This window comes from Brachyistius frenatus, unplaced genomic scaffold (genome assembly GCF_029030835.1).
Source record: "Brachyistius frenatus isolate BFR_SWC_R1_liver_20210118 unplaced genomic scaffold, ASM2903083v1 Contig_11, whole genome shotgun sequence".
Lineage (NCBI taxonomy): Eukaryota > Metazoa > Chordata > Actinopteri > Embiotocidae > Brachyistius > Brachyistius frenatus.
The window spans coordinates 4,793,822-4,857,204 of NW_027210610.1; the positions used below are offsets into that span (position 1 = coordinate 4,793,822).

The 63,383-nt window shown below is 42.5% G+C and overlaps 5 protein-coding genes across 6 annotated transcripts in view; 1 reads left to right on the forward strand and 4 right to left on the reverse strand.

Annotated features, from left to right (window-relative positions):
• The window catches only part of plce1 (phospholipase C, epsilon 1), a 75,638-nt gene extending 71,367 nt beyond the window's left edge, over positions 1-4,271 (reverse strand). Inside the window, exon 1 of the mRNA XM_069691697.1 lies at positions 4,210-4,271. The gene's annotated coding sequence lies outside the window, so the exon portion shown is untranslated. The remainder of the gene's footprint in view (positions 1-4,209) is intronic.
• Positions 4,272-10,654: 6,383 nt separating this feature from the next.
• On the reverse strand, positions 10,655-16,699 carry slc35g1 (solute carrier family 35 member G1). The gene is made up of 5 exons (XM_069691702.1): positions 16,078-16,699; positions 14,594-14,774; positions 12,761-12,895; positions 12,186-12,382; positions 10,655-11,079 (listed from the first exon to the last, which is right to left on the reverse strand). The coding sequence occupies exons 1-5, from the start codon at positions 16,406-16,408 to the stop codon at positions 10,655-10,657; spliced, it is 1,269 nt and encodes a 422-aa protein (XP_069547803.1). The 5' UTR covers positions 16,409-16,699.
• A 672-nt stretch (positions 16,700-17,371) lies between these two features.
• Positions 17,372-29,270, reverse strand: lgi1b (leucine-rich, glioma inactivated 1b). The gene is made up of 10 exons (XM_069691701.1): positions 28,404-29,270; positions 28,178-28,249; positions 26,514-26,585; positions 25,698-25,769; positions 23,158-23,229; positions 22,002-22,171; positions 21,618-21,782; positions 20,822-21,042; positions 20,014-20,260; positions 17,372-19,482 (listed from the first exon to the last, which is right to left on the reverse strand). The coding sequence occupies exons 1-10, from the start codon at positions 28,613-28,615 to the stop codon at positions 19,133-19,135; spliced, it is 1,653 nt and encodes a 550-aa protein (XP_069547802.1). The 5' UTR covers positions 28,616-29,270; the 3' UTR covers positions 17,372-19,132.
• Positions 29,271-30,150: 880 nt separating this feature from the next.
• On the forward strand, positions 30,151-46,611 carry fra10ac1 (FRA10A associated CGG repeat 1). Of its 2 annotated transcripts, XM_069691692.1 has the most exons (14): positions 30,151-30,223; positions 30,688-30,770; positions 30,990-31,082; positions 31,742-31,787; positions 31,963-32,039; positions 32,236-32,319; positions 32,685-32,769; positions 34,063-34,108; positions 41,619-41,732; positions 42,956-42,998; positions 43,530-43,669; positions 43,878-43,928; positions 45,317-45,401; positions 46,391-46,610. In XM_069691692.1, the coding sequence occupies exons 1-14, from the start codon at positions 30,206-30,208 to the stop codon at positions 46,431-46,433; spliced, it is 1,008 nt and encodes a 335-aa protein (XP_069547793.1). In that variant the 5' UTR covers positions 30,151-30,205; the 3' UTR covers positions 46,434-46,610. The 2 variants fall into 2 exon arrangements, with proteins under 2 accessions (XP_069547793.1, XP_069547794.1); XM_069691693.1 differs by lacking the exon at positions 41,619-41,732 and having other exon boundaries at positions 46,391-46,611.
• A 3,932-nt stretch (positions 46,612-50,543) lies between these two features.
• Positions 50,544-60,658, reverse strand: pde6c (phosphodiesterase 6C, cGMP-specific, cone, alpha prime). Its single transcript, XM_069691695.1, has 22 exons — positions 60,191-60,658; positions 59,263-59,415; positions 58,040-58,129; positions 57,680-57,820; positions 57,519-57,593; positions 57,302-57,366; positions 56,756-56,822; positions 56,473-56,520; positions 56,118-56,267; positions 55,645-55,788; positions 55,178-55,243; positions 54,756-54,911; positions 53,888-53,995; positions 53,648-53,757; positions 53,473-53,560; positions 53,274-53,374; positions 52,995-53,102; positions 52,737-52,800; positions 52,121-52,195; positions 51,931-52,014; positions 50,760-50,913; positions 50,544-50,646 (listed from the first exon to the last, which is right to left on the reverse strand). The coding sequence occupies exons 1-22, from the start codon at positions 60,656-60,658 to the stop codon at positions 50,600-50,602; spliced, it is 2,562 nt and encodes an 853-aa protein (XP_069547796.1). The 3' UTR covers positions 50,544-50,599.
• Positions 60,659-63,383: the final 2,725 nt, after the last annotated feature.

The window sequence follows — 63,383 nt, forward strand, 5'->3', positions numbered from 1 at the left end:
GGAAAATCCTGCAGAGTTCCCTTTAAATCTTCAGTGTCATAATGCAATCTTGTGGAATAAGGAGCCCCTCCCCCCCCCGTCCCCCCCCTCGTCCCCCCTCTCTCTCTCTCTCTTTAACCCAGGGCGTCGGGGAAGAAAAGACGCGTCACATGACTACAATAGAATCGCATTACTTCAAAGTTTCCTCGGTGGAAAAGAAACCGAACAAATGTTACCGCGCGGGGCAAAAAACCCGGACAGAGAAAAAGATCGGAGGAGCTGGGAAGTTGAAAGAAATATGTCACTTACAACAACAACAACAACAACAACAACAAAATGGAAACCCTCCAATAAAAAAAACTAACGTCACGCGAGTATTTCAATTCACAACATAGACAATCCGTCTCTTGTTTGGATTTCTGCATTATGGTCCAAACAACTGGAGGCGGTGACACTTTGATCTCGCTTAAAGACGATAAGACGGGCGCCATAAAACTGGTTTCCGTTTCGATCTGACGAAACGCCGAGCCGCGACGTTTAGAAGTGTCGCGTCTCAACACTTCTAACGCCTGATTTCGTTTTATATTAAAAATAATAATAATAATAATAATAATCTACAGCAATATCCCACTATCAAAAGAGTTGCTGCCGTCACACACAGTTGTGGATTTCTTCAACCGGCGACAAACTTAGAAAAACAGCGGGTTAAAAAAAATACACATACGTTGCATTTCCGTTGCAAGTTTTACAAACAAAAGAAAAGAAAAGAAAATAATGTGCTGATGTGACAAAGCACTTCAACTTTACAAACAAGTTTATCCTTTTTCGACCGTGAACAAAATTTAAAGCATTTAATTTGGCCCGAACGTGGTGGGCCGAACCCGACCGACGTCGGGCCAAAAGTCAAAGCCCGAGTGGGTAAGAACTGATGGAAAACTGCTCTCCTCCAGCTGGCAAGTACGTTTCTGTGAAGAAAACTTGGACAGAAAACTGCACTTCTTTGTCCATAACCAGATAAACATGATGACACCCCCCCCCCCTCTCCCCACTATTGGGAGGATTAAAGGCATGTATTGACCATCAATTATTAAACTTTTAGGTTGGGCCCCAAACTGTCAAGTTTCTGTCTAGTCTGGGTTACATAACTCGCCCAAAATGACACGGTCTCTTCGATTACTATGTGAAATCAGCCACATGTTTACCTCTCGTGATGTGCTCTTTTTTTCAACAATAAGGTTTCATTCATTTTAAAAGGGCGACATAAACCCACACGCACACAAATCTTTCACGCTGTAACCTTGTCAGTAATGTCCGAGGCTGCGGATCGCAATATCTTTCATTTATTAAGATTTTTCTCAAACCGGCCCCCGCGGAACAGCTCGTAAATACCGAACCGACGCACGGGGAGCACGGGGGGGGGGGGGGTGTCCAAGTGAGACAAGACCGCCGTCCGTCCCCCCCACCCCCGTTACCTATTTATTGTCAAGTTGACGCTGGTGGCACCAAACGGGGCAGAGTGCGACAGAAGAGAAAGGAAAGTCAATGCAAAAGAACCATCGACCGGCAATCTTTTGCGGGTTACCTCTCATTTTGAATAACCCCCCCCCTCCCCCCCCCCTCATGTCAGTAACCAAGTAAGAAGGCTGGTTTCACTGGGAACAGTCCTGCAAACAGAACAGACTTTTCATGCGAGGGATCTGGAGAACATATGGCTTTGATTAGAGGGCAGGGCAGAGAGAGACGCCAGTGGAAACTGCACAGAAAAAAAAGAGAGAGAGAGGGGTGCTCTGTGTGCGTGCGTGTGTGCGTGCGTGCGCGCGTGTGTTTTGTCGGCGGCCGAGTGCGTGCACGCCGGCGAACGCTGGTGAATGCGGGGCGTGTGCGCACGCGCTCGCTGACAAAGGAGGACTAAAGGATGACTCAGAAAAAAAAAAAAAAAAAAAAAAGGGGGGGCGGGAGGGGAGGCGGCTGAAGAGGGCCGCGGTGGCGTAACAAAAGCGAACCGCGCCAGTAAGAGGTTCGCGGCGAGCCGCGGCCCGCGCGAGGCTTTCAGCGCAACCGTCGAATATATACCTGTCGCCGTCGAGGTGAAATCAAACCTCAACTGGCGATCGGTTTTCTTTGTTCGTCCGCTTCAAGAACCCATTCGGTTGCGGGGGGGGGGGGGGAGGGGGGGGGTAGAGGGGGGGGCGTTAGGCCGGGCACCGTGCAAGCATTTATAACAGAGCGTACGCCGTAGCTGCAATCAGTATTTCAATGAAAGTATTAACGGCGGTGCGGGGCCAATTAATCAGCCGGTGGCCATTCGTTGCTCAGACCGGGCCGGGTCAAAAACAAGTTCCTCCCAGAGACAGGTCTGACTCGACGGGAAACTGGTTTCACTGCTGCCGCGTCGGATCGTGTTTGTATTTCTGGGTCACGGCGATAACTCCTTCGTTCTTTGTTGCGCAGCGTTCGTTCACCTGAACACGCCCAATTCGCGCGAGAGAGCGCGCGCGTCGCGTCGGGACGCGTCGCCGCAACCGGCGAGAGGGGGGGAGACGATTTGAACTTCAGTGCCGACTCATATTTCAGAGATCACTCCGCGAGACTTCTACTTTTCATCGGTGCGCAACTTCAGCGGCGAAAAATAGCAGCTCCGGTCTTTCCGTGTGAAGCCGCGTTTATTTATAGAACTCAAGCGCAGGAACGTCAACGTCTGTTAACGCATAATATTTAAGCCCCGATATCAAAAGCGAGAGAGAGAGAGAGAGAGAGAGAAAGGTGTCACGGTTGATGAGATGTACCGCAGGAATTCAAAATCCATACGTGTCGTAACGTACGATATCGCATAAACTCGCGACGCAGTCCGACGCAGAAATCTGCTCGACCGGAAGCACGCCCGCGTTTCGTCTCGTTTCCCAAAACGCAGACACAAAAAAAAAAAGTCTCGTTTTAACCGGGCGACGGTCCGCAACCAAAAGGCAATTCGGTTTACTCTTCGCGAAGGGGCTACGGGAACCGGAACGTGTTCTCATTTAACAAGCTGCAATCAGAACATTTGAGCAAAAGTTCAATCGTTGTCTCTCTATCAACCAACTGATTCATGAAAAAAAAAAAAAAAAAAAAAAATCATTGCAACTGTTCAATTTTTTGTTGTTGTTGTTGAAACTGGTTCAGAGGAGTTGGTTCTACTTCGTGGTCATTTTAGGGGCTGCAGTTTTTGGTGCTGTTGAAATGTGGTTCTATTATTATGCCCGACCCATTTCTATCAAAGGAGGCCGGGCTCGGTAGCAAAAGCATTTCCCTGCGTAATGCGCCGCAGTTCAAAAGCACCACAAACTACTGTTACAGTGCGAGTTTACCATAATGAACTGCTGCAACAGCTTTGTTTGTTTTTATTATAGTAAATTGTCTCCAAATGGTCTTTTTTTTTCTCTTTTCTGTCTTTCACTTTGCACTGTAAATATAAGCCTGTTATCCTGTTTGTGTGTGTCAGACTGTCATAGACAAAGTGGTTTTTTTGTTGTTGTTGTTGTTGTTGTTTTTAAAGTTGCTTAAACACAAGGCAAAAAAAAAATCGGAGCAGTGCATCCCTTTTTCATTCCCATTTGGAAGTGATCAGTCTCTTTGCTTTAAAGCAACCGTCCCATTGCGCATACAATAGAGTGAAAGGGCACTATTTCCAAAGGACCCCTTGGGGGAGGGGGGTGGGGGGGGGACTCTGCCCATGTAAACACTGACCTCCTCTGTCAAACTTTAAAAAATAAATAAATAAATAAAACTAACACGCGCGCGTGCACGCACCTTTCAAGTGAATGAGATTGGTCGCAGCGTTGACAAAAAAATAAATAAATAAAATAAAAACAACAAATAAACAACTTAGCTCACCTTTGGTGTTGGGGTAAATAAACACGAGTCGTTGTGACAATAGTGAAGCGTTCACGCTCAGCGGTGCATCTCAAAGCGCGTTACGTTGCTTCAAACTCGTTAGAAACAAGTCGAGCTCCCGTTTTAAGACTGCTGTTCCTGTTAGGAGACGGCTGGAGCAGAGAGTTAAAGCCTACATTCGCCAAAAAAAAAAAAAAAAAAAAAGTACCGGACAAACCGGAGTGAAGGAAAACGACCGAAACCGCGCGGAACTTGGCAAACAAACCGCTCCCGACTCGTGCAAGCGCAACTGCTGAAAAAGTTGGCTGAGCTTTGCGCCGAGGTGACTTGAGAGAGAAGGATACTGTGACACAAACTTACCGACCACTGTTGTGAAATCCACTTTGCATGCACAGGATCGCCGCACGACGGTTTAGTTCACAAAGATAGCTTTTTTTTCTTCGTTGACTTGACTTGACTTGATTTGATTTGACTTGACTGGCTTCACAACTCGCGTGGAGACAGTTGATGCGGCAGCTCGTGCTGCGGTGGGAAACCACTTTCTCTTCCGTGGTGCGTTCAAATGCTCTTCGGAATACTCGCGACGCAGAGCAAAGTCAATTTAGGCAACGGCGAGTTCTGACGAACGAATCTCGGCCCGTAACAGCAGCTTTAAGTTCGTGGACAGTTGAGATTTTATTTTCACTTTCTCCCAAAAGACTCCTCCGGCTCCGCTGTCACAAAGGACAGATACAGGAGGTCTTTCCTGCCGACCGCAATAAGACTGTACAAGAACTCACCTCTGGCAAAATCCATCACACAACAATAACACTGTTGACTGTGTTTCTTGGTTGTTTGTATATAATATATATAGATACTTTACTGTATATACTGTGCATTTTATATTTTATATTTTTTTACTGCTATTTTATTGCTTTTTTTATTATTCTATTATTATCTTATTGCTTCCTGAATGCTGCTGTAGAGAAGAAAAAAAATGCCCCCTTGGGGATTAATAAAGTAACTCCCTACCTACAATAGCTGGTAAATGGTTAGTTCTGCTGTTGATTTATACGTATGTTCGTACGTGATGCTATCAAACTGTTAGTTGTATATCTTCGTCAGTGAGAGGAGCGAGTTATGTTAGGCATGATCAAGGCTGAATTACCATCCTGGCAAAGTGTGCAGTTGCTTTGTAGGCCTCGGAGCCCCGCGTTCACTTCATACCCATTGTTTTCCAGTAAATTGAGTGATTGCAAATCTGTTCAGGAACTGACACCACTTTAATTGCTGGACACAAGAAGTCTCCTACTTCGCTGTAAATTCCATCCTCAGTGTGTGCACTGGAAGTTTCAAGTTCCCGACATCACACTTGTTGAGACGGACCAGGCTCGGCTTCCCAACAATTTGTGATGTCAAAAATCATGCTCCTGTGCCTGCCTCTTAGAAATCACATTTGTCTAGGAGTAAGCTAAAACGTTTCCATTTAAGCGGCTGAATGTGAAAACAGCCTTTTAGTTTTAAAGTAGATTAAAGTAATTGTTTTTGTAGCCTGTATACTGCGTTCAGATTATTGCAATTTTAATTAATTACAACATTGTTCCACGGGCATTGAGCTTAAAAGCATAATATCCAACAGCACCCAAATGCAGCATTGCCCTGTCCCCCGGTAGCCAACTGAGCCCGTGGACAGGAGGACAATAACTGCAGCTCCGTGGTACTGTGTGTGCGTGTGTGTGCGTGCGTGCGTGTGCGTGTGTGTGCGTGTGCGTGTGCGTGCGTGTGTGTGTGTGTGTGTGTGTCACTACATTGGAATGTCTGGCCATAATCTCTCCCCGTCGCCAATCATTCACATTACGCAGCATGTCCTATACGTTGATGGCTTTAGGATTAATAGCAATTTACTACAGCCTTCAGAAGTAGGCTCAAATTGTCTATATAGACCTACTCTGCCAATTTAGTTTAACTCAAGGAGCCAATTACAAAAAAAAATAATTCATATTATGAATACAACAAAATAGCTGCCGCAGTTATATCAAATTATGATTGCCCTCGAATAAGACATTATGTCACACAGTGACCGGGTCTGGATCTGTCCCATCATTTTGAACCAGATGTGTCTCACCTCAGCCATATCAGCCAGATATCCGGAGGGGGGGGGGGGGGGGGGGTTCAATCGTGGATCATGGGCCTTTTTTGTTGTTGGTTTTTTTTTTTTTGGTAATAGCCTACGTCATGTAATGTGTTCATCTAAAGGCGAGTTTATGCAGCAAGTTGTTCCACTGTTTGTTCGTTTTTCTTATCGTAAGTGCGAGAGGTTTTTGTTTGTTTTGTTTTTTTTTTTTTTTGATGGAGGTTGTTCCGCCCGTGAACGCACCGCCGCCCCGCTCCCGAGAGAGCGACAGCACGCGCCAGAGAGAGAGAGAGAGAGAGAGAGAGAGAGAGAGAGAGAGATGCCCTTTTCCACTTCACAGCCCATAACTGCATTTATTTCAACTTGGAAAATGAGGGTTTATTTTCCAATTCCCTCCCGCTCCCCTGATGGGAAGTCTTATGCCATCCGCCAGGAATGTGCAACCCTTCTATTCCTCCAACTCTCCTCCACACGGGAGCGTGAAAACCTTACGCACGCGCACACACACACACACACACACACACACACACACACACACACACACACACACACATAAATGGGGAAGAGGGGGGGCGTGGTTTCTGGCATTATCATGCACTTTGTTCATACGTATGTGCTTGCGGAGAAACTGGTTTATGACTAATAGCGTTGTCACATCGTCTCCTTTCCAACAAGCCCGACACAGTGTGCACCGTCATGAAATTTTATGTTGCGGAAATTAAATCGCATGCATTTGGTGTTATTTTGACCACTCCATAAAATCTGATAAAAAAAAAAAAAAAAAAAACTTTGTCCCAGAGGTCAAGTGCAGCCCCTGCGAGCAAAAGGATCTTTATTATGTAAACAAAGTGTAAGGAATTCAGGTTAGAAGACAAAGCAGATTCAAAAGAGAGACACTTGACTGAGAACTTGTCCTGCTCTCCATCTCTTTATCAATTTCTGATATCTTACCCTTGCAGAACATAATTGATTTTTTTATTATTATTTTTTTTTTTATGCTAGATGAAAGTAAGTTCAGCACGTGTTAAGAAGCCTTGTTTTATTTCTACATTAATCTACTTTTTAAAAAATCACTCTGAAATCTGAGCACCTGTTTATTAGTTTCAAATTATCGCTTCGATTTTCCAGTCCGTGTGAAAGAAGTCCTTCTATTTAGACCGTAGGTACGAAGCTCATGGTGTGACAACAGCCCAGAATACAAATCAGAAAGTAAACAAGTGGTGGTAGAGAGGACAGCAGCAAAACACCGAGTAATAGTAGGCTTCTGCTAAGATGCCACATTCGATTTTTGTTTTTGTTTTTTTGAATGTTTCCTTCCACTAGCTGTACAAAAGCTGGACTAGCCAATAGTCAGAACTGCTTATTTTACACGTGTTAATTTGTACTAGTTTTAATGGTCATTTTAAAGGGGAAAGCAGCACACATCAGCACTTGTCCCCGCCGAGTGCAACCCTGAAGCTGCAGGCAGAGAAGGAGGCCACACCTCATCTGTGATGACACCAAGTGTTTACCTCCGTGGTTAACAATTACTTGTGTGACATCAGTGTAAATCATGACCCCGAGGAGACCATACAGTAGCAGCAATTTGTCCGTCCCCCCGTCCCCCCCACACGATTGACTGTCAACAAATGAGAAACGCTGTAAATCATCTTGGTTATCGAATTTGAAACACTAATTAAAAAAAAAAATGTTTTAAAAAGTGCAACTTCTGATGCCACCTCAACGAAAACCACCTAAAGTTTGACACGACTGACGACGTGAAGGTGCGTTCAAGACCGTCCTTATTTTTTGTGGATCCTGCCCTCTGCTGTCCGAACAATTTCATTACATATGTATGAAGATTTCTCTGTCCCAACTAACGTAAAACAAAAAAACACTGGTAAGAACGATCTTAGTAGAGTTACAATTACTACTCACACACACACCAAAAAAAAAAAAATCCTATTGTTATAACATTTGTAGCGTGCATGTTGTGTGGACAACAGAGCTTTTATAGAAATGGTGACTGTACCGCAACTGAACGCAGAATAAATAAATGTTGTAGAACCGCTTCAATTCGTCTTTATTTTCGAGGCGCTGTTAAATGAATTAATGAATTCATCAAGTGTTTTGAGAGAACAAACTGTTTTCAAAAGTTTTACCGCCTAATAATAAATTTTTTTTTTTAAAAATCAAAAAAAAAATCACAATTCTTTCAGGAGAGAATATAGTAAAACACAAGTGTTGTAAATCAAAACTCCAGACAGTGGTTATGAATTCATATAGAGTTTATTATTAAATTATAATATACTAAATATAATCCATCACTATGCAGAAATACATATATCTTAAAGAGTGTGCCGAGGAAACACTTGATAGAAATGGTGAAATAAAAAGTATTAAAGCCTGGTATAAAAACCCTACAAACAGCTTCAGTAGGTGTCTAAGGCTTAAAGGTCCTGAGACTGTTCGCCTAACTATTTTGACGGCAATACGACGTGTTGAACTTACACTGCCAGCATTCAAATCGACTCGACTAAAAATGGGAGAAATAAACATCAAGGCCAGAGTCAAGCAACATCAGAAGTGACCTGAACTTCCTACTCTACCGTAGACAATGACCACCAAACGTCACAGTGCATTCGTCGATTCAGGAATCACACTAACCGACAATTCGACCCCAGCGCGAGCTGCGCAATTTGCAAATCATTTCATATTTTCTGATCCACGTCGTTGCGATCGTATAGAATTCCAGGCGAACTCAAAATGCTCTATTTCGCTGTATATTTGCGCACGGTCGAGATGGATTTCAAACCACAGCAAATTCCACAAGAGATAAAAAATTTTTTTAAAAAAAAATCCAATAAACATCTCGGCCAGTCTGAGTCCTCCTTCCCCGCGCGCCGCGTAAAATCAGTTCATTACGTCAGCTCCAGACACGGACCATACAGCGGCCGCGCCGGAAAGCCGCGCACCTCAGAATAAAAGCATTTTGAGGGGGTTTCCTGCAAACAAAAACGCATCCGCATGAAGACGGCGCTACGCGAGGCAACCTTTTAGGGTCAAAGGAGAAAAAAAAATACAATACAATATTGCTTTTCGCGCAACGTCGAGATCTTTTTGCTTAGGAATATTGAAACGCCGTTATGTTTCAAGACTTTTTTTTTTTTTTGAAGTCTCTCTAAACCAAAAAAAAAGAAGAATCTAATTCCGTCTCACCGCCCCCAACAAGAGCGAAGAACTCACGGGTGTACAACTCATCCGCTGACCGGTTCGCTCGCGAGGTGACCGCAAACATCCTGAATTTGGCACAAGGATCGCTGAGGCGATCGCAAAAAAAAAAACGACGACGATACCCTGGTGGGGGGGGGGGGGTTAAAAACCTCGACGTCAGCTTTCGGGTTTGATGACAAAGCGCAGCCGTTTCGCTGCTGTTCATTTGAGTAATGTGCAGCGTGCGGTGAGGATGGTTACGTTATGCCCCCCCCCCCCCATCTCAACGCTCGGAGCAACCCTTGCGCGCGGCCTGTTCAGCTGCCGATTTGTGGAGTCGTATTGGCGGGTTCCTGACACTTCCTCCGCCCCCCCGGGCCTCGTAGAAAGGATTATTTTAAGACTGTTGAAAGACGCTAATTTGATGCCTCAGTTCAAAAAGAAGAAATTAGTGTGGCCTTTGGACGGGGGTGGTGGGGGGTCTGGGGGGGGGGGGGGTGAAGGTCTGAGGCAAAAATCATTATGAACGCTGTTAGCACCCGACGTCAGATCTATATTAGTGCGAACAGGCTAAATTATCTCGGAGCGACCCGCCCAGTACGAGTTGCTGGTTTAGGGAGCAGCTGTGTTAAAGGGGAGCTGGAGGTTAAAACTCCCTATTTAAGGCACTTCAAAAATATTGAGCAAAAATGGGAAAAAAATAAAATAAAAAAATAAAGGAATAACATCGTTGAGGTTAAGACCACCGGGGGTGGATTTAGGTGAAATTCTAATGTTGCCATCCATAAACAGACGAGAGATCCCTGAGAGAATCACGCGGCGACGACTCCGTTTCCAAGTGGCCGAATTCAGAATTTCATTTTCAGCTTTTATATTATTTACGGTGACTCAACAACACTTGGGGATTGTCTGCTTAACAAATGCTTATGTCGTAGGTCATAAACGTGTGCATTAAAGTGTTGAATGCTCTGGGTTGTTGTTGTTTTTTTTTAAAGTTGTGTGACGTAGTGTAAATGGTCCCGATGCAGTAAACGGCTCTCTTTGGCAATTTCATTCAGGTCAAAGGAAAAAGGGTAAAGGGGGATATTTGATTTTTGTTTTCTTTCCAACTTTCAGTCCTTTTCTATGCTGGATACTTTTTAAGGTGAAAATAGGAAAGCCGAGTCGTCAGCTGGCTCCGGGGGAGCAGGATACGGGGTTTTGGGAAGCAGCCTCGGCTTCCTCTCATTCCCTTCGGAGGCGTTTTCATTTATATGCAAATAAACGCGTACGGTAATTTACAACCGGTCGACTCTTAAGGAATCAACATGCATAAACGTACACAGTTCCGTATCGGGTTGGAACCCATTCCCAGCTCGTAGATGAGCCCCGGATGGACCGGGCCCGTGTATTTCTGATTTGAACTCTCCAAAGAGATGATTATTTTCATGTAAATAACAAAAGTAAAATACAAAGCAAAAGAAAAAGAAAAAAGAAAAAAATCGTGAAAACAAGAAGTGCCTATGTTGCTTCTCGGTTCTTGCGAGCGTTGCTGTACAGCTTCCGAAGCGCTACCCCGCTGGTGCTCATGACAACGCACAGCGCTCCGCCGAGGCTCCACAGGGTCGGCGCGCGGTTGAAGAAAAGGAACTGGAAGAGGAACGCCAGCACCACGTCCACGGTCCTCATCAGGGCCACGGGTCCGGCCTTCTCCAGCTGCAGGGCTTTTGTCAGGAAGGTCTGGCCGGCGATGCCCAGAACGGCGATCAGCATCAGCAGCCAGCGGTCCCGGCCGCAGTACGGGATCTTCCATTCCCCGAGGACGGACACGGTGATGACGCTCTCGATGAAGCCGATGACGGCGTAGTACCAAACGGAGAGGTAGTAGTGGACGCTCTTCCCCATCTTGCGAAGAATGACGAATGTGCAAGCAGCACCGACCGCGCCTGGAAATAAATCGGTGAGTGGGAAACGGGATGAAACCCGCCAAATCTGCAGGTCGAGGAGAATAAAACGTGGGGGGAAAAACAAACAAACAAACAAAACCCCAGATACGAGGTGTTTTCGGAGCTATTGTTCCATTTCTCATCAAAATACTTAAGTTGACCAAGTGGGCTGTTGTATTCAACTAAGTTTGACCATATATAATTTACGTTACTATTGATAGCCATGACCTTATACAAATCTGTGATTCACTTCTAAATTCGACTGTTATTTTCTACCGTAGTTAAAAACATGGTTTTTTTTACTCCAGAACTCTGCAATTTAAAGCACGCGACAGAAAACGTCCTTCGTAGTAAAACGAGCAAAATCTTAACTCCCACCTCCCGTCAGCGGAAAGAGGACGGCGAAGTGGTTTCGCGGCTTCCAGAAAACACAAGAGAATCGGGGGAACCGACGCCGCTGAGGAGTGTACACGCCCACCCTGCTGGATATAATGACTTTTCTCTGCCCGAAGTTTTTATCTGCACATGTGCTGCGAACGCAGGATTCTTCACAAATGTGAACAGGAAGAGGAAAACTGAAAAGAAAACTCCCAATTAATTATCCTGTTGTCATTTGAGACACTTGGATGGCGCAAAAGGAAACGCGATTAGGACTTCAGCGAGCCAGGATCCAATTTATAACTGGGTGATTCAACTAAATTAATTTGGCAAACTGTTTGTAAGCGAGAAACCAGTGGAAGATCGTGACTTCTCACCAAAATGGCAATTTCAGTCCTCAAATCCAATCAGATCAAACTTTTTAGTTTCTTAGCATTAGCGCAGCTAACGTCACTTTTTTTTTTTTTTTTTTTTCCAGAGGGTGTACTGAGCTTATAAATATTAAAAGGACTATTTTCTAAGAAGCAATTTGAGCACCACGACAGGGAGGACTCCCCCAAGAAAAGAACCATGATTAATTGGAGAGCTGACCCTGATACGCCGGGTGGCTGTATTGTATTCGGTTCCCCAGGTTGCCACGGTAACGCCGACCAGAAATGGTGAACAGAATTCCCAACGTCACACTTCCACCTGCCTGTTACGGTCAAACCGATCGGTGGGAGTCTCACCTGCAAAGGCGGCAATAGTTCCCTTGATGTGGTTGTCGTAGTTGCCCTCGATGCCACGGACATGCTCGCCAAAGAGGAACCGTGGCCGGGCAATGAGGATGACTCCGGTGAGGGTGAACACAGTGAAAACACAGTCCCAGATTGTACATTTCTCCTTGAGGAAGACCCAAGCCAGGAGGGAGGTGAAGACCGGATTACTGAGGGCGTCAAGGAAAGAAAGGGTCTATTAGAACGAAGAGGAATAGAGATGAGAGCCTGTGGAAAAGTAACAAACGTGGATGCGAAGTTAAATGAATAAAGAACAGAGGGGAGAGTTTCCTCAACGGGTCCGTCCCTGATGAAGTTGTGGCTCAATTTTTTTTTTTTGGAAACCATTTCCTCACATCTTCAATGAATGACTGACCAACAATTTGAGAGGGAGAGGAATAACCAAGTGGAAGATGCTGGAAAGTGAGATAAAGAGACGAGGAGGAGGAGGAGGAGGAGGAACAACTCAAGGGGAAAAAAAAAACTATCAAAAAAGTGACAATAATCAAAACTAATTCACAGTCAGATAAGTTTGTCGCAGCTCTCACCTGAACATGATGACGGTAGCATCCGCTAGCGGCATCTGCTGAACTGCATAGAAGAGCAGGATCATGGCATTGGAACCGATGAAACCCCGAAGCACCAGATATATACGTTGATCCCTGGGACCAAGGAAACCTGTCCTGGAGGAGCAGACATATGAGGATGATGGATGAATGGATGACTGAATGGATGGATGGATGGATGGATGGATGGATGGACGACTAGGCTGAGTGATAGAGGAAGCGGTAAACCGAAATATTAAAAAGGGATGGATGGGGAATTTTTTTTTTTTTTTTTTTTTTTTTAGTGGCGTAGTGGATTGAGGGATGATTAAATGGCTGAAAAGATGGATACATTTAGGTAATGCGTGGATGACAGTGATGAACGGAAACAGGGATAGGACCGAAAATAGGGACTAGAGGCAGATTTGTAGGGAATGAATTCATGTAAAAATAAATAAATAAAGAGGAACGTGGAGGATGAAAAGATGGATGGACGAGTAGGTAGATGAATGAATAGAAGTACTGGTGGTATTCTTAAGGAATCCATTTTAATTTCAATTCTATTCCAAGGTGATTCATTTCCTTGGTACTAAAAGAATATACCCAGCTGGTGGAATACATGTAAATGTAAAATTATGGGTTGCCTGGAGTTATATTTGTATTCATAAGCTTCCTCACTGTAATTCTGTTATTTGAATTATGGTTCTTTTTCTTTTAATTACTTTCTTTGTCCGAGGTCACGTTTTTGTACATGTGGGCATAATAGTTTCACCTGACTTGTTTAAAAGTAGCAATCTCAAAGGTCTTCATTTCAATAAACGGATGTTAAGTCACTATTGCCAAATGAGGTAACACAATAGTAACTGAGGCCACTCCGAGTGACGGACCAACCGGCGACAAGTGCCGGCGGTTAAGTGCGATGACGTTTAAGTCGAAGGATGTTTTTTTTTTTTTTAAACGTAGTACAGTGGCGGTAGAGTTTTGCCGCATGTGGCGGTCAATGTTGGTTGGTTGGTTGGTTGGTTGGTTAAAGGCCGCTCCAATAGCTTCAAATTGATCCAACATTTATGCCCTGCAGGATGGGGGAAAAAAAAAAATGAAAACGATTCCATATGTTCACGCAGCCAATTTGCGTCCTCTAACACGAGGCTACTCTTCAACAGCGAACTGGCTTTAGATCTCTCCGACGTGAAGTTCAAAAACACGGATGCGATTACCACTTATCGCCACAGGGGCCGCCTGAAATGAAACAAGACTGTGATCTTTGACATTTTAACCTTAAGCATTCGTTGTAAAGGATTCTGCTGCTGGCGGAAATAAATAATGGTCGAAGTGCAAAAGATTGCCTGAATGTCGTGCTAATGTTTCAGCTGCAGCCTCAAATTATACTTTGCGCAGCGTTTTATTTCGTAAGTGACTTAGTTTTTAATCTGATGTAATTTGTAGCAGTCAGGAACTGCTTTTCAGACATGAAGTTTACTGTACAGAGGCAATAACTCCATGTGGGAAAGCATTCTTCAAAACCTTTCCAGCGCTGCTTCAGCATTGTATATTTCTTCGACAACAGCGGTGAGGGGGCGGGAAAAAAAAATACAGATCTCTCTAAATATTTTGACAATTTAATGTTTAAGCACTGAAGCCAGGATATTTGTTGAGAAACTGAAAACTGAAAAGGCATGAACATAAAAGCAGGACTCTCCAGAAGATAAATTACTAGCAGGGAGTACGACCTCACTGGGTTCATACTTGTAATCTCATCACGACAATGAAATTGACGGTCTGAAAGAATTTTGGGGAGTTTTACTGTAAGCCGTATGCAATTAAAGTCACGCTTACTTGTGGTAGATGAGTAACGGGGCAACAAAGAGCATCTGGAAGAAGCAGCGTATGGCGCTGATTTCTATGGCGTGGACTCCCTGGATGGTTTTCACCAAGAGGGTGATAATGGAGAAGAAAACTGTGGACAGGAAAGCGTAAAACAAACCAAGACCTGGACATCTCTTTGGTTTCTCTTGGCCTGTGGAAAGAAAAAGGAAAGGGTACAAGTGAAGGAACAGGTTGAGGGGTCAGATAGTAAAATAGGAGCCCCCCCAACAGAGGTGTCATAGTTCCATATTTCATAACAAAAATACTGCTTATTTTGTTCATACAGCAACAGCAGGACTGTGAACTCTGTGTGCCCGGGGTAAAAAAATTATGTTGCAAAAAAAAAAAAACACACACACAAATGGTCTGCCAACAATTGTGCGCGAAGTGTTGGCAAACCCTGCCTGAGGCGCAACAAAGCGATATGTTTGCAGAGATAAAAAAAAAAAAAAAATGTCACCCCGAGGTTACGCACACATCTTTCTTTGTACTCGTCACTCCACGGATCAGACGCTGCATTTGCCTCCTTAACATTGTGCTAATCCGAAGGCGTAGTTGAACGGACGCCTCTGATACTTAAGTTGTCATTCATCAGTAGCACTTGCGCTGAAAGTGTGCAAACTATGACACCAGGTGCCACAAATACTTTAGCAAAACTGATCCGCGTGGGTATTTCCCATTTCCTTGTAAGCGTCCAAAATAAAGCTTCTTCCTCATACAAGGTTAGTTTCACACCACTTTTTTTTTTTTTTTTTTTTTAATGTAACATGTAAAAGGCCTTTTGTAAATGACTACAGGTGGGCTGACCCTTCCTGTTACTGCAAAAATGCTCAGTCATCCATCCTGCGATGGAAAATTTTAATCTGGTTTACAGAAGGCTATCAAACAACCAATACACACACACATATATATATATATATATATTAAGCATAATCATTGTATCCTATTATTATAGTTGTTATTATTAGGCATAAAACGCTTCTTCCTGAAAAATAAACATAGTGTGAAATTATAAACGACCTTATTAAAAAAAAAAAAAACATTTTATTCTGAAATAATTTCTTTCCATAGTCCACTTAATTAGGGCAGTGAGTTATAAAGTACCAAAAAAAAGAAATAGGCCTAAACTTTCTTGTGTGTGTGTGTGTGTGTGTGTGTGTGTGTGTGTGTGTGTGTGTGTGTGTGTAAGCGTGCGTTCCTCCGACTCCATCCCAGCTTTTAGGCTAATAGCGTCCACGTGATCGCTGTTATCGCCGATACATGACGCTGCACGGTTGTGTAACGTGAGATTACGCGGGAAGTCGTCGCTTCTCCGGTTGTTTCATCTTGACATCGTCTCCCCATCCTCCCCCATTACAGGGTTTAAGACCCCCGTCGACAGCGGTGCGGAAGAAGAAGAAGAAGAAGACGGGGGACACCGACGCCGTTTAAACGAAGTGCGTGCGCTCTTCTACCTTGACGCGCGCTCCTTTCGCGGGACGGGGGTTTGCTTCTGACGCAACACGCCGGCGGACACAGCGTCGTCGTCGTCTTCTTCTTCTTCTTCTCGCCGCCTTCCGGTGAATTCTCGCTTCTTCTCGCTTCCTCCTCCTCCTCCTCCTCCTCAGCATCACCCTCGTCGGCGTAGCCGCACGACGCGCGACAGTTACTTTGCAAACGAGCCCTCTCCGTTTCGTCCTCGCCGCCGTCTTTTCGGTCGCGGCTGTCAACTTCGTGAAACGCCACGGTCGCGTCGTCCTCTACGGATAAAGCCCACTCGCGCGCGCGGCGGTTGCGGTCGCCCATGGTAAGATGTGACGGCCGAGCGGCAGCATGCCTCGGTGGGGGAGGTGAGCGTCTCCTCGTCTTCTCCCCGGTGTCCCGAGTGACCCGGAGACGGCGAAGGTTTTAATGGCTAATCCCGGCGGCACGGCGCAGGACTCTCGCGCGGTGGTAACTTTTTTTTTTTTTTTTTTTTTTCTTTCCCCCCGCGGGGGGGCAGAAGTGAACCCGAACCGACTCTGCTGGACGACTGAAACGTTTGCTCGACGTTTACGCCCATTTATTTATTTATTTATTCACGGCGAAGCTGTCGGGGAGGTTTCAACCAACCAAAACTCCAGCTTCCGCGCGTTTTCTGGTTCACGGACGCGCACAAAGAAAATACATTTACGTAAGACACGAGCGTTAAAGCTGCGTGCGGTCCCCGTTAATCAATAATTATAATTATGACTTATTGCTCAAAAATAATGAGCTTTTAGGAACATTTTGACATATTCAGTCATAATTATGAGACGTGATATATGTATATATACATATATATATATATATATGTTTTTTTTTTTACATTTTGTTTTAGCTGGAATTCATTTCGAGCATCATTTACTTCAAGAAAGTTGCAGATTATTTATTTTTTTGATCAGTCACGGATTCACTAATCGTGCGAAGCCATACTTAAAGCCTTTTTAATCACCGCCGTGCTCGGGTGCCCACAACCACACTGACAGCACCTTCTGGTACAGGATTAGAAGCCTCTGCCCTGTACTGTAAAAAAAAAAAAAACACAAAAACACACACACAAAAAAACAACAACCACGCACTTTCATCACTAACTTCATAAAAAAGGGTTATGAATGACAAAAAAAAATAGATGAAGATAGACTACAGGTAAACATTGACGATGACTGACATGATCAATAAGTGAGAGATGAAAAATTAAAAAAAACACAATTCGCTGAATCAACAACGATCAAAGAACTAGATCTGTGATTTCGAATTTTAGTATTTTATTACTACTGTACATAAAATACAATTAGCAAGATGACAAAGGAAAAGCTAATATTGTCTATCTGTACCCTAACTAGATTCGACTGACAAGAGTAAGTCTGCACTGCTTTGCAGAAGTAGCATGTTACGCTGCATTTAAGGAGGCGGATCCTTGTTTTCTCTCTATATCTACGCTAAATCCTACAGCCCATCTATATAAAAAAAATAAAAAAATTAAAAAAAAAAAAAAAAAAAAACAGAGTGGTCCCCTTTCTACATACAAAAGAAATATCATAAATTACACCACATTGTAAACATTATATTTGGCAAATTGTTGTCAGTGAAGTTGTTAATTGTTACCAATACTCTGCTTCTTTTGTGTCCGAATAAGAGGAGCGTGTGAAAGCACAGGTAGTGTGCGCTGCACAGTGGTCGGCTTTGAGTTGTGGAGCAAAGACAACAATGGTTTGTGCAGCGACAGAGAGAGAGAGAGAGACAGAGAGAGAGAGAGAGAGCTGGGTGGCACAGTGGGGTGCTTCTGCTTCCAGTAAGTCATCCATCAGAAATCAACACCGTGAGTGTCGGTATCGTGCATCCAGTCTTGTTCAACTCGTAGCAGACAGGACAGAGACAGGTTGTTTGTTTTTTTTCTCCGTTTCTCACAGTGTCTTCATTACATTTAGTAAGGTACACTTCTTCGAGTGTAAAATATTTGCAAACAAAAGACCGATGGGATGCGGGCCGGCTCGCTGCCGAAGGATGGACATGGTTCTCAGCAGGTGGTCCATATTTGACCCACATTTGGTTGGAAGCTAGTATTATTTCTAGGCTCCGGTCTTATGCTGACAAGCTACCCCTAAATTCGCTAACTACACCACCGCACCATCATCGAACAAAAAAAAAAACAAACAAACATTTGTGTACATTTGTGAGGTTGTTTATCTTCTACAAGGAATCTATCAAGACTGTCACGTGTGACTCGGAACGACTCTGGTGTCGCAGTGTGATATTGAAATGCTGGGGAATCCCAATCTGTCAGCAGAACTGAAGAATGAGGTTTTCAGCTTCAGTGCAGTAAACCACAAAAGGGATGAAGCGGCACAGACGACGCCACTGCATAGAGACCATGTACCTTAGAGTAGGTCGCATTCCATACTCAGTGATCTCTTTTACTCTGAATTTAATTTACCCCCAAAACGCCCTGCTTAATTAAAGAAGACTTTAAAAATGACAAAAACTTCCTCCCTTCCTTTTATCAAGAAATATTTCACCATTTAGCAATTACTGCATTTCCATCAGCACTATCAAATTCCTTGATTGTTCCTATCAAAGTCCGACAAGAGGAGCTAAAACAAGGTATGGAATAGCAGACGCTTCATACATTGTTTTTCCTGAAAGAAAATGGAATGAAGTTTTTCAAATGCAGAATAAGCCCTTTCAAAATGGTAAGGGTTCGAGATGAAAATCAAAAGGGGTATGTCAAAATAAACTCGTTGCAACGGGGTGTCAAACATTAGGTGCAAAGGATTTAATTAAATATATTTTCCAAGAATGACCTTTCAAAAATAAACTCAAGAATTGCCCTCATAAGTGATGTAATAATTTCAACCACTTAATTTCAACTTAAACTGATCTAAATGTCCTGAATTATATTTGGAAAATCTTTACTTTGACTTATTTCTTGAGACTTCCATTTGTTTCAATTAAGGTGAGAAATGGGACTGACAAGTTCAACAAAACCGTTCAACAAATAGACGACGGGTTTTAATTACTCAAATCGATCATGAGATGTTCGTATATCTGTGTTTTTCCCTTGAAGCTGGACGCGAGCAGGAACACCCGGTCGTCAACAGAAACCAGAGAAAACGCTCGAGGCGCCTGGATATTCAGCTCCTGAGATGGGACAAACTGGCCCCTCTTGGTGTCCCATTGGTAGACCTGCGTCAGTGAATAATCGCTGCCCAAGATGGCATACTGCCAGTTGCCGATGGAGACGGGCTGGAACACCATAGAGCCGCGGGAAGGAAATGTCTGGACCTCCTTGAACATGGCACCGTCCCAGCGCATCACCTTGGAGTCCCCGATGAATCTTGTCAAGCATATAAACAGATCACCTATGAAAAGGACAAAGGTTTAAAGGGCTGTTTAGTCTACACATTCAGCTGCTAAATCAGGATCTGAAACAGAAAAGCTTTATGTAAATCCCCCCCCCAAAAAAATGCATTGCCAGTTATCAATAGCTGTTCTGCTTTAAAAATATATATATATATATTACAGTCATGATTTATGGGCAGATTTTATGGCAGTGACTTTGCCTCTTACCTTCTTAGAAATGAAAGCAGATGATATGCCGAGCAGGAACTAAAGTGCCATACATTACAGCTGAGAGCAAGTCATAACTGTCTTTATTAAATTAAACCTGTTCCATGTTGACACTCGATCAAAGTCCACCCTCAGACAAACGACCGGCCGCAGACTGAAACTGAATTTTAGCATTAACAGCTGACTGATGGCAACTATAATACATGGACTTGGACGAACTAAGTCACAGCAGCTGAAACTTGCAGTACTCTCTTTCGAGTGAGCCCCAAAAAAATAAACCCCCATTCGTGTACCTACGCTGCTATTTAAGCTGCCGCTCTCACCTTTGACCCGAAAGTGTTTGACTGAGAAGACGTCCTCCATGTCGGGTATGTCGGTCCTGCGGTCGAACTGTTTCTGGCTCCTGTTCCACTGGTACACAACAGGCCTCTGGGAGCTACTCGACAAAATCAGGTGGGGTTTGTTGGCAATCTCCAGATATTCTACATCTGTGTCCCGGTACCACGGATGCAGTGACTGGTGCGAGTAGAAGCCGTTGCCGTTCCATTTGTACACCGTCGTGGAGCCGGCCTGCGAGAAGAACACGTGCAATCAAAACAACTTTATTCAAAACATGTCCTTATTGGTGCAAACAGATTTAAATTAAGAGCTCGACAGTGATTAAAGAAACAGAAAATAATTTGTGCTACAGCAAAGATTAAGCAGTAAACTGCACACTTTTAGAGGGCCGAGGCGAAGGTGTGTGTGTGTGTGTGTGTGTGTGTGTGTGTGTGTGTGTGTGTGTGTGTGTGTGTGTGTGTGTGTGTGTGTGTGTGTGTGTGTGTGTGTGTGTGTGTGTGTGTGTGTACATGCCCAAGTGTCCCCAAAACATATGCGAGAACATATGCCATCATTCGGTAATACAAGGCTAATCAACAGGAGCCGACGCATGCCGACATGCTACAGAGAAGGCTTGGCCGACAAGGTGGGAAGAGTAGGAGTGCTATTCATAGAGGGGGTGGACACAATAACAAGAACAAATACGATGGTTTTTATTGTTGTTGTTGTTGTTTTTTTTAAAGTAAACTGCCTTCACTAGGCACTGTGCTTCGAAAAAAAAAAAAAAAAAAAAGAAGGAATAGAGTGGCCAACCTTGGAGCTGTCGGCGATGACAAAGAAAGACTCCCCATCGATCATGAAGGTCTCAATGTCATTGGGTTTGCGGATCTTCAGGATGTCAATATCCTGGATCTTGATGAACTTGTTGGCGGAGGTGTCCCGTTTGTAGATGTGTGAGCCCCCAAACAGTTGGGCCACGATGACAAAGAGGTGGTTGTCGATCACCATGGGCTTGCAGACGACCGTGGAGGTACCTAAACAGTAAAAGAGAGGACAAAACACACACAAATGTTAATAATACTGAACAGATCATTATCAATACAACTCAATGTATAGCCTGCATTTGCTTTGCATCCCAAGTGGCCTCTCTGACTGACGTATCATTAAATATTACTCCCTGTGTATTACTACATAAGTACTGTTGAAGTTTGCTGGGTTGGAGCATACTGTAACTTCTATTATCTTATATATAGTTAGCTAGTTTAGACAATTGTTCCCTAATCTAGGGTCTTGGACCTCTCGCAAGGATCACCAGATAAATGTGAGGGGTCCTGAGATGATTAATGGGATAGAGACGAAGTCACACAAAGCAAACACTACAGAAATGTGTATTGATTTCCTCAAATTAACGGTAGAGCACAGTGCTAAAGTAAATATTGTTCATTACTTTCCACCACGGCTAAACTCAGTGACACGATATAATCAACATCCAGTTCCTCATACCTCTACTACCTCCTTTAACAGTTACACATTGTCATGTGACACAAAAACATTTACGCAGAATTCCCTAATAACACTGATGCTGCTCATTACTAGTTTTAAAACTCACTTTCAATGGTGTCATAAGTTCTGAAGGTCATCTCGACATGATCCCATTCCAGGAAGCTGCATGTCCCCGCAAAGGGCTGAGCAAACACAACATACTGCTCCATACCAAAGGTGAAGGCATCCACCGAGATGGACTCGAACTTCAGCGACTGATAGGAGGCAAACTCTGAAAAGTATGACACGGTAATTCTCTTAAGTTATCCATTCGTACGCGCAACGTCTCGCATAAAGATGCAGGGAGTCCGCTGTCGCTATTTTCAGCACCCCGAATTGATGATCAAGACAGGGGGACATGAGAGGAAAAAAAAGGGTGAAGAAGCGGACCGGGGACAGAGAGCTGCTGCCTCTGTAACGGCAGGGGGGGACAGAAACTGGAAAGTGATACCTGCCGTGATGCAGTCAAAAGAGTGCGGCAGCAGGTCATTGATCTTCTTCCCCTGGTGAATGGGCGGACCGCTGCAGTAGATCTGGTCCAGGGTGGCGTTGGTGTGATGCATCCACTCCACCAACCACTTGAGCTTGCAGTCACAAATTAAGTTGTTGCCTCGCAGATCTCTGCGAGTGTCACATGTACCGTCAATTAACGCAGAAATGTTAGTTAGGACATCATTTCCTTAACATTCACTCTTTAGACATGTATTTTAAACACAGACTTGTTTGCAGTCACTGTTAAGTTCCTGCTGACTGCTCTTCCCTCTGTCTCTCCCCCCTACTTGGCTGCACTTTGGCCTGAAGCCAACCAAGCCACAACAAGTGTTCTATCTCCGAAGTGGTCACCCACACACAGCCTGAACAGCTATTAACTTTGGATAAGTGTATTGGATGATGCACAGACTCGGGCGTTATTCCAGTTGACGTGTCAATGTGACCAAAGCCAGGATCCAACTCTTTTCTCTGCAATTAACTCGTTTTACCCTTTTGTTTACCCTGACATTCTGGCATCATAACCCAATCTTTCTTCCTCTCACCTTTAGATTTTGATCTTTGATTTTTTTTTTCTCTCTATTGCATCAAGGTATAGCTTCTTCTAAAAAAAAATCTTTCATTTTCTATGTCTGTTCTCTTTCTTCTCTCCTCGCTGTATAATCTTTTAATGCTTTTTAATCCTTCTTTGAAGTGCAGCAACTCTTATTTTTTTTTCAGCACTATGACTGCATAATAGTACAATATTTAACCCCACAATTAAAGAAAACAGGGAGGAAGACAGAGGAAGATTTCACTCAACTTCTCACTTGATATTTGCCATAAAGTCTCGCCTCCCATCTGACACAAAATGCTTAACACCCCCAAAAATATTTGCTATTTCAGAAAAACTACTAATATCCATTACATGTCAGCCTTATCATTACACACACATCAATGCACTTAAATGGATGTGACTAAAATTACTCAACCTGAAAACTAATTAAAAAACTAAACACATCGAAAGAATAATCACATACAAAACCATTATCCCCTTAATGATCACTTTAATAAGCTACATAATACTGTATATATGCATAGATCACTGTGAATATGCTGGGTTTGAAATAGAGACTCACACTTTGGTCAAAGCGTCCATGCCCTTGAAAACATCTTTGGGCAGCGTCTCAAGGTTGTTGTAAGCCAGACTCCTATTAAACAAAGGGGGGGGGGGGGAAATCACAGTGATTGAATTTGTAGTAGATTGTATCTCTGCAGACAGCAGACACAGCCATTTTAATATCAGATTCATTTTTTTGTTAGCTAGATTAACTTTCCTTACAGAAACAAAACAAATGAGTTTCCCATGTTTTCCACATGGGACACAATGGGTCAATATGTTTAACACAAGTTGCAACATACGATTACATGGGGAGGATACGGGGAAACGTTTTTTTTTTTTTACATTAGAATCTACACGGGCTTCACACATTAAACCATGTACATTTTCCAAAACCGTGTTTCCCATGAGTAAAATACGTTGTGCAAGTTTCACATGTGCACAATCACATGTAATCACACTTGAGTTTTTGCACATGTGAAATTCCTGTGACACAGCTGAATCACAAAAAAAGGTGTTTTTAAATTACCAGGTGCACATGGACAGGACTAAAACAATCGGTAATGATTCATCAATTACATGCTATTCTTTACACACTAGACTTATCATCTACTGTACATGGAGAAGTAGTATGTTCTTTGTATTAGTTATAGTTAACACTGAAAACCTTTATAACTATCTCTTGTTTTTGACCCCCTTAAACAGTGCTGCCCTTTCCCATTGCTCTCAAGTGGATGGTATGTTTGCCAGCCAGTTAAGACTGACCCTACAGAGGCTTTTCATCTGTGAGAGAAAGACTGACCTCTCAAACAGAAAGAGATGTGAATGAAATTAAATGCCAACGTAATTCATGAAAGCTGCATTATTTATTCGGGAGTCGGTTCTCCGGGGAAGAGAGACCATTTTGCTTTGAGTCTGTCCAAAAATGCACTTTCCAAACCGACCGGGTTTGAGTGGAGTGGACAGGAGTCCTGCCTGTGCCCTTCAATAATGTATTTACCGTGTGTGATGCATTTAAATATATACACCATTCATTCATCTCTCTCTTTTATGCATAAAAGTTTGTTTAATTAGCTTTAAAACTAGAACAGAAAAAAAAAAACATGTGCACTGACAGACTGTGGTGTCACTTCTGTTAGAAACACCAGCAAATCTGAGCTGACATTTGTATCTGTTCACACATTATTGTTTAATAACTGTTCAATTGGAAATTGATTTAATCTCAGTCCATTGAGACTTGACTGCAGTTTGGATATGACTTGCCACAGAAGTCATCACGGCCTCGTCTATTAATGAAGTGTCTTTTTTTTTTATTTGACTGAAAAGTCTTCTTGTGCCACTTTATCCTGTCTTCCACAGATAGTCTGCTCCATCTAAAATGAATAGAAGCACTCATTTTTGCAACATTTCTAATTTGTACTGCTTTATCTTAAATGTACTTTGATTCCCCTCATTTATGTTTGAATAAATGTTGACAAACCTGTCATATTTGAATTATGTCCGACACTGTATAAAATTCAATCAATGCAAAAACATGATAGGGGCAATTAAAAGCCACCCATACATCCATTTATACGTGATGAGAAACACAAGTATTCAAACACTGTACAGAATAAACACAAAATGCACAAGGGAACAACCTGCCAGAGAGTCAGGGACAGATTATAAGTCACTCGGTTTAATGTTACAGTACAGTTATATTTAGGTTTGACCTCCAGGTCACTCACGTTCTCAGCTACCTTTAGTTTAGGCAAGCTTAGCAATTCATGAAAGGGAACGTTTTTTTGTTGTTTTTTTTGTTTTGTTTTTTAGAAAAAAACAGAGTTTAGAGAGTGTTGAGTACCTTTTTCTTGCGTTAGGATTTAGTCAACTTGAACTTAATTCATTACACTCACAATATAGTATATCACATCAGCACTGGTGACTGTCACACTACTGGTCACATCAGTGAATTTATGAATTAAGTGGTTCTTTTGGGTTGATTTTTAAATCATTCTAAAACACACTTTAAGCATTCATTTTCAATATCAATACCAATAGAGATGTTGTTTTTTTTTTTGGGGGGGGGGGGATTTATCTCCAAAAAATAAGTGAACAACAACTCTGCTGATCCACTAAAATATCCATATCTGCCCCTTCTGCAACCTGATCCAGCTGACACTTTCAGTCACCTTCAGAATTGACCACTGGCAACACCGCTTCTGCCTACCTTTGCATTCCAGACAGTGACAAAGTGATACAGAGACAGAAAAGGAAAATTGATGCACAGTTTATGCCAGAATACCTCGAATACTCCCCTACTACCTTTTACCCAAAACGCTTCTTTTTGAGAAAGTGTGTCAAAGTGACAATACAGACTTTTTATATCAAAAAAGTAAAGAATAGTAATATATTACAACAACTGTGAAGGAGGCAGTGAAAAATAGAAAAGATCTCTTGGATAGGAAGGAAGGAAGGAGGACAGGAAAGACAGAAGGAAGAAAGACAGAAAATAGAGGAAAAACAAGGACTAAAATGTTACGTTTTCCAACATTGCTACTGCAAAAAGAAAATACTCACAGATGTATCAACGCTTTCAGGCCCCGGAAAGCAAATGGAGATATTGTTGCAATTTTATTGTTTTCGATAAATCTGTGAATGACAAATACTGTGTTAACATTTTCACAAATTAAAATAGGTTAACACAATGCAAATAATCTCTACACATATACGGTATGATTATGGAATCGTCTATTGTGAGCCTGTAAAATGAAATCCATCTTCTAAACCTTAGTGATTGTGTGATCTCATGGACGATCACGTAGAGTCTACAGTACACTCATACTGGGAAAACATGTCAAAAATAAATTGTACTGCGAAGGCAGTGCACACCAATATGTGTGTTTTCAATTATTCCGTCTATTTTCACTCGGGATCTGGTTAGTGTCGAGCGGACGTCGTCTGCGAATTACATGAAAGCAGCAAACTCTATGAACCTTTAAAAATAATGAAGCTCATAAATCATCAAGTTCTCTTGCCCTAATCAGGCAGTGTCAGTGAAAATATCTGTGTGAGTGAAGCATCAGCGTATATAGGGCGTTAAAATGCTTGATTTTGGAGTGTGGTGTTTATTGACAGTGTTGTCCCACATTGCAACACTCAATAGCTAAGAGCAAACATATACTTATAACACAAATGTATAGATCTTCAGGGAAACGTTTTTGCTGGTTAATACAGTAATGTTTTCAGATTTGAAATTGGAAGTGTGTCTCATAGCTATTCATTGCATTTTTTTTTAATATAATAGAGAAAATACGCAGTTTATGTATTTTATGACACTCCACCGCACAGATGTATATATTAACCATTTATAAATTTAAAAAAATAAACACTTACAGGTATTCAAGGTGTGGTAAACCAAGAAAGGCATCTTCGTCAATTAGGTCAAAAGAGTTTGCTGTGAACAATCTGTGAAGAAAGAAAAAACCCCACAAAACAGTGAATAATTTAAAGCGACAGAACACTCTGTTCCCACAGCATTCCCCAAAACTTTTCTCTCTGCTTGTTTGTGTTTTATAAGTCAACTGAGTTGAACTTAAATGAACTGAAGTAAAAAAAAAAAGAAAGAAAAAAAAAAGAAGAAAAGAAATGAATTGTACTTTCTGGTAGTATATGTTTGATATTTGTTTAATCATTTTGAGAAAAATGTTATGATTGCTAAATATTGACAGCAGTGACAGTAATTCTGAATTCAAAACCGGAGAAAGCCAGGGTGTGGGACTGTGTTACTGTAACAGACAACAAACTCATTCAGCGCTTCCGCCCACAATTTGTCCTCAAAGAATGAATCAAACAGAAAAATGTCCGCTCACTCCAACATACTTTTTATGAGATGAAGGAAAGAGAGAAATGTTTAACTCCTCCCTCTTGTTTCTGAGTCACTTGTTAAACCACAAACAAGAATCCAACAACAAATACTATTTATATGCTGCATACATAAATTTGCAATTTTAAAAAAATAAATAAAATTAGTTGTATCTTTTTCTTACTGCATGCTCTACAACCCAGTCACAGTGACCCTTTACACCCCCCAGTCTCCTATGTAAGAGCTCCATTGATTAGGTAGTAAAGGGTAAGGTAGCATTAATGAAGGTTAAAAAAAAAAAGGCCAGGTCACATTGGCAGTAAATAATGACAGATGGGTCAGCACCTCTCATTCACCTCCCGTTAGTTCATTTCACCTTCCTTCTGGTCACAAGCTTGCTACTCTGATGCATGATGCTATCTTTGCCTACATGTGAGAGTTCACGCACATTCACACTGATTCAGTGTCATCTCAGAATGTGATGAAACTGACGCCAAGGAAGCAGTTTAGCTGAAAGAAAATGATGCTCTGTGACAGCGTGCTATTATGTGCTGTGGGAAATGTTATTAGAGCACAGTAAGCCCGATCTTGCTGTTTATTTGCAGATTTACAATAACAATCTGCTCAGTAGACTCAATAAAGATTTATAATAATAGATGTTATTAGGTGAAAGATCAACTACACAGTAATAGTATGTGTTTGGCCATTATCTGACTGTTTCTGTGTGCTGAATTCTTCAGGGGAAAAAAACAGAATAATGTTCATTATTTATCGCTCCCACTCTACTGCATCTCTCCCCAACACACACACTGCTCCTCTCGCCCCAATCCCTGCTGTTAGTTGCTTTAGCCATGTGGTCTATTGCATAATCCTGACACCATTACAGAGAATCCCCCTTAAATCTGCATATCAGCCTCCACACAAGTCCTCAGGGAAGACACGGCCTCATTGTTTAACAATAAAACACAGAAGATAGATAGACAGACAGACAGACAGACAGACAGACAGACAGACAGACAGACAGACAGACAGACAGACAGACAGACAGATAGATAGATAGATAGATAGATAGATAGATAGATAGATAGATAGATAGATAGATAGATAGATAGATAGATAGATAGATAGATAGATAGATAGATAGATAGATAGATAGATAGATAGATAGATAGATAGATAGATAGGTGTTACTCACAGCAGTTGCAGGGCAGGTGTGTGAACAAAGCTTCCTCCAGTGATTTCATTAAATCCAGACTTGACAAAAGAGCTGAATAAAAGCAGAATATATTAAAGGGAAATCTGACAGTAAATACAATAAAGATAAGTCTGAGACAGAGTATTGCCATAAGCTCTGTAACATATATTTGAAATATATTCGGCACGACGGAATTAGGAGTCTACTGAGGCGCAGGTCCACTTACAGTGAAACGACGTCGATTGGGAAAGTGTGAGGCACGGATCGGACGTTCTCACACAGGGCATTATCTTTGGTGCAGGTACATCCAACGGGGCATCTGGGCTGCTTCAATTTCCGACCGTCAGCTAAAACCAGGCTGACAGCCGCGACCCAAACCAGGAGCGTCCATCCTTTCCATCTGCTCCATCCTCTCAGTGTTCTGCCCGGGTATCCCATTCCTTCTGTCCCGGTCGAGTACCAGCACTCAGGCACATGCAACTTCTATAGGCAAAATCTGCGAGGTGTGGAATCACAGGGTTGAACAGGAAATGTTTACTGATTATTATTATTATTATTATTTTTTTTAAATCGATGCTTCTGTCTTGTTTGTTTTAATGATAGAAGCTGGCGCTCTGATGCAGGCTTGTGTCTATGCTTCTTGCGTCGCAATAGGAAGGCAACCGGTCCAGCGGATTTGTTCTGCAAGGGGCAGGATTACAAATGCGGGACAGACGGGACGTGAGAGCAGAAAACATCTCAGATTTTTGGTCTTGAAAAGGAATTTTCTCACCCTCGAAAAGTAAAACACGACGATGAAAAACGGTCTTTTTCTATTTCCTGCTTCCAAATAAGTTGTCTTGTAAATGCTGTAGCCATCAAAGACAACAACAACAACAACAACAACAACAAATCCCGTTAGAGAGAAAGAGCAAGGAAGAAAGAGATGGGGGGAGAGAGGAGGTGGAGAGGCCCCAAGGTGCGCTTTTTTTTTTTTTTTTTTTTATCAGCAGTGCCAGCTATTATTTATGCGCGCTTCAGAGCCGTGCATGGCTAATGGGAAGCGCCTATTCATGAGGCTCTGTGCAAAATGCACCTGCCCCACTCATTCAAATGCTGCCTCTGTTCTTCTCTGCCTTGGGATAATGAGGACGGTAAGTGTGAAAGGGGGATGAGCTTAAACCACGGGGGAAGGGAACCTATGATAAACACGGCACTGAATTTCACAAATATTTCTGTTTTTTTTAATGATGGGAAATTTTTGTCTCTCATTTCCTGTCTTTCTTTAGACCCCACATTGTCCTTTGTTGAGTTCAGTGGGTTGTGGGAAGTCGTGAAACACTGGACTTCTGTTCCCTGGTGAACTTTCACCTCACATCTCATAATTCAAGGACTAAATTATACACCCCCCCAAAAAAAGCATAATAGCCTCCTTATTTTACATCTACAAGTCAAAAGGCTTACACGAAATACATGGTCTCTTTTGTCCCTCAGCGGAAATGCACCCAGAATTGCCAAATAATCAGTGTAATTGGGGCATTTGTTCCAAAATGAAAGTCAGCCTCTGATATTATTCATTAGATTAGGCTATTCATTGGACCATATCATGGCTTGCCCTCTATTGAATACATGGTTGGTGAATGAATTGATAAATTAGGGCAAGCGCTTGATGAAATAAATTGTTATAAATTTGGTATCATGAGGTATAAACATGAAGGAGGCACAACTGGGTTACAAAATACCCTTCAGCAGAATGCAAGCCAAAGATCCCCCAGAGACAATTTACACATCTAAAGCATTCAATATTAATTTCACCTACAAAAGTGGAAGTCATAAGTGAGCCCGACAACTTCTATATGAATAATCACGAGTAAGGTAAACGATACGGGGACTTATTTCGACATTTTCTCAGCTGATGCTCAATAATTCATGGAAGTTAGTCGAAACGTCATCATTCCGCGGTTAGCGTTGCCGCGTCATCACCTCGCGACGTACTTTTCACTTTGTAAACAATTGGAAGGCATCGCCGGAGACTGAGCAAGTAACCCCATGGATAACCTTGTAAAGGTAAATTATAGTCCACTGTCGACCTTAAAGTCAAAAACTGCTCACAAACAAACAGGTCTGGAGGAGTATTTAGCGGCTAATGTGTTCGTTATTAGTCAGTTGTTTCTTTTTTTAAGGGCTTCACATTCTTCGAGATATTCTGCTTTCTAAAAGCGACACAAACAAACGGTACACAATTTGTGGTTGTTTTCTCTTTTCTTTCACGGTGGGTAACCTTTTCCGTGCGCAGCATACGAGCTTTACACGCACACACGGCGTCGTATTTACTGCGTGGCTTGCGAGACTCCTTTGTCTACTGCTACAGGTTGCACAACACGTTTCTCAGCTGGGATCTACATAGTCATTGCGTAGATGGGCTTCTTCTAAAACGCATATCTCTGCAAGCGGGTGTATTTGTGTGTGTGAAAGTTAGATCACGTGCGATTGAATGAAGTCGACACTAATGGGATCTTCTGTTTCCTCAGGTTCATGGAAGCGGCGGCTATGACTCTGACTTCAGTGGTGATGATGATGGACAGGGAGAGTCCTCAGAAAGGGGCCTTAAAAGGTCAAATTAAAGCCTCAGGAATTACATAGGCTCAATTGTATATTCATACGTTTATTCAAATTTAGCTCATCTACCTTAAGGGGGGAAAAGAGCGTTATGTTCTGAATAAACATGAGTGTTTTTTTTGTTTTTTTAACTTTTTCCAGTAGCTCATATTTCGACTGTAGGCAGCCTCGTTTAGTAACTCAAGCTTCCTGTATGTATTTGAAACTTTGACAGGAAACGTGAGGAGGAAATCTTACAGAAGCCGTTCCACAAAGGTCGGCACTCCAAGGTGGCTCACAGCAGTTTACACTCCAGTGAACTGGACAGGTACTGTACGGTCGTAGTGCAATATTTGAATCATTTTGTTTTGATTGAGAGCTTCCTCCTTATTTCTGTCATGTATTTTTGATAGCTCATCTGCTATCCCTTTTCAGTCGCTCAATTTTATCTGTTCACGTTGCAATTAATGTCAGTTCTGATAATGCATAAAAGTTGCCAATATAAAAATGAAACCATTCAATCAGATTGAGCTTTTACTTGCAATTACTGTCCAAATGACGTACGACACAATTATAATAAGAGAAAGTCGATTTTTAATTTTCATTGAGAGAAGATGTATATGGATTCATTTGCGTTGCTAATTAAACCAAATGGGCCCATAACTTTGACTTATATCAGTTCATGTTCCTCCATTGTTCTCACTTTTGATCCATGTTTCAGAAAATAAGAAAGACTCTATTGAGATGTTCAAAACAAAAATTGAGAGCCTCTATTTTACTTGTTCGATTAAGTGTTAAAATGACCTAAAATGCACCCAGACATTGTCATCACAGTCAGAACTCCTGGAGTAGTTTGAGTGCACTGCTCTCTCTCTCTCTCTCTCTCTCTCTCTGTCTCTCTCTCTGCTTTCAAAAGAATTAACAAAATACGCTGTCAACATTGTTTATTGTAACCTTCTGCCTGCTTTTTTTTTTTCTGTTTTTCAGAGAGGAAGCCAGAAACAGAAGAGCCCACCTGATATCAATGAATGCTGTATCCTTTTTATTTACCTTTTCCTGGCTTTCTTTAATAGTGTCTTTGAGAATGAAGAGATTGAAGAGACATTAAACTGAAGAAGGCGGGACATTTCAGACATTTTTGCAGTTCTCAGTGTGCGACAGTTGACATTCACAGATAGTGTCAATTGACCTTAAGCAGATGTCTCAAGTTTGAGCGGCATAAGAAGTTTGTTGGTGACTACATATTGTACTATGGAGGACAGATGGCTGACTTTAGACGCACTGTGTAAGTATTCTGTCTCTGTGAATCCGTCATTTGCTCCCACTCTTGGCTTAATTAATTGGAATATGTTAGCCGTATCAGACCATTGGATACTTAATGTTTTGACTCGTTTAAATATTTCATTACAATTTCTCACAGAAGTAGTTTAGCCATCTAGCTGTACTTTAAACTTCCTCATTCAACCTTCTGTTTCCCTCAGAGCTAAAGACAAAACTGATCTGGACGTGCTGCGTGAAAATCATCGCTTCTTGTGGAAGGACGAGGACGAGGAAGACATGACATGGTGATCATCCCAAGCCAGCTTCACATACAAGCAGCTTCAACATTTAAATTGTGTTTGATTATTCCGTTATTCTAACAAAGAAAACTCACAGTGCTCATGTGCAATATGCTAATGCAAAAAGAAAAACACAACAACAAAAGATACTGCTATTTACCAATCCCTGGTGGTATGCAACTCCTTTTCCACCAGTACATACTATGTGCCCAAAGCATATATTGGAGCTGACCTCAGTTAATGGAGCTAAAGTTAGCGTAGCCACCGTAGGCACCCGAGTCAACAAAAAGGCTGAGGTCACATGCACACGCCTAATCGTGTAAACATGTTGTGTACACACTCGTAAATACGTCACGTTTATTGTGTTTCAGGGAAAAAGAACTTGCCAAGAAGTATTACGACAAGCTGTTCAAAGAATACTGCATAGCTGACCTCAGCAGATACAAGGAAAACAAGGTGAGATAAATGGATGAAATAATTACGATTGATTTTATCATCCATTTCAAATAACAATACAGCAGCAGAAGGTTTTCATCGTATCACAGAGGGGGCTATTTTCAAGATAGTAGCCTTCAACTTTTTTGAAGTTGTCACATCAGCAAAATGGCAAAAGAAGAAACCAATTTCAGACAAAAAGTTATACCGTACAGTTACTGTATGTACATTCTCTGTTTTTCATTAGTAAGTTGCTATTAAGCCATTGGAGTCAAGGGGGGAAAGAGTCCTTGACAAAACATGCAGAAGAATTCATTTCTATTCATGTATCTGTTTGAGAGATTAAGTGCAGTTTTATTAGTCTACAAAATGTATAGTATGAAAATAATGCAATAGACAGCTTCAGCAATCTCAGACACCACTAACAGGACATGGCAGAATGATCCACTGCTACACTGTCTGTGCTCCCGTATTTAAAATGATTACACTAATTGTTCCAGCGGTGTTTCTATGCGTAAAGGTTAATTCTTCCTAACTCAGACTAATCTCTATCATAGCGGGGCCATTGTAGACAAAAGTTGGAGGTAATGATGTATTTTGGCACCGTGCTCTGTCTCCAGTGACCACCGGATAATTCTGGTCTGAGGCCAAGCTTTAAAACCGACATTGTGTTAAACTGAGAGGCAGCGTGCATCTGGCACTGCTCAATAGATCGTATGTTTGGACTGATGAGTCCGATCTCTTGAAAACTTGAGTGATATCACAGATTGTGCGATAACACTACGACAGACACCGTAGGTGCAGAATAGCCAGAGTGACCTAGAATTACTGGAGGCGCTGTCGTTACATTTAAGATATTAAACGTTTTAAAAGTCCAGTTCACTCAACACTGATCAGGAATCAGATTTCTTCACTGATTATTCTTACACGCCTGATCATTTGATATTTTGATCAGTTGTGTCAGTGTAGTAAGATGTGACACCATGACTAAATATAAATATGATATACAACATTCACATCAAATGATGTCTTTATGTTCACATTTACAGGCAGATTTGATTTCTTTAACATTATTTTTCATGGAGTGGATCGGCTATTGCAACAGCACTCGGGTCTTGACACATTGAATTCTTCCACAAAAACAAGTATAGTTGAAAACTAATCACAACTCCAAGACAGGGCAAATACTGAGCTCTGATAGGATTCCCTGAATTGAGGTTTGCAAGATGTATTTTGGGGTAAAACTAATTTGTGCTCTGCGTCTGGCAGTTTTGTTGTAAATGATTTCCATCTTTTTCAATCTATGTCCAACAGTTTGGATTTCGTTGGCGGACTGAGAATGAAGTCGTCTCCGGCAAAGGTACGGCATACCCCTATGTTATCCTGATTTTGAGGTTATACATTTTTACGTGCAGGTTTCCTAGGTTTCTGTCAGGTTTAGGTGTTGTGGTAGGGGTGGGGTGGTGGGCAGTTATTTAGCTAGAAATGATCTTTACAGTGTTTATTTGAACATGCACCGTCTGTCATAAAAAAAATAATAATCACCAAACATTGGTAAATCGAAGCTTAAGGTGACGCTATAGTGTCTTAGGTGCAGGTAAAAAAAAAAAAAAAAAGAAAACTGCACCCGAGTGTTTTAATGTTTGGGGAAACTGACTCAACCATGATGCACAACATTATCTATATTCTGTATTGATCCTAATAACAGAAACAATTTAAGAGTCACCTTCCCCTATTGGAGGTATTTACTTATACAAGTAGCTTCCGACATATTAATTCTATACAGAATGCATTACATACTAATCATCATGCTGTACTCTGTTAGCAGTTAATATACAAACAAATCATCTATTTCATGCTAACAAGAAATGACACACAGTGTGCATCATCAGACGTCCATCATAATGTGACTTTGCAATGTCACTGCAAGTAAAACACAAACTGAAAGCTGAATATCTTTTTTTTTTTTTTTTTTTTTTTACTTCTTTGTTTTTCAGTAACTATCTGTTTTATCCATCCTGTTATTTTGTAGGCAGCACTTCAATCTGGAGAAAAGTATACATAAGTCACAATTTATTATTTAGGTTTGTGTATTTTATTTTGTTATTTTTCCAGTATGAACACACTGAAATCCTGCTTAGAATTAGTGTGTTATATGAATTTAGGATACAGTCGAGGTTTCTCGCTCACGGGTTTCAACCTTCTCCACTAGATGGTGACAGAGATAAAGACAATTTGCCGTGCACTATTTAACATACCGTGGACACCTCCCCTCTCAAATCTCTCCTTGTGCAAGGCAGAATTCAATAATATGCTTGACTCAATTTAGTTTGAGTTGTTGGCTTGCAAGAATTGTATCTTTCAAATATTTAATATAACTCATCGCATGAGTCTTTTGTTGTTGTTGTTGTTGTGGCTCCCAACCTTAATGGGGATATTCAAGCCAATCAATTCTTATTATTTTATATGATTGATCTGTTGATTCAGATACATTTTGGTTTTCTGTTCTTGCCTCACATCGTCAGTATACTTCTGCACTACCTCAACAGTTGGACAGAGCTTTGATGATTACTTTCTATTAATTTTTCAGGATTAGTACAACACCTACACTGTTTCCTGCTCCTTCATGTGATCATCAGATATTTATAGGTCCAGCTGATAGGACAACATCAGCAGCTCAGTGAGGGAAAACCTGCTTTGACAGCTCATTAATATGCCTTGAGCCACTCAGATGCATTCGCATGCATTTTTAAATTAAAATTATTTTCATATGCTTACACTTGTGCAGCCTCACAAACATACAGTGTGTCTGAGAAAGCTGACTAAGCCAATATATTGTTCCAGATTAAGACTGTGTAATCCTGGTCTCTGACAGGTCATCCCCCGTAGAAATACTCTATAGGAAGTGGGATTAGATTAGGTCAGAGGTGCTTGCCACCTCTGTGATTTGTGTACATTAAGAATTCCCAGACAAATACATCTTAAGAGCTGTTTAGAGTACGGGACACTAAAGTCTCTCCAGTGAAATCAATACTAATCTGATTCTACACGGTGGACCTGACGTCCTCACTCAGAGGGGGAGAAAACACTTGGACGCAAAATCTTGCCAAAAATATGTTGGCAAGTTATCAACAAGGAAGTTAGGTTTGTTGTTTGGTCACCAGTAGTTCCAACTGGACCAAATGTTAGTCCATGCTCGTGTGTAGTACTTGACTGAAGGCCAGAACGAACTTCTGTTTACAGATACATTAGACTTGACAGGACTTTCCCCAATTGAACTGTTAGGTTCTCCTTATAAGGGTCACTGTTACTTCTGCCACAAAAGCCCTTTTGGATACCATCCCCTTATCATACCTGTTATGCGTGAACCTCTGGTCATGTTTGCATTAGGTAATGCTCACTCCTCTCCATCCAGCAAAGTGGATTACACCGAACGCCGACCTTTCTTTTCATGGTCACAGTGTGATATGGGATCAAGTAGTGTGTGCTCCCAAAAGGTTTCGTTCGCTCTTCTTTTTGGGAGGATGACAGGTTTTCCTCCCGCAGGAGTCCTAAATTTGTCTCCATTTTAAAGAATTTCCTAAAAAAAAGAGACGCTGCTAATCCCTTCCTTTTTTCTACTTCAGAAACATTTACGCTTCTGAAAGTTTCTCGTAATCTCCTCCAATTGAATATGAGGGACAGCTATAAATGCCTTAGCTATAAATTATCAGATAGATTAAAGGTACTTTTTGGAGTTTTAATTTAAACAAACAACAGTTGTGTTACAATTTTTTTTTTTTTGATCATTGTAAATCATTCTTCAATGGACCTATGAATTTAACTGACAGTTTTCGTCTTCCTTACCTTTGCTGGTCCCTTGCTATGCTGCTTTGTACATTTCTGCCCTCAGTGGAATAACATGGAACCGGTTTCAGGAATGGCTATTACATCATCTGCATGCTTGCCTGTGTGCATATAATAATAATAGTCATCATCATAAAAATAAACATTATTTGTTTTGAAAAAACATAAATATGAATATACACTACATTCATACTACATATGCGTACGATACAAACAAATCGAGCACCCGCTAATGAAAAAAAAAAAAAGAAGCTCTATAGCGCTACTAGTGGTCAAAAACTCCACGTGGTACCTTTAAGTTTTGTAACCATGGTCCTTTCACGCTGCTTACATTACACATCAGCACATAAAACTGTGATTATATATCTTTGCGTCCAATAAAACTTTCAATGTGAGCGTTTGTAATTAGTGAAGACCCACCTTGACTGAGCATATTAAACATTAAAAACCTATCTTGAGATTTGTTTATACGCCAGAGCAGCTGTACATCTGGGCTTTAAGTCATGCAGTGCTTCATTCCAAGCCATGTTTTTCTGCGTTTTTTTTTTTTTTTTCTTTCTGGTGTATATTAGGCTTTCCGTCCCGCTGTCAGGAAGAGGTTAAAGGTCAAAAGTAGTTGAGGCTAGGCTTGTTTTTGGTGGGACTCCTGTCAAAGTAAATTGAGTATGGTTTTGGGTTATGTAACTTTCCCATCTTTAAAAATGTTTTTAACGTGCTCCCGACCGCGATCCTATTTATACTGTACTGCTGCCTCTGAGTAACTGGTGCGTTGAGCCACTTTAAGCCTGCACTGGGTCATAATAGTTCTCATATATTAGTGGCTTGCTGACTTTCACTTTCTATCTCATTTGAAGTATTATTAGCTTTTTGGGTTACAGTTCTTGACTCATTTTTACTTGTTTAAATTTGCTCTTCCCCTAATGTTCTTCTGCCTATCCCAGTGTCTGATCCCTCCTCAGACTTACTTACTTGTCAGGTTCATATAAAGCATTTAGCCCGCTAACAAATGACTGACTACAAATACTGTCACATCCCATTATGCCATGGCAGTTTCCCTTAAATTTATATATAAGTAAAATGAATGTGACGGGCCAATTTGAAGGTGAGATCGCTTCTGTTGCTTTAAATGATTGCTTTTGCTCGGCCTGTGTTCCAGGCAGGGTTTGTACTTGTGTAGGTATATTCTGCTGGGTTCTGTTTCTCAGACAAAATACAACAACTCCGATGAAGTAACTGAGTTGTTGTTTTTTTTAAGTGCGAGAGCTCAATTGTGATAACTCATTATCCCACATCCCAGAAAGCTTTCAGAGTTACCCAGTTCAAACAACGGAGTCTGCTGGCGTCATTATTCCTTTTTCGTTTTAATGTGGTTATCTGTGGGAGGATTTCTTGATGGTGTACAAAGGGAGAGACAGATATAATACATGTTTTTGACACATACATTGTAAAAAAAAAAAAAAAAAAGTCTCACTGGTCTGTAAAGCTTTTTAGTCTGAAAAATAGAGTGAGTGTTGAACTTCAGGTGAACAGTCTGTACTGCTTGTCAATGTGAAAGACATTAAAAAAAAAAAAAAAAAAAAGCTCAATTTGACCCAGAATCAGAGGTGGGACTGTGTGGTTGGAGAAACAGCCATTTGGTTGCCAGTTACATTGTCAATATTTGAAAAGTCTGCCTGGGGGCACTAAGTGTTTACCACAGGCTGCGCATTTATTAAAGCTTGTCAACCCTGAGGACGGGCAGGAGGTAGACTATCTATCAGGAGACGGCTGGGAAAACAACACCGACTGCAGATGCTCAATAACAAATGCACAAGAATGCAGAATTGGAACAGACTTTTCACTCACTTCAGTGATCCAAACAATTATTTTTGAGGCAAATCTATTTGTTTAGTCTACTGCGATTAAAGTATATTTGGCTAGCATCGATGACACTTTAGAGCAACTATTCTTCATGGGCCTTTGAACAGAGCTGTAACATTCTGCGCATCCTCCATTCACTACCGCTATTAGCAGTCCAAGTTGATGAGTGTGTTGGGCAGTTTTGTGATAGCCACAATATTGGAGGTACAGCTTGTAATTTGGAGAAATTTGTTTATTTACTTTTTTGCTGAAAGGTAGAGGACAAGGTCAATGCCACATTCAAATAATAATTATGAATCAAGAGCTATCAGCCAGTTAGTTTAGCCTAGAAGACAGAAAACAGGAGGCTAAAAAGTGTTGGCTAATGGAAACAAAACCCACCACCCAAAACAAGATAGCATGAACGTTACAATAACATGACAGAAAGTGCAAAAACTGACCTTGTTTGAACTTTGTGGTGACGTCTCAACAGTTTTATTATAGAATCTAGTTTATAATGGAAAACTATGGAAAGAATGCTTTTTGGGCGTAGCTAATTATTTCTTTGGACATACATAATGAACGGATGACATCTTTGGCCTGAACTTTAATTAGCATATAAAATTAAGAGTATTTTCTCAAAAATAATGTGTCTTCGGTGAACTTTTAACAGTTATCCAAGAGTGTTTAAAAAGTGAATGCCCTCTGGCTTAGGTCACCATTTGACTTTGTCCAGTAAATGTTAATCATGCAGCCATCTGTCCTGTGGTATATATCCGTCTTGATCTCCGGCCACTGGTTGGTGGCATTATTAACCAGTGACGTGGGAGGACAGGAGTTCCCTCTCTTAAATGATTTACTCAGCCAACCTGATGTCTGCTTTTTTTTTCCCCCTGTGAAGCACGTGTGAGAATACCCGGTAGTTTTCAACAAAATACAGCGGAGATCTTTTTATTTGGCTTTCAACAGAAACTCAGCGTGTGAAGCTTATTTCTTAAAGCAGAGATGCTTTTTTTTGTGGGCCTATTAAAAAAAAAAAAAAAAAAATCTACCTTCCGAACACAATGACTAAAGTTGTTGCCATGAGCTTTCTTGTGTGGAAGAAAGCTATCAGATATAAGTGAAGACTTGTTTCCTGGACTTAATTATATTTAGTTGTTGACCTTTAGTTTGTCAAAGAAATTGCCTTGAAACAGATTTATATTGACTCCGCTCTGCTCGGGTTACGGTTGCGTGTAGCGGGAGGGTCGGGTACAATCACACTCTCCGCGTTGTAACCTTCGAATACATCACACTCTTTTATATTTGACATTGAACTGCTTCTCTGCAGCAGCGAGGGGGAGTCAGTGTTTTGTTCACGGGTGCTCAGGTTTCTTCACACATAAAAGCTGGCGTGTGCAATATGTGATTTTTGTGCGTACACTGTTAGATCAACTGTTAGACATCATTGGGAGAATTTCAATGTCACTGTAATTGAAGTCACTGATAAAGGGGAAGGCCGGGCAGGAGTCTATCTATCAGGTCTGTGGGTGTCGGTTACTAATCACGGCTTCAAGTTGGCACTGAGGTGAGAAAAATGGACTAGTCCCAAGTCACACCCACGTCGTGCTGAAAAGGAACAGCTGGCTTTGTCACTACGAGGTTCCCCTCACTAAGAACCTTTTAACATCTTGAATGTAGGTATAGCTGCTACCTATAAGATGAGAAGAGTCTATTGAAAAAAAAAAAAAAAAGAAAACAGCAACAGCCAATTGTTCCAGATTTGTCTAAGATTAAGAATCAGTTTGATTCATTAATGAATATATATAGTATTTATCCATTTTATTAATGGGGCTCCAAGCATGGGTTGGTTGGCTGATCTGTCCACCCCTTTGGTTTACACTAGAATATCTCAGCAGCTAGCTAATTGTTTGTTGTGAAAATCAGTTCAGACACTTAATGTCTCTCCACCTACTTACTTACTTTCGTTGACCCCCTGACTTTTTTTTTTAAGATACCGCCATGAGGTTGACATTTTTAGAATTTTCTGTGAAAGATCGAATTTGGATGCATTTCCACAAAACGTTTGTACCCCTAAGGATAAATTATAACAACTTTGACTTTAATTTAAACATCATGTGAAATTTAAATGTGTATATTACTATTCTTACTCATGACCAAATACTCGACGTTTAGAAATGTAAAAGATATGTGAGCCTTAAAGCGAACAGCCATAAAGTGTGAAATTTTAAAAGGTAAAGGATCAATGGGTATTAAAACATAACATTAAATGTTTATGAAAACTAAAAGATAGTCCTTAATTTGAACTATAAACTCATATCTTTTCTAATGTCTTTTACATAAATAAACCAGATAAATAAACCCCAGTCAACCTCATCACAATGCAGGACTGGAGACAGACGTGTCTTTTTTCTGCTGGCGTCACAGGAGCTTAATCTAATACAGCACGTGAAGAGAAGGTCTTCCCTCGGCCCGAAGCCACAATGGTCGACGTCATCTGGCCTGAGTGTTTACCGAGTCTCAATCCTAAACAGGTGTGCTCAGCCATCACTTTCCTCTCACAGAGCAAAGCGTTTTCTGCCAAGAATGGACTGCGATGACGCATTCGCTCCCTCTGCTACAATCTGGAGGAACCCCGGTAACCAGATCAATGCTACCTTAAGCTCCTCTGGGATAATAGGCTGGCTGCGCCGAGGCTGGGGGTGGCCCGAGGGGATGAGGCGAGGTGGAGAAAGGGAGATGCGTAGGAGCAGGGGGATAAAGAGAGAAGGGGTGTTGAGACCGAGGGAGGTGGGTGAAGGAGAACAGCAGGGTTTGGAGGTGGCCTGAAAGAATCTCAAGTGTCTTTGGGAGATTTTGAGTCTTAAATTTATAACCCTAAAATAAAACGTGTTTATTTTGAGGTCCCAAGCTCTTCTATTTGTGTCTTTTCTGACGTGCGTTTTCTTTTTAAATGATTTCTCTCTCCACATTTACACACAAAAATAATAGTGCATTCACTGTTAGGTGTCCACAGCTTGTTCGATCTTCACCTTTTCCTAATTAATTATCAACAAGGAATCAATTTCATTACTTGTGTACTTTGGAAATTGATGTTGATAAGTAGCTAAAATATCGTGTGAATGTAAACATTAAAGATATATATATTTGGATATGCACAGTATATGCAGTCTTTAATCTTTCAGGCCAGTTCCAGTGCGGAAACAAACGTTGTGAGAAGGAGGAAGGCCTAAAAAGCTGGGAGGTGAATTTTGCCTACGTCGAACACGGGGAGAAAAGGAATGCATTGGTCAAACTCAGTAAGATTAATCACATTATCTCTTCATTTTCTTGTGGCCATCCTTTGTAAAAGGTGCGTGTGTGTGTGTGTGTGTGTGTGTATCTGTGTCCACAAGTGTGTCGCTGTGGCCTAGTGGATGCTCCTGTCTAAGTCCCGACTCATAATAATCCTCCTCGAGGTATTATACTGACAATCTTGTTAAAATAATTACCGTAATTGGAGAGATCACCAGTCATAGAGAACTCAGTCAAGAAGGAAATGACAGGCTCTTTTAACACACTGGTTCGACAGGTGACATCAAGATAATATTGTTCATCCTCAATTAAAACGATTTTCAATGATTTATTCTATATCCAATATTATGACTGTCATAATATTGGATATAGAATATTATGACAGTTCTTAATGTTTCAACGGTAATGAAACAAAACCTGGCAACCCCGGTGCTTGAACTTGTAATGCTTTACTGGAGAAATGTAATGGATGAGGATGATGTTTCAATGTCAGAAATAATGTGATTAACTAAATAGGCAGAAGCAATTCATTTCACTAAGATTTAAACCCTGTCTCTGCCTCCATGAGCGGTGTGTTAATATAAACATCAGAGATTTGTCCTTTCCTATTAAAGTAAAACTGGAGTTCCGCAGGGTACTTTCCTTGGTCCGCTTCTCTGCAGTTTATCATGAAAACATCTTACTAATATATTTATATGGCGGAACAAGTTTCCAGCTAAATGATACTGTTAAATATGAGGCAGGTTGAAAAAAAAAATAATTCAGTTTAGTCCTAAATATTGTTGCATTTAGATTGCATAGAGGCATGCAAAGTAAAACACAACGCTACATTTGCAAGAATTGAATTGATCTAAACTGGTTAAACATTAATAAAAGAAACAGTTTTTGAAGAAAAATATCTATACCTGTGTATCTGTCTGTACACAAATTGATTGCAAATACAATTAATTCTCAAGCTCACCCTGGACGTGATTAAGTTTTTGCAGACTTTGCAAAGGTACCGTGAATACAGAAAAGTATTCAACGCATTTGTTAGGCCGCAAGGACACGCAACAATTGGTTCAGTGAGAAACACTGAATCTAAACTTATCTGTTTAAAACAAAACTTCCAGAGGGTCTGTTACAAAATGAATGACGAATGCTTGAAATAATGACAGTAGTAACACTGAAACCATTTTTGCGACTGCTACTATGCACAGGTAATGATAATACAATATTTCTGTTCTAGGAATATGTCCCGAATGCTCTTTCAAACTCAATTACCATCACAAGTAAGCCATTTTACATTTTATCTTTGACATTCAAAAATATATCTATTTTTTTTATAAGAATCTATTTTCTCATGTTGACTGATTTATAAGTGTGTGCACTCATCTGCTCGTCACCACGGACAGTCAGCACACTTTATTCTGTGGCATGCAGAGCTTTAACATTCAAACCTTCCTGACCTTCCTACCAGTCCGAGTATCATGATTTTTTTTTTTTTGCATTTATTTATTTAAAAACATTTTTTGGATCTGAATGCAGCAGTATGTAATACTGCACCTAAAGCTGGTTCAGGATGGAAATATGAACTAAGAAACCCGAAACGAGTGTTTGGATTATGATCTTTTAACCGTTATTTTGCGTGTCCCAACAGACGCCAAATCAAAATGCATGGGAAGTCTATATTACATTTGACAGTTTTAGCCAAGACATGCTCATAAAACCCTCCATGGCCCTTTGCTTTGTATTTCAAGCAGTGGCACAGCTGCCCGTTTTACGTTGTGAACACAATTTGGTCAATTTGTGATTCTGCTCAGGAGGAAAGAGGTGAAAGCGAAGACAAAGACTAAACAGCCATTAGAGGAGAACCAGGAGCCGCCGAAGAAGAAGAAGAAGAAGAAGAGAAGGGGGAGCTCATCTTCACATTCTAAGAAGTACAAACACAAGAAGCACCGAGGTAAAAAAAAACCTCCTCCCCCCGCTCCGGGCCAAATAAACTGCCCTTTACGACACGAAACCCACCAGATGGGAAAAACCCTGTGGGAGTAACCTCGCTGACGTGTTGTTATTTTAAATAGCGTATCTCCAATTTTTCTTTTGTGCGTGACAATATTATTTTGTAATGACCTCGTCTTATTTTATTATTGCGTCTTGTTTCTCTACAGATCGCTCTGACTCTCCCAGCAGCTCAGAGGAGTCGCAGCACTCGGACAAAGGTAGCATTCATAGCTTCCCGATGCACACTCAAGCACACAGCTACTTCCCTCACTTTAAAAAAAACAAAACAAAACAAAAAAAACGGACACATTTGGACAGTTTATGATCCCCCCCCCCCCCCCCCCGGGACCTCTAGGTCATGACACTCCTCCAAACCTCTGGAGTGAAAACACCCTGACACTCCTCTCTGGAAACACATCCTTTTAGCCCCGTAGTTAACGGTTACAGAACAACAGCAGGTCTGTTGTTGTTTTTTTCTCAGCGGGACTTTTGTTCACCCTCCACTTGACTTTTTTTTTTTTTTGCCCTTCGCTGTGAGCAGCACGAGGTTTATGAAGCATGTCTTTTGCCCCCGTGTGCCTGTTGTGTTTATTCCGGGGGTGTGGATGGATGAGCGGGATGGCAGATGGAAGGTTTACAGAAAAACAACCTTTCCCTGTCCGGAGGTTATGTCATTTGAGTTCAACATGCGATGAGATCCGTACACAAAAACACTCTCGCCCTTTTCTTTCCCGGTCCTCAGTCTCTCTCTCTCTCTCTCTCTCTCTCTCTCACACACACACACACACACACACACACACACACACAGTGACTTTAAAGCAGCTGTTGATGGCTGGACTTTTAACAACGTAGGAATCCTGGTATATCATTCGGGGACGGTTGGGGACTTCAGGATTACGAAAGCACTTTATCTTTTGAAACTCTAGATTAATGCCACATGTGAGTGGGCCGGTGAGGCTAACCCATATAACGTGTCTTGCGCAATGTGATCTAATTAGATCTTGGACAATAAGTCACTAATAACAATGGAAAATATGCTTATTGCCCCCCCCCCCCTCCCCAATATTATGCCATATGATGAGTGGCTTAGGTTCATAAAATACTGTACTTTATACAGATTCCCTAAGAAATCGCAGTTAATCAAAATACCACAAACCATCTGACGCACTGCGAAGCGAAGGTATTTGAACTCGCCGTCTGATACTAAATTAAAACGCATAACGTTTGCCCACATTATGTAGCAAGACATCTCATGCAGCTGGCCAGCTAGCGTCCAAACACGAGACATTTAGGAACAGCTGTACATTTTTTTTTTTTTTTTACTGTAAATAGCAATAACTTGGATACGGATACCGGACACATTAAGTTTGTTGACTACAAACGATCTAACAAAACTTGTTTCTGGAAAAAAAAAAAAAAGAACTGCAGAAGGAAATAGGGGTCATTCGATGGCAGAATAACCAGAGGTTGCTTTACAATAGAGCAGCTGATGGATCAAATACGAACCAGAGGTTTAAAAACTGACGAGCAGGGTTTTATTCGTCAAACCCAGTTTATTCCTCCCCCGGATGTGCGACTGACAAGCTTTCCGTCGCTTCCCTGCCAGACCGTGAAGACGAGGGTGAGCCAGAGGGCCCGTCGCGGGCCGACCACTGGCGAGGACCCGCCCCCGCGGTCGAGGAAAAGTCCAGGTGAGTTTTAACAGCTGATGTTCGAGTCAAACCTCATCCCAGCCGGCCCTTTTAAAAACCACCACGGGCCGTCATCGCCACTGAGCCTGCGTTGATTACGCATCTCGGTATGTGGACCACTTACATACCCCCGGACAAAAAGCTGTTCTGAAGGGCAGTAAAGTCAATAAACGTTTAACCTGCCCAAGTCCTGCAGCGCCAGGTACCCGGGGCGACCGCGTCCCAACAAACCAAATGAGGGAGGGAGGGAGGGAGGGAGGGGGGAAGGGAGGGAGGGGGTGTTTTTGTACGACAAAGTGGGACATGTTACCAACGCTGAGAGGGAGTGTAAAGTTTTGACGTCTGTCCAACTTCGAATAGAAACAGAATCAACGAGCCAAGCGGGCTGCGGGCCAGAACTTTTAATACGCGAAGGATTAAACAAATATAATTTATCTGACAAAAAAACAAAACAAAAACAACAACTTTCCGAACTCCCACGTCAAGCCGACAGAGTAAGCGTAGAAGGAAGACGTTTCTCGATAAACGGTGTCGTTTATCTTCCTGCCGCATCCCGCTGACCCGTATCGTCGGGAGTGCTGCGCAGCGCAACTTATTTGTGATTGACAGCGACCGCACGCGCTCCGTGAAAACAGCCTCCCCTAATTTCTTCAACAGCTTTTGGAGGAAAAAAGAAAGAAAAAAGGGCCAGATTTTTTTTTTTTTTTTTTTTTTTTTTTTTAGAAAAGCGCCGTCCCCTGCCGAGTTGACTTTCACAAAAAAAAAAAAAAAAAAAAAAACTCGAGCCGATCAAAAATGCGGGACGTCGTCTCGACACGCGGGACGTAGGGAAAAGGGGGGTACAAAATGCTCTACGGTGCCACGTGAAGTGGGCCTCCCCCTCCCCACCACCCACACACACACACTGAAGCATTCAACCGTCGTAACCGTCAGCGCCGTGCACGACGGGGACTAACGCTTCTCTGCTTTTGATTGTTCTCTCTGCGCAGGGAGGAGGAGTTCGACGAATACTTTGAAGACATGTTTCTTTGAATCCGCCGCCGTCCGCCGCAACCCTGCTGCGACTCCTCTTCTTCCCTTTGCCCCGGTGCCACGGAGCGTGTTCCCGTCTGGAGTTTTATATATATATATATATACATACATCCCCCCCCTCCCCTCCCCGCTGCTGTACAGAAATAAACACGATATTCACCCCCGCCCCGTAGCCTGTCAGTCCTGTGTTTACGCACCTGTCGTCATCTCTGTTTCAGTCTCGCCGCCATCGCGGCAAAAAAAAAAAAAAAATAAAGGATTTTTGCGATCCGGCAGCTTTGATATTTTGATCACCTGTAAAGGCAAGTGCAGCCGGAGGCCGAATTGCCGGCAGCTGAAAACGTCGCCGTGAATTTGAGACGGATCGCTGTGACAATTTGGCGCAGACGCTGGCGTCCCTCCGGGGAAGGGAGGGGGGACGATTTGCGACGACGCGACTGGCGCCTTCGCTTTTCACCCGGCGCCAACGTGACGTCGGGCTTTCACCGCGTCCCATTCTTCGATGAACGGCGAACAGCTCGCGTCGCGAGTGACGTTCCCGTCGGCCGCGCGGTTTCGCCGGATGTCGAACGTGGGAGCTGAACATTACTGATCTGCAAGCGCCGGCATTCTGTCCCGTTTTAAACACGCGGCGGCCGAGCAGCGTCGCAGCTGCCGAACAAGAGCGCGTCAGCGTGCGAACGTTGTATCTTGTAAGAACGAGCTGGCTTACCCATTTTACTACCAGGGGCAAAAAAAAAAAAAAAAAAGTCCCGTCAAATAGGCAGGTAAATTAAACGACAAGTAACACAAGTAGTCGAACGTTGCCCCGACGACGAGACGACGAGGATTCGCTTGACGCGTAGGCCGCCTCGGGCGAATCGAAGCGCCGCCGCGGCTTGCCGGGAGATTACAGACCCCGGCTCACGTAAAGACAATTACTTCACCGTTTTGCCGCTCCCTTCTCGTTTGAACTCCCCTCTGCGCGTTCCCAGAAGCCTCGCCCTGCGTGATTGACGGCCGCGTAAAGCCAACAGGCGGTTAAACACGGCGCGGGGCAATAACGGCGCGGTGGCTTTTGAGTGGACGCGGGATACGATTCGGCCTCCGGCTGCGCTTGCCTTTGCAGGTGATAAATTTGCTTTGTCAACATCTGTTTTCTGAGGTGGAAATTCTTCAAAGTGAAGTGATACTCAGCAAAAAAAACAAAAACATTTTTGAGCAGAGGGGAGCTTTAACTTCTGAATTATGGGGTCTTTAAAGGAGAGATGGGCGGCGGAGGGAGGGGTGGGGGGGGGGGGGGGGGGGCGTTTGCCGCCTAAAGACGGCGCCAGCTCTTGGAGAACGAAAGGTCACGACAGGCCGAAGCGTCCCGCAAAATGATAGGTCGCAGGGCCTCGTTCCGTCTTTTCCTCAGGTCAAATACCCCGTCGTGTCGAAGGGGGAGGGGAGGGGGGCGGAGGCCTCAGCGGCATCCCGCATTCGGCGCGCGCGCACGCCGCACCGGTGTTCCCCTACATTTCCACGTGTCAAAATGACGGGAGAATAAAATGGAATCTTGTCGTTTTCTGCGCGCGGGACCTGCCGACGGCGGCCCGCGGGAGGGGCGCTGAACGGCACAGCCAGACGGCACGGTATCGGGCGGGGATCAGAAGCAATCCGCTGATCCTCTTCACCTCCCCCCCCTCCACCACCACCCCCACCCCCAGAGGCTCATCCGGCTTTGAAGCCTCTTAAGATCCCGCACGGTATATGACTAAGATCGAGCGCTGTCGCAGCTAAGCCCGAGGATCTTTAAGTCTCTGTCTTGCCTTCACGTGCGGGAGTCAAGTGTGAATAAGAGACCAAAGTGTCCCCTTTGTGCGAACACTATACTACAATATAATATCGTGGGGGGAAAAAAAGAAGCTTTTTTTTCTTTCTTTTCTTTTTTTTTTTTTTTTTTTTTTTTTACAGCTTCATAAATTCCTTTATTTGCTTACACACGTTACATCTCATGACACATACACAGAGTAAAAGTCAATCCGTACGTCACACGATAAGTCTCTAATGTCCGAATGACGGCTTATTTGTAATAATTATAAAGTATACAATAATGCAATTAGTATTTCGCAAGAGATCCGAAGGAAAAGCGAGAGGCAATTTCTAATCACTGGAGACAGAACCGGCGATGGAGCCATTCAATGAAAAATGCGTGCGGCGAGAACCAACGGTAAAACCGTTGAAACGCACTGCTTTGATTCGGTCAAGTGTTTTTGCACCGTCTTGTGCCCCCAGTGATTGCAACACAATCCTCTCCTCAACTCCGGCAGCAGCCGAGGTGTTTCCAGGTAGCACCAAAGCCATTCTGATGGGATTAAGTGCCTTTGACCGATGCCCCATTGATTAGAGGGGATGATATTGCATCACAGGAAGTCGAGAGTCGCCCAGCTTGCTTTCGCCCCACGAGGGACACCGCTAACAGAGTGCACTGAGGTTACACTGTAAACTCAGGTCAGTTCAACGTAGGTTTACACGGAGAGGTATGGATTCACTGAGTCAGTCGTTACGTGATCGCTGTTGCGTCAGCGGAGAAGGGAGGGGAAAAACAAAAAAACAAAAACAAAGAATAAGCAGAGAACTTTGGCCTGTACCATCATACAGTCAATGGTGCTATAGTTACATCTTTACAAACACGAGTCATCTGCACATTCATGTGGTAAGTCTTTGGTAGCCTCATTCGCCTCCTATGTAACAAGGGTATTTAAAGTCTAAAGCTGTGTGGATCTCAAAACACTGGCGGGCAATCAAATCCTATCAACTCTTCTTACAGGAGAGGTAGATCTACGGTACTGCACCGTTCGACTCTCGCCTGCTTCGAAACGGCAACGGTTGCTTTGGTCCCACCTTCAAATCGCTTGTGCGCTTCAGTTGTTAGGTTTTTACGCAATTTACGCTTTGCAATTTCTACGTCACACGTGTGTTTAAAATGGAAGTTCTCTTTTGGGAATTGCTGAAGAATTGTAAGTTTGAGCTAAACACCGGCGCAAAGGGGTCCGATTTCTCCAGCTCAAAACCGTGTTCATTCAAAGCCGACGATGAGGTCTTAAAGTTAAAAACGGAGTCCCGATGTCTCGAATGTGATTTCGGTGCACGTTTGTGCGCGGATCCAGAACGTTCTTCTTTCGAAAGCTCGCCTCAAACTTTCCCTACGCGAACACAGTTCAAGTACAAAATACTCAAAGAGTCAAAAAAATATAAACGTATGTAGATACATTGCATATTAAAATAAATATACCCTCACACAAGTCAGCAGTGCCTTTTGAGGTAAGAGAACACCAGCCCTTCGTTATCGTTCGCTGCGGTATCGCCACTGCAGCGCCAACAGACCCTTTCGCGTCGCAGTTTCCCTCTCTTGTGCCGAAGGAGTTTCCCCACTTACCCGTCTCATTTAAAAATATGACCAAATGCTGCTTTGACTGTTAAACAAAACTCGTAACGTTAACCCTTTCGTCTGTCCCTGCCCTGCCCCTTATGTTCAGGCCTGCCGCTGCAAAGACAGCAGCAGCTAAGTGCATTGTGCAACACAGTACTACTGCCAATAGGAACACTATGTAAATGCTATTGCTTTGGCATACATACATCCCACATGACGCGCATGCAGTGCTATAGTTCAACTACGTACACACGGGTTTGTTTCTTAAAATATTTGATCAACCCATGTGAGTTTATCCAACCGCGGTTTCAAACCATGTAAAAATGTTCAGGTTATTACAACGCTAAAGGGAAATGTATGTTGAACACGTTTGTTGGGATTTTCAAATGTCCATGGCTGTTCAGAGCAGAGCGAGAAGGAAGATTCAAATACGTCACGTCCTGGAGTCAAACGGCTTCTCCCGCAGTCCCAACATTACTTCTTCGTTAAGTTTCTGACTCTCCTCCTCCTTGAAGACAAGAATGGTTCGGCTTGGTCTAACGCGGACTGCACCGCAGGACCAGACCTGACTACACTAGACTAGCAGGCCTACACGGAACCAGACCAGACCACAGAGGTTCTGGACTGGACATGCACCAAAGTGAACGGAGAACAACCGGAGAGAGAACTACGCTGGCGAAGACGAGACCCAAGAAGATGACTTGTCGGAGCAGAAAAGAAGGAAAGACTAGTGTTGTCTAGATCAGTCCCGATCCAAGCACCGAAGGAGAACTTAACAGATGGTGCAGGTCTTTGACTTCCCTCCTTCACCACCACCAGCTAAATAAACACAAATAAATAAGAAAGATGTGTTGACACAGGAGGACTCTTAACACCGACCATTTGTTCTTCCACCAGCCGGGTAATCGTACACATTGTACACATGACATCACCTTTCTTGGCTTCCTCTTCTTCTAGCTTCTTCTTCTCATCCTCAATGGCCTTCATCTTTGCGTTGTATACTTCAGCCTGCGCATTCCAGTGCGACCTGTTGTTGTTCAGACCATCAAACATGGGCGTGATCTCCTTGTGGAACCTGGAGAACTCCTGAAAGGTGAAGGAAAAGCACGTTTGAGCGTTCGCACGCGTTATCCGTGCTGCGTGATGCTGAGGAGATCAACTCAGAAGAAGGGTGGTTTTTTTTGTTTGTTTGTTGCCGTGCAATAACACAGTACGCCTCTTCCTCCACCACCACCACCACCACCACCACCACCGGTACACAGGGACGACGGGCACACGGTCATTGTCATGGATGTAGCATATTTGTGTGTTATCGACCAAATACCATCGTGACTGACAAACAGCTGGCTGACATTCCAGCTGTGTTCAACAGGTTCATCTCGATACGTCCTGTTAGAGAGCCTAAGGAGGCTGAAGCTACAACAGCACCTCTGTAGAGCTAAAAAAAAAAAAATGAGACCGCGTGAGGAATTAATTGACTCAATGGCTTTTTTTTTTTTGGTAGTCTGTAGGAAAATGTTCCCAGACGGCATTATAAACAATGATGTTTTGATTCCCCATATACACAGCGTTAGTTATTCAGCTCGATCGCCGCGTCTACTCCTCTTTCTGACACTTAGGTATTAATTACAAATTTAGCATTCACGCCGGGCTTTACAAGTTAGTGTTTAATGAGTTGTTGGGGGAGGTTTTAAAAAAATAAAATGTTATCACCTTGGAAATAAAAGTCACACACGCTATACAGCCTCGGAGTAAGGCTATTGTCGCAGTTTAGTCGCTTTTACTGTTGTAAAGCTCCCACAAACTAAAATCAAAATAATTCATGGTAAGAATATGTTTTTTTTTTTTTTTTTTTTAATGGTGCCTGGCGTTGCTTTACTGGGAGGTAAATGCAGCATGAACTCATTACACTCCCATTACACTGTGAGTGTAGGTAAAGATGAACAATTGCAACGCAGACTGAACTCCCTTTTACAAAATCCGAGCCTCAACATCTGTCACCTCCCCTTTTATTTTCAAAATGAGCATGCTAAAAAAAATAAAAAAAAAAAAAAAATGTCTTGGGAGAACTGGGGAGGCACTACAGGAGGATCTATTTATTACCTTGTATACGAATGAGCACACAAAGTCGATGAAACCGCACTGCATCTTGGGTAGCTGTTCGGAACAGTTTCTGTCCATCATGGGCTGAGGGACACAGATGAGACATTTTCAGGGGGGTGGGGAGGCGGGGATAATGTGAAAAGAGGAGAAGAACAGATAAGAAGACACAAGAAGGGTAACAAGCTCTTACAATTGGTTGCTGGTCCAAAACAGATCTCTCCAAGTCACCCTGTTCCCAGAATTCAGCAGCGACCATCAAAGCCACCTGGAGACGAAACAAAATTGAAAGACATAAGACGAGAGGGAGCGGGAAAAAAAATGACACAAACACATTTCCCCCCTCAGGCTGTTCTTTTATCTTGTGAGTTTTCATTTTTACATAGATTTACATGTACTTGGGATTTCAGCGCATTAGGTCAGGATCTTTTTCTACCAGCTATAAATATGGAACTTGGTATTGACCTTATGTAAAACCTTTAGTATTTGACCTAAAAGTAACAACAAACACAGAAGTGCACATGACCTATTTAAAACCAGACTGTTTTAGTTTGTTGTTCTGTCTCCACAATTTAAATTTCGCCTGCGCAGTCCTGTATATTTTTGAATATAATGAATCGAAAACCGGGAATATTTTCAACTGAATGAAAAGGTTGAGGACGCAGACACGGGATGAAATGAATATGAATATTAAGAATCAGATCTTCGCAGAGCAAACTCCACCGAAAACCATTTGCATTGTGGACCGCCAGTGAACTTCGCCTTATATTTTTACATCGACCCATGTGAAGGCTGTGAAGGCCACCCACCTTGCTCTGTACCTCCCAGGGCTTGGTGATGGCTGACAAGTCACAACCTGTCATCATCATGGCCCTGGAGGTGAGAGACAGACAGACAGACAGACAGACAGACAGACAGACAGACAGACAGACAGACAGACAGACAGACAGTCAGTCAAGGGAATGGAAGATGACAACTCTGCTAGTGGTGCTGATGAGCTGCAGGGGCCATGCTGTCTCAGAAAAATCTCACAAAGTAAACTGAAGAGACTCTAATCAGATACGTACATGATAATTTCCTTCCTGATGGGGTTGTTGGAGATATAAGCGATGGCCTCCTTTTCCTCTGGCATCGGCTCTGTGGCATTCACAATGTTTTGGAACATGGTTCTCTTTCTGCGTGAAGAAAAAGCGACGAGGCCAACAGTCAATCCGAAAATGGAGACAGGTAGACAGGCAAGCATCGATTGGCTGTAGCTAACGAGCATTATTTCACGTCTGTCACTAACTGCAGCTGCGGCACGGTTGCTGAGTTTAAGTGCCGTCCCAGATGTTCGGAAAACCTACTTGAAGTAAAGAGCCAGATCGGTGGCAATGATGCAGACGTCGAACAAGTGCTGCACAGTCTCAAACTGGCGCTTCTGGAGGTTGGAGAAGATGTTCAAGCTCTGCAACAGACGATGGAGATGTGTCAAAACGTGTGCGCCCCTTCCTACGCACCGTTTAAACGCGACATTTGAATGTATTCACGAATAATATGTCACACCTCCTCTGCCATGAGCGTCTTGCTGTACTCCAAGTGGTGCCTCTCCATGATGGAGGAGCCGTGAAGTTTGGCCAGAGGATGCGCACTCCTACAAGAAAGAAAGACAGCAGTTGGACACACGGACGCACATTCCTCAACGCACTCGGGGGAAAAAAAAGAAAAGGTTACGACTTGCTTTGTCTGGTAGAGGTTGTTGGTCCCTCTGTGGTCGATATCGTGGCAGAAAGCGGCAGCCACCATGGCAAAGGCATCTAGATCAGAGTAGTACTTCCTCAGCCTCCCCGTCTGCAGGGGAGGAAAGAGTTGGATCCGGGCTCAGTTCAATATGCAAATATGTGTGTCGATAGACCATCTATAAATATGTATGGTTATTCCAGAATTATTTTTTTTTTTAATGATGTTACGTAGGCTTTACCTGCAGCAAGCAGAACATGGTGTGGCCTACGTTGAAACCATGCCTCCAGTTGTGGTAGGTAATGGAACGGTAACCCTTCCTCACGGTGTACATCCACCTGGTCAGCGTCTGAGAGGGAAAGGGAGGGAATTATTCAGAGGTACGAGGTGGTCAGGATGGAAAATTGTATATTTTTTATAAGACCATGACCCTAGTCTGATATAATAGTGTGATTTAAAAGAAGGCTTTCGTCCCGGTGCCCAATGAAGCTCACTCTGCTTTCACAGCTACACAACAGATTATTACTAAAAAAAAAAAAAAAAAAAAAAAATTCTCGCTAACTCGCGGCGTGCCTCGGTAGTCATATCAAGGGTCACATCTGCTTCTCTGTTCTACGCAAAAAAGATCCAATGCGGTTGCCCAAAAGATTCACAGGTGAAGGAGAATCTTTTCTCTTTTTTGCTCATCCAAAAATTCGGATGTTTTATGACAGAGGTAAATCATTCCAAATGATTTCACAGGATGATCACATGTGAAGTTACACAGGAAGTTACAACCGTAGATCAATTTCCTTGTACGTATTAAACTACCTGGCCAATAAAGCTCAATGTGATTGTGATTCTGATGTGAGTTTGAATTTCAAAAATCACTTAATCTAATGCCAATTACAGCATTTGGAAAAACTATAAAAGAACTGCACATCAGCCCATCATCTATAAAAAACAAAAAACAACAAAAAAAACTTTTCATTTTTTTTTAAAGCTAATTTACAGTTAATGTAGTTTAAGCAAATAACATCATCCTAGATGTGAATGAGACAAAATACGAGACATATTTCCCCCCAAAAAAGGTGCCTGCGAGAACATCCTAACGAGAGCAGATGACTCACCTGTGGGGGAACTTTAAACTTTTCGACAACTCCGAGCTCAAAGAACATACGAATGCCGGCTTTGATGAGGTCGAACTCTGAAACGGGGAAGTCGCTGAAGGAGAACAGGTACAGATTCTCTCCGTTGACATTGTCAGCAGGTGGGCAGGTCCCTCTCTGAACAAAAAACACAACGCAGGTCACCCCGAAGGCACCCATGAAACATTTCTTCCCGAAAACGTACAAAAATACTGCATGATTACAACATCATTGTTAACATGTAAAAGCGCTTTGAGACCGAAAGGTGACGAAGCGCTGTACAAGTACAGACCATTTACCAACAACAAATAAAAAGATTTTCCCACATTTTTGAATAGAATTCAGTTTAATATTGATTGAAAAGAAAAGAGGTTTTGGTCCTGCAGATTTGAACTAAAACGTACCAATAGTTTGTACATCTCTTTCGGGTCACAGTCTTCAGGGTCTGCGTCAAACTTCTCTTTGGTGTTCTGGTTATAAAAGAGACAACAATCATTTCAAATGACATTTTACGTTCTGTCCACGGGCACGCTGCGGCCATCCAGAGCGAAAATTCACCTGCCTGAATTCCTTGATGTGCATCAAAACGCAACCACACAAAATATCCGGATGTCATGTCTTCAGTCACCTCAGACAGGTGCTCTGAGCGCTAACCTTTTAAACTCTTGTGTCAGGGATATATGACCCATCTGACCCTCTATTAGTCCTGTAAAAGCTGCTAATGGAGGAGTGCTGCTCAAAAAGCTGCTCACGGTCCATCACCCTTCGACTACTTTAAATTCCGGCTGTAATTGCCTTTTGAGCAAATGTTGAGAGATCGAAGATATGCTCGTGGAGAGAAAATGGGGAAGAAAGTCGGGCTGACACTGACCAGAATGGACTGCATCTCGTCTGTGGTGCATCTGGTCTGGTACAAGAGCATCTCCTGGGCGATGTCTTTCCTGTACTCCATGCGGTTCAGCCTGTCGTAGGTATCACAGATCAGCACTGACCAGCCCAGGAACTGTGTCAGGGCCTGGTTCAGAAATTAAAAAAAAAAAAAAACGGGGTGAAATTAAGAAAGAGCGAGAAAAAGACACCCGAAAGAAGAAGCAACTTAGCCGCAGCCCTGCATCACCCAGATACATTTATTCTCTTTACATGGCTGTGGTACCACAGCGAACTTCACATGAGGTCACTGCTATTTTAGGACCTTTTCATCACGCCAACTTATGCGGCAACATGCTCGACAAAAAGCCGAGGAAACCCGCAGAGCATTGAGACGACTGAGCCCACACACAAAATCACGATATCCAGCACGAGGCGCGAACGGGGAGTAAAGCGCGAGCCAGAGGGGACGCCAACCTCAGTGATCTGTTCATCGTGCTCATCGAAGGGTTTGCCGTCTTTCCTGTTGAAGAAAGTGGCGATGCCCACGATTTCTTCCTTCTTGTTGACGATCGGCATCGACAGGCAGTTTTTGATGACAAAACCCGTGTCATCCACAGCCTCTTTCTGAAAAAAGTGGACGTATGTTTCAAATTTTAGGCTCTCATCTTCTTCAATGCACAGACGAACACAAATCAGCGTCATCAGAACAGGTGCAGATGTGTATTCCGTGTCGTGTGCAAATTGTGGAATTGGCTTTAAGGTGAATACAAACGATGCCGAGCACAACTTAATGTGACTTCGATATAAACGACACTAAAAGGGTTCGCACCTGGAAAGTGAAGAAATCGTCTGCAGCCACATTCATCATGTTGCAAATCTGCGGGCGGACAAATAAAAACAAACACATGAGATTGTTTCAAATACATCAAAAGTTGAATCATCTATGTGTAAGGAATAATCTAGCTTTTATTTGAACGTGTGACGTTTTTGTAGGTTTGTTATCGACTTTTTAGCGTTGCGAAATCGGTCGTCGCGCAGACTGAAGTTCCCTTTTCTTCTTTTATCATTATGGAGACTCTGATAACGAAATGCAGCAGCTGCGAGACACTTACAAAGCCATTCTCTGCGACGTAGGTTGGTAGACCGCTAACCAGAGCCCAGTGGTCTGCAGGTGGACCCCTGTGAAAGAAATGCAGGAACACACAGAGTGAGCTGGAATGAGAAGCATGTTAAACAGCGCTGACTTTCATGTGGGTGCTGCCTCCACAGAGGCTCCACTTTCCATGCAAATTCCCTTCGCTATTACTTCCTGTTAAGTCTTCAAACAACATTAAAAAAAAAAAAAAAAGAAACCCTCAGAAATAGTCTGAGGTGCAAATGGTACATTGATGCAGAATGTAAATGAGCATAAGTGTTTCATGTATTTTAAAGTGTACTAAATGCCTCCCATTTCTTTAGCTATGACAGTTGGCCTTGAATTTGTGAATTTGACTGATTGTGATTTGTCAAAACTCAGTTAGGACTATTATTTGGAAAAAAATAAATTCAAGTAATGTTCTCCAATTTCTTGATCACAAGCCACTGACAGTTTGTTCTGTTCTTATGATGTATTTTACAACGTAATGAACTGTATGGATTTCAGTGCCAAAGTTACTCACGGTATGACTTTGATTTCTTCTTTACTTTCCAGGAGGTAGTCAATGATCTTGTAAAAGATGACTTCCTGTGTAATAAGCAGACGACTGTTAGAAATTTACTGATCATCCTTAAACTGTGCTAGACACACACACACACACAAAAAAATCAAACAAAGTAAGAATTAAAGAGCAACGTGTGAATAAGCTGATTAAATGAAGAGAAAAACGAATTTGTTACCCTGCCGTCTGGCGTTTTTGGTCCTTTATAGGGTTCCACGTCTCCAAGTTTCACCGGCCATTCATCATAAAATTCCTGATGAAAATATTTTAGTTTTGAGTTATGTCGGCCCGTAGGCATATACGAAATCCATAGAAAAACATCTATTCTGAAGAACCGACCTTCTCTTTGGTCATGTCCAGCAGGCCCACTGAGTATCGTTCGCATTGTAGATAGGTTCTTACAGTGTAGAAAGCTTTGTGGAACTGCCTCTCAATGTCTGTCAACTCCTCAAACACTTTACTGGCTGACCAGAGCAGCACCTGCAGCCAAAGAAGCAAAAGTGAATGCAGGAAAACACGTTTTAATTATATTTGCAGTATAGTGTGAACCTCGTTCTGTGCTGGTATCTAACAGGGGGCACAGTATTCATCAGTGACTCATGATGACACATGTCCACTCTCTCCTGTCCAACCCTCTCACCCACTTTTCCTGACTCATAGTATACTTTTTAAATGATAAACAGTAGCAGTTGAGTTTACCTGACTCCTCCTGGACTCCACATTGAACATGTAGGTTGTGTAATGCTGCAGGGTGATGACTTGAGCAAAGTTCATGTACTTGTGGAAGAGCTGAGGACCAAATCAGATGAGAAGTTGCATCAAAACAACAGAAGATTTAAGACTGTGGCACAACTGAGTAGAATTGCGCAATATTTCCCCTTACAAAGATGTAATATGCCATATAAACTAATGTGATGAGTGCAGCTTACATATGATGAAACTGGACAAATCAGTGATTATTGACTTGAACTCTTTATGAGTCCATTTTCAAAAGGTCGTTTTAGTGCACTGACACAGAAAACATATTTTGTGCACTGATTTATATACATGACATAGAACTCATTGGTATTTGCAGGCTGATACAATTCCATCACAATTGGGATTACCAAAACCCTTTGATGCTTAATCAAATAAACATGAGTGTGTTTTTTTTAAATACTGATTTTTTTTTTTTTTTTAAATGCAAGATTTTCTCCCAATAGAAATAATGTGTCAGGAGACAGGGAAGTGAGCAATCACTCTCTCTGTCCCTCTCATGCCAGACATCTTAGATAGACATCTTAAAGCCTTTGGCCTGTGCATCCCTTCCACCAATCCTCTCCTTAGATCTCCTTAATTCTCTTCTTCAGTTCCGGTGAATTACCGCCGCACCTGAGACTAAACCTCAATAGCCTGTAAAACCATCATTTCCATGTGACCCAGTTTACTCTTTAGGGGAATTGTGCCTCGTTTGCGTAGCCGTAAGATTGCAGACACCCGAAGTTTGCTTACCCGTAAGATTGCGGGTAAGACAACGTATTCCTGGTCAGAACATTATATCTTTTTTTTTTCATGTCAAATGCTTGAAAGCAGCCGCACCAAGTCAGCCAGGTCTGGCTGGCTCTCACTGACATAATGGGAGGGTACTGCACCCTTCTGATGATATCAAATTACAGCAATAATCTATGTTTAGCGGCACACTCCATACGGCTGAGCACTGTTTGTTCTTAAAGTAGCAGACAATCAGCCATGCGCAGGGTGAACAGAATTCCCACGGTGTGTTTTAGATGTTGAGACAAAGAGGGCGTAATAATACGGTCAAACTTTCTTCACCCGGTACTCTGATGGTCAAATCAGTCAACGAGTGTCAGCGGTGAGTCTCCAAAGCACAACCACGTTGCACCTCACTCTGCAAGCCACGACAGATACGTGTGCATCCTCACCTTCTCATCCTCTGGAGTGAACTGGTCAGCTCCTATTTTGTTTAGTACCATGACGACTCCAAGGCACTCTTTTTCAGCCACCATAGGGAAGGTGAGCATGCATTTGGTCTTGTATCCGGTCTGTTTGTCCACAAAGTCAGAGAACTTTGAATTCTGGATTGAGAGAAACAGAAAACACGTTCATCAAATATATTTCTTTTAAATCCAGAGGTAAACACAAAACAACAACCCTAGCATACAACGACACAAAATCATACTCGTCATCTCATTTCATAGAGTTCAATATTCTTTTCATGTTACCTGCCAAATTGAAAAAATTAACATGCATGAGCATTGACTTTTTCATTTAGTAGACATTGTGCTGTCTAATATTTCATTTTTAAATACATTAGTTTTCCGTAGATCAGCAATTATTATTCCCAAGAAGACAGCCGCTGCTGCGTTCACATTTCTCGATTTACAAGATGGGTCAGCAGCTACTTCATCATGGTATATGGTAACACACCATGCAGTGTCACATAACAAATAATGAGGATATTTGCTGAATTTTACAAAAAAAATATTCTATATTGCGTGGCAAAGAAGAAAATACTGTAGAGTGTATGAAAACTAAAGTATAACAAATTAAGGTTCAATTATATAATGAAAAACATCCACAATATAGCTTTAGTCACTGTCAGTATTTAAGTTTCACTTATTTCCAAAGCAAAATCACATTATGTATGTTCGGCTACAAATAAAGATAGTTAGAACTTTTTTTTTCCAGGCCTGCAGTGAATATAAACAAGTGTGGCTGTAATTTAGTCATCTGTGACATATTAGGTAATCTGATTCTTCGCACATTTAGAGACAAACAGTCCACTGTTTTGTTATGGCCACTTGTTTTTTTTGGAGCCTCCGTTACAGCCCTTCAAGTACAACTTCTCACCTTTGAGACGTCAGGGACATTTTGTGGCTTTTTGGAAGTCGCGGTTTGACCAACAATACCCATGTCAAGAGGGAAGACAATTTCAGCCTGCGGATGGATCAGGTTTGTCTCATATTTGGACGTCGGAGTCACGTCAAAGAGGCAAGAGGAGAGCTCGGGTATTCCGTTTCTTCCTCGGCACACGTAATAGCTGACCCTGTCGGCCTGTAAGATCAGGGCCACTCTCTGCAACACTTTGTGAAGGGACTCCTCCATGGTTCCCTGCTTCTGCAGCTCCTGGATCAGCTCGAAGATGATGGCGGATTCCTGCACAGCGTTAACATCTTTGAACGAAGCGGTGTCTTTGACATCGAGGGGTGCAGAAAAGGCAGCGGTCAGGGCCTCAGCGCGCAACTTCTTATCGAAATACTCTTTGGCGAACTGCGGGTTGTTCTCCAGGTATTTCTCCACGCTGTCCTTGTCTGCCATTTTGAACGGGAGTTAAGTTTGATGTATACTCACAAAAGCATCACCCGCGGGGAAATGTCAAAAGCGGTAAAGGGGGAGCTGCGCTGTGGCCTACGGGGATGGATGGATCAGGGGCGTCCGTGCATTCTCCTCCGCGGTCCCCAAGGGAGTCACTAACACATCCCGTGTCCACCGACCGACAGAGCAGGGCACAGTGCGGCTTAGAGGCTGAAAGGATCAAAGTGGCCGCTAATCAATGTGACGTCATGACATTAAAACCCCTGCCTTAAGCGTCCTTAACAGGCAAATCCCAACGCAGATAACTTTATATCGGCCAATCCTCCCCATCCGAGAGAGGACGCCGGGGAGAGTGAGAGTGTTGCCCGGTCAAATGCCAGGGACGAAATGATGGAGAGGGAAAGATCAGTGGAAGAGCGCTGTCGGCTTGAGGTCGAGAAATCCAAAATTCGACTGGAGAAACACTGTTGCAGCCACTTCTCACAGGTTTAGATGGTTGTTTTAAGTCCTTGTATTTATATCCTTGTATTCGCTACTGGAGGAAAATCCCAAATAGGGTCAGTCACATGGCAGTGATTGTGTTTTGAGCCATAATGGTATAACACTCTCAATGTGTGAGCAGTCTACCTGCGCTCTAATGAAATCATTGAGGAGGTATCAGTCCCAGAAGTGGAGAATGGCCAATTAGTGGGCCTTGGATGTCTGAGAACAAGGCCCTAAACAAAGATGGCTGGCTATTATTAACCAAGCGCACTGTCTGGTTAGCAGCTGGCAGGCTGGTAAGACAAGGAGTTCCCCACTATTTTTTGCAGTGCTGATTAAGAAAAGCTTATCAACAGAGAGTTACAAAAGGTGTATGTGTGTGGAGTTTAGGCCTAGTGGAAATAAATCAGAACAGCCTCTTTCCCAGTGGGAGAAACTGGTGTTAGTGTGTGAAAGAGGGAAGGCAGTCATCAGGCAAGTCAGGCCAATGTAATCCGAAATATTTCTGATAGCCAATACCAGTGATTTTGATTTCCGAATGGTATTGGTTGCGTATTTGTCAAAAAGTATTTTTTTTCCTGATTGTGTTTTACAAATTCATATACTGTAATAATAAAGTGGTTACATTTCATTTCGAGTCTTTACCTGTTGAATGAAACGTTTACTGAGCAGCGGCCTCTGGGGCCACAAGTAGCAGTTACAGGATGACTTCCCACACATAGACTTACTTGGGCAGGCCGCCCAGGTATATTGACAGCCGCTCAAGTGTCTTTAGCGATCCATTTCAGCATTTTTAAAATTAAAAAGGAAATCAAATCTTTCAACGTGTCCGAGAGAGCAACGCTATTAACGCAATCACTTAACGATCGGATAATCTCCCCTCGCTCCATTCACCTGTGTCGGCACCATGCCGTGTCAGTGCCGCAGTTGAGCTCTGCCCTGAGTGAGACAGACACAGAGCGGAGAACAGAAATTGCGACCTACGTCCCCCCCCCCACAAGACACAGCAGAGACTCTCAGACTGGGGTCGAAAGAAACGGGTGCTCATGAATGAGGTGAATAACATAAATATGATATTTTTTGGGCTGGAACCGCAACAGCGGGGCCAGAGCTTATCAAGCGTCTGTCACTGAGTGAGTGAGAGATCAAAGTAACGCCACGGTTTAACTGAGTGCCACGACTTTTCAAATTGAAAGCCCTCTAGTCTTACACGGGGTCTAGGGGGTCAGGCGACAACTCCATATCACACCGAAGCGCGCAAAAAACCCCTGTCAGTCCACTAGATGATACCTCTGCAGTGTCACACGTCGCCTCGTCCAAGCGAAAAACCACGCGGTTAGGTTTAGAAAAAGATCAGGTTTTTTGCTGAAATAAGTACATTTTACCAAGTAACATTACGTACAGTTAGATAACGCACAATATTTTATGTTTCATATGTAATTTACATGGAACCCACATGAACTTTTGCTTTCTCGTGGACTAGAACACTGGTATGTGTTTGTGCCCTTCAGCCGCTCCTGATTGGACAGTCACTCTTTGTACTTCATCACGTGACCTCTGTCACATGCCCTTCTTCTTCGACTCTGGACGTGTACTTTTCACGCTAAGGCAAGGCAACACGTGACATTGGCACGATATCCTCTACCGCACTGATGTGTGTGATAATGGGCTGCATACCAAAAATCATAATCAAGTACTCATTTATAAAATTCACCTGTGCATTTTTTTTTTTCAATCCAATAGAATTGTCCTGCAAATAGTACTCTCTGTGAAGCTTGTTGATAAGGCTGATTGAACTCATTGGTATTTTAGGTCACAGGTATTGGCGGTGTGGGATTAGATTATGTTATATTTGGACAAAGCACTCAGTTTACCCCAAATGCAGGTAAATATTATTCCACATTGTGCTGCGGCCCTCCTCAGAGCTCCTGACTTCAGATAGACGCTGTGCAATTATCCATGAAGTGTTTAGCTTAATCCCCGATTTCATAAGGGAGTTTAAAATAATTTAAGTTCCAAAATCCGTCCAAATAAGGAACTGACTCCTGCTTTAAGCATGACATTTACATTTACCAGTACACAGCTCAAAAAGGTAAACGCGTGCACAGACCTGGCTTTGTAAAGTATATCGTTTCTTGGCCCAGTTTCTACGATTATGAAATGTTGCACAGCCTCTGGCCAAATTCCAACAGCTATTATTTCTGCTGAAGAATGATTGTGCTGTTTTTCGACAGGCCGGGGCTCT

Excerpts from the sequence above, each read along its gene's own strand:
- lgi1b (XM_069691701.1), bottom strand. The coding sequence starts at position 28,615 with ATGGGATACCCGGGCAGAACACTGAGAGGATGGAGCAGATGGAAAGGA. Across the intron at positions 28,250-28,403 it reads CCAATCGACGTCGTTTCACT|CTCTTTTGTCAAGTCTGGAT; the intron begins GTAAGTGGACCT and ends GCTTTTATTCAG. Across the intron at positions 20,261-20,821 it reads TCATCGCCGACAGCTCCAAG|GCCGGCTCCACGACGGTGTA; the intron begins GTTGGCCACTCT and ends TTCTTCTCGCAG.
- pde6c (XM_069691695.1), bottom strand. The coding sequence starts at position 60,658 with ATGGCAGACAAGGACAGCGTGGAGAAATACCTGGAGAACAACCCGCAG. Across the intron at positions 52,801-52,994 it reads ATCAGGAAGGAAATTATCAT|GGCCATGATGATGACAGGTT; the intron begins GTACGTATCTGA and ends TCTCACCTCCAG. Across the intron at positions 52,015-52,120 it reads TTTTGGACCAGCAACCAATT|CCCATGATGGACAGAAACTG; the intron begins GTAAGAGCTTGT and ends TGTGTCCCTCAG.
- slc35g1 (XM_069691702.1), bottom strand. The coding sequence starts at position 16,408 with ATGGGCGACCGCAACCGCCGCGCGCGCGAGTGGGCTTTATCCGTAGAG. Across the intron at positions 12,896-14,593 it reads CCGTTACTCATCTACCACAA|GACAGGTTTCCTTGGTCCCA; the intron begins GTAAGCGTGACT and ends CTGCTCCTCCAG. Across the intron at positions 12,383-12,760 it reads GCTACCGTCATCATGTTCAG|TAATCCGGTCTTCACCTCCC; the intron begins GTGAGAGCTGCG and ends TGACGCCCTCAG.
- fra10ac1 (XM_069691692.1), top strand. Across the intron at positions 30,771-30,989 it reads TCAGAAAGGGGCCTTAAAAG|GAAACGTGAGGAGGAAATCT; the intron begins GTCAAATTAAAG and ends AAACTTTGACAG. Across the intron at positions 31,083-31,741 it reads CACTCCAGTGAACTGGACAG|AGAGGAAGCCAGAAACAGAA; the intron begins GTACTGTACGGT and ends TCTGTTTTTCAG.